The sequence below is a fragment of the Cryptomeria japonica genome, chromosome 1 (assembly GCF_030272615.1).
Source record: "Cryptomeria japonica chromosome 1, Sugi_1.0, whole genome shotgun sequence".
NCBI classification, from domain to species: Eukaryota; Viridiplantae; Streptophyta; class Pinopsida; order Cupressales; family Cupressaceae; genus Cryptomeria; species Cryptomeria japonica.
This window is the reverse complement of record NC_081405.1, coordinates 388,400,379-388,472,467: the sequence shown is the minus strand read 5'-3', so window position 1 is coordinate 388,472,467 and position 72,089 is coordinate 388,400,379. Positions and strand designations below refer to the sequence as shown.

The following is a 72,089-nucleotide window of genomic DNA, read 5'->3' as shown; positions in this document are numbered from 1 at the left end:
TATCAAATTGTGCTGGTCCTTCATGATCCCAGTCAATGAGTTGGGGGTGAACAAGGGGAAGTTCTTTAGTGTTTTCAGAGTTTGCAGGGCGAAGAGTGAAGATGTGGTTATATTCAGGTATGTCAAGACAATCGTCGAGGTCATCGATGGCACTCTCCTCATCAGTTTCGATCGCGAGCGAATCCAAATTACCGTCACTAGTAGCGCCTTCAGGGACAGGTGTCCTCATCCTATGCGATTTCAACCTAGGACCTTGAAACGAAGACTGTGCAGGATCCTTATGGGTTGGTTCTTGACCAACTCTGAACTTTTTGTAAAATTCCTCCTCTTTTGTGGGCTCATCTGGTTCTCTGAATGTCTCGGTGAGCTCATAGTCACTGGAGGATTTGTCTGAACCCCATTCCCACTCATTAGAATCTGTGGAATAGTAGTCCTCTTGTTGAATTTCGACAACTTTGATTCGCAATGCCTCTTTTGTTCTTTTATTGTGTATCTTGGAATTCAGAAAACCAAGTCCCTTTGAGCGTTCCCTTCTTGTAGTTAACTCAGGTTGTAAGGGCTCCATGACACCTTCTTTGCGTAACCCGAGAGGGCCTTTTCCATCATACCCGAATCTTTGCAGAATTTTGAAGCCTTTGCCATAGTTCTCACAAGGTATAATAATCTGATCTTGTGTGTCCTCTTCAACCTCTTTGTAGAGCATTTTGTAGAAATTTTCCTCTTCTAGTTCGCCCCATCTTTGAAAGGTAGTAGGATCCCATTTGAGCGTCATGATGGAGATTTGCTTGTTAGGATGTGGCCTCCCATATTCTTTTGGAGAACTCATGACTTGTCGTAAAAACATTGTCTGATTCAAAGTGTATTCTCCCATGCCTTTGTCTTGAAACTTGCTTCTAAGTTCACCTTGTTTGGATGTCGAAGGTTTTAATGACTCAGGGTCGATGTATGCCGAAGAAGGAACAGCTTCACGATTACTGGGAATGATAGTCTCAGTATGTGATCTCAAGTTATTGCAATATATGAACGACTTAGGATCACCGTTAACTGTTACCTCGACTCCATTATGAGGAAACTTAATGCATTGGTGATATGTCGATGGGACTGCCCTCATTTCATGAATCCAAGGACGTCCTAGCAATATGTTGTATGTGAGATCTAAATCCAGGACCTGACAAACCACATCCTTTGTAACTGGCCCAATTCTTAGAGGTAAGGTGACCGTGCCCTTGGATGAGCGTTCTTCATCATCATATGCCTTGATGGTAATTTGATTTTTTGAATTCACAGCTTTATCGAAATATCCCAATTGTTTAATGGTGCTCAATGTACAAATGTTTAGACCAGCTCCTCCATCTATCAGGACTCGCTTTATTCGATGTTTATGTATAAAGGCTTCAACGTGTAAAGGTGCATTATGTGGCTGACTTATGGAGGCGTCATCAGCTTCTGTGAATGTGAGGGAGTGTGGAACGGATAGGTATCCCACCATGGCTTGGAACTGGTCCACATTCAGATCAGTAGGGACGGCAGTGTCTCTCAAAATTTTGTCAAGAATAGCCTTATGAGCAGGGGATATGCGTAAGAGCTCAAGGATGGAAATGAGTGCGGGTGTCTTCCCTAACTGTTCTACAAGGTCATACTCAGGCTTGATTGATGAAGAATTGGTATTCTTAGTTGAGGCACCTGGCAACGTAATCTTACCTCGACGAGTTGTAACATGACATTCAGAAGTAGACTCGGAGGAAGATCCCACACCCTTTAGGACAATCTTGGGTCTCTGAGAAGGATTCTCAGGATTTTTGTTCTTGATAGTAATAGTAGAAATATGATTGTCCATCGAGATGTGATTGATAGTAGAATCATAATTGTAAGGTGCTCTAGTGTAATTGGCTTGATCATCTGTGACTTTGCCTTTTCCTTTGTCGTGTTTTGGGAACAGTTCCTTAAACATCTCATGCTCTTGATTAGATGAATGTCCCTCAATCTCAATGTCGCCTCTATCAATGAGATCTTGCACAATGTTCTTCAATCGATGGCAATTACTTGTCTTATGACCCTTGCTCTTATGAAATTCACAATACTCATCATCATTCCACCAATTTGGTTTAACCTTTGGTTCATATGGAGGAAAATCTGGAACTGTGATCACCTTGTTCGCCACAAGCTTTTTGAATACTGATTCAAGTGGTTCTCCCAATGGAGTGTACTTCCTTCGTGGTCTAGAAGTTGTTTGAGTATTCACTTGATTGTTTGTAGAACTTGATCCTGAAAAGATGAATTTGGGTCGCACTGTGTTGGCATCAACAACACCATCATTAACTGTATTCTTGTTCTTATTCCAAAATTTTGGTTTGTCCTTTCCTTTAAAGTCATCTTTGTTTTCTTTAAATATCTTGATAACTCCTTGTTCAATTAAGACCTTTTCTGTTGCTAGGCCTTTTTCAATAACATCCTTGAATGTAGACAAACAAGCTTTTCTGAGATCATAGCCAATAGCCTTGTTAACATTTTGTGTGAACATTTCCACCATTTGTTTCTGCGGGATTTCGCAAGAGCATCTGCTAGCTAAGTTTCTCCATCTTTGTAAAAATGTTGCGAAAGATTCTCCTTCCTTTTGTTTCGTATTGCACAAGGTAGTAACTGAGACATCTGTTTCTATATTGTAAGAGAAATGCTGAATGAATGCCTCTGCCAAGTCACCCCATGACTTAATACCGGGAGGTAATTGAGAAAACCATTCCATAGCTTGATCGCCTAAGCTTTGTGGAAACAACCTCATCAAGTATGTTTCTTCTGTCGTTACCTCAATGCAGGCTGTGAAGAATTGTCTTATGTGTGCCTTGGGGTCTCCTCTCCCTTTATATTTGTCAAATTTTGGCGTCACAAAGTGTGCAGGAAATGGGGGCATTGGAATGCTCTTATCAAAGGGATAAGGACATATATCTCTCATAGTGTATGTTGGTTTTGATGTACTCATGTCCTCCATCTTCTTTTGTAGATCTCTAATTTGTTGTTCCAAATTATTCTTGGGAGGAGATTGATTTCTTGTAGCATACCCCATGTTTGAAACACCCATTTGAGAAGGAGCTTGTTGCATGTATGGATGATACTGATCGTAGACATGTCCATATGGAGGTCTATATTGATGCGGCATATAGGGAGCACTTGGCATAGCTTCATGTTGAGGGACCCCATATCTATTTTGTGCATATATACCATACTCAATAGGCATTTCATTTTCCATTGTGTTGCCCCCAATTTTGACATGAGGTCTCCTTGTGTCAAAATTTTGAGGATGTCTTTGAGTATCCACTTGTTTTGATTGATCCATACCTTGAGCATGTAATTGTGCATATTTGTCTGCATAAGGCCTCCATGATGGTCTTTGAGTGTAAGTATCATACGTTTGAGCTTGTGTATGTGGGATTGTTGGTTTTTGAAGCAAAACTGATGGTGACTCAGGCATCATATTATTCGGTCCTCTATTTCCTCCACTATTTGGTCTCCTTTGATCCATGTTGGGTTGAGTTTGTTGTGAGGGTCGACTTTCCATAAGTTGAGATAAGTCAAAATCATGCGGTATTTTAGCTCCACTTTGTGCCATCATGTGTAAAAAGTACTGACGATCTCTCCTCATTATCTCTTCAACCAATCTATTGAAATGAGGATTCATTATGGATTCTTCTATGTCTGCTGATAGTATTGAAGAGTTGTCAACATTGTCATTGTGTGTAGCATTGTTGTTTATAGTATTTGCGCTTTCCACATTTGGATTGTTTCTATAAACATTCATGTCTGGTAATGTAGTGTGCTCAGGATTGTAGAATAAATCATTGTCATACTCATAAGAACTCATGTTTGCGGACTCTTGAGCTTCTTTAGCTATTCTCCTAGATTTTTGAAGGCGGGTTTCAACCATGAACTAGGTGTTTGACCAAGATGTGAGAGACTAGATGAAAAGTGAAAAGAGTATGGAAGACCAAGAGTTGTATGGAATGTAAATGAATCTTGAGGTGTACTTGCAATGTCCAAAATGTAAGACCAAGTATGTAAGTAGTAGAGTAGGTGTGACTTCCAAAGAGAGGATCGTTTCTCTTGATGAGGTAAGCTGACCTTGACTCTAAGTAAGACCAAATGAGACCCAAAGGTAAGAAATCTTGATGAGGGACCACTTAGCAAAGTGTTGTTGTATGTAGTGTGTTGACAAAGTATGATGAGGACAAGCAAGTGACCTTTTGACTCAAGTTTAGACAAGTATGAATGTAAAATGAGATGTAAAGCAATGATGGACTGTATGAGACCTTAGGACAGGTTGAATGCTAGATGAAACCTGAAGAGACAACCTAGGAAGCTCAAGTATTTCGGAACTGATTTCTTTTGTTTGTTGGACTCTGAAATTTGCAATTTTGAACCCAGACGCGACTGTATCCTTCACAGACGCGGTTTCCTGACACAGATGCTACTCTGTTAAACACAGACGCGATTCTGAGATTTTCTTGTTTATGTTTGCTGGACTGTAAAGTTTTTTTGCAATTCTGGACACAGACGCGACTGTATACTTCACAGACGCACTTTCCAGACACAGACGTGTCTCTGTTAGACACAGACGCTTCTAAAAACACAAACGCTATTCTGCCCTTCACAGACGCGGTTAAAACAGACACAGACGCGTTTCTGTAAACTTCGTGCAATTTTGCCAATCTGTGAAGTTGTTTTGTTGTGACCAAATCCGACTGTTTGACTGTTTTTCGTGACAAGAGGACACAATGTTGATGAGGACTCAATGTTTGCAAGTGTTTAGACTCCAAAATGACTCCAAGAAAAGTGTATTGTTTGATGTAGAATTGTTTTGCATACACTTGAAGACACAAAAGACACAATGTTTTGTTGTTTGGTCTTGAATGTTTGAATGTTTAACATAAGATAAGCACAATTCTTATGGTTGGCCAAGACAATAGTTGTTGATCCCACATAGGGTTTTACCCCCGAGGCTATGCTATTCAGAGCGGATACTTAGATGCTTGACCTCACTGGCTCCACCCTCGGCACTCACTTCTCGGGTCAGCCAAGCATCAGTCCCCACGAAAACTCCCCATGGCGAACTTTGTATCTCTACTAAGAACCGTATGTGTGTGGGCCGCTACCAGAGGTCCGACCTCCTGCCCCAACAACTAGAAGGATTTGGGCCTCTAAAACAAAATGGTGCTAGTAAGGGCATCTGCTCGTGTGGCCATACATGCGGAACTTTCAGCTCTGTAAATACAGAAGACTCCCAGCCGGTAGGGGTTACACCCTACAAATGATCAAATAAATTTGATCAAACGGGTTTATGGGGAGACATAGTGTCGGTATGAACTAATCAGCACACGTTATCCATAGTTTTCACCATGAATACATTTGATTATAGTGGTTTGGATGAGGTGGGTTTTCCTCGCTACCACTAGGGTCGTTCTCTTCTCACTAGTAGTCCTAATGACCACACGGGAAGACAGGCCCTCTAAAGATTAAACAAAAAGAGCCTATTGCTCAAGACACAAAAGACAATGATTCAATTTTAGTGCACCAATTGAAGTGTTTGCTAATCTATGAAAACAAGGCACACAACAAAATTACAAAACCCTAGCAAAGGCCCTGCAACAAAATTTGTTAGTAGTTTGGGTTGTTTCAAATGATCACCCCTTCCTGCAAGCACACAAGTTAGGTAAATTTTAGAAAAACCCAAAAGACTTTGTGAAAAAGGGGCCTTCAACAAAAACGTTTTTGCCTCCAAAGCAAGCTGCACAAACTTAGTTAGCTAGATCTACAAGGGTTAGCCGAAAATAAACCAGATCTGAAACCCTAAGTATAAAATCCGAAAACTTGAATCAAAGAAAAATTTGAAAATTGCAAAACAGAAAGCACAGACGCAGTTATACCAGACACAAACGCATCTATATGACACAGACGCGGTTCTGTGATGCACAGACGTGCCCACAGAACGCAGACGTTTTTTCCGAACACAGACGCGAGCAGATTCAACACAGACGCGTTTTAAATTCACAGACGCGGCTCCAGAAACCTGCAAAATAAATTCTGACAAAAACACAGACGTGATTCACGATATTGCAGACGCTTCTGAAACACAAAAACGCGATCCGAACGCTCGCAGACGCGGAAAAACCTAAAATGTCGTCGAAAATTGTCCGATCTACAACTTCAAAAATGCAAAATCTGCATTTAAAATGTTAAATGCAAAGGGACAAGAGTCCCACCGGGCGTGCCAAAATGTTCATGGTGAAAATGGATAACAATAACAACAATATTGAAAGGCTAAATGAATCCAACCACTAAACCCTAGCCTAACAAAGAACAAAGATCCACCATAACATATGAAGATTACCTAAGACAATGCAAATAACTCAAAATCACAAAGATTATACCATCACATGTCCAATAGGGTTTTGATCTCCATTCTTCCTATCTCCAATGATCTTGCTTGATATATTTGCTCTCAAATTTTTATATGCACAAGAGCTCAACAAAGAACGGAATGTGGTTGCAAGTAGGATCGTAGTGTGGCCAAGTACTCCAAAATCAGTCATTAGTCATTAGCCATTAGGGTTTGACAATGAAGGAGGCATCTCCTTAAATAGAAGACACAATATGAAATGGAGGGTTAAGATTGAGAGGTGTAAAAAGAGAGGTCGGCTAGGATTAGAGGGTAGGTAGAAGAAATACCAAAATAATGAAAGAGGTAGGTAGTGTAGGAATTAAGAGATGAATGACATGTGTCATGTGTAGAAAAAGATAATGAATTAATTAAATAAATAAAGATTTATTTAATTAATAGAAGAATAAGACAATTAAATAAAGAAAAATATTTATTTAATTTAGGAAAGGGGTAATTTAAATAAATAAATGTATTTATTTAAATAAGAAATAAGGCTAGAAGAGGATAAATGAACTAATTAAATAAATAAAGATTTATTTAATTAATAGAAGAATTAGGCTTAGATAATTAAATAAATAAAATATTTATTTAATTAAACATGACAATTTTAGGTGTCTACACATACATTATGGGGAAGTTGTGTCTTGAGTTATCCCGATACCCAATGAGGGAGACGAGCTTGTTGCAAACGAAGAGATTACATCAAAAAAACCTACGCTGATAGACCGAAGCAACCCGATAAGGAGAGTAAGGTGCAGATTGAAATAAAAGACTCATCGGGATAACATACATTATCGAGAAGCATTTTCAGAGTTGTGCCGATGCCCGATGGGCAGAATTCCACAGAGGGATAGAAGGTAGATCTATCGGGGAAACTATAACCATCGGAAGCAAGGAAAATATGCTATGTCAACGCCTGATGAAGAAATCAGGGAAGGTTACGCTGATTAGAAAGAAAGTTAGATGTCATGGGACCATCGAATGAAGTATTAAGTGATTTATTCTGAAGTCCGATGGAGCAACTGGAGAGATAAATGGAAGGAGGTTTCATCGGAGAGACATACCCCGATTTAACATAAAGCAAAGCTGACTAATAGAAAGGAAAGGCAGATCCATCAGGATAAGCCAAGCCTTGAGGAAGAAAGGGAAATAGCTGGGGTGAGATCCGACGGACTAGTCGAAGTGACTTATGTCGATTAGAAAGACAAAAAGGTAATTGAAGGAACACAAAATGCGGGTGGTGCCAATTTATTGAATTATCAGGTAGGGTTACACCGATTAGCCATTGAAATATCTAATGCGACAACCATTATTTAATGCTCACAATCGGGAGGATTGGATTCACACAAAGCAAATCTGATGAGTTTATGATTGTTACAGATTCTAGCCATAGCATATCCAACATAAAGAAAGAGTTTTCATGCCAAAATTATTCATAGTGTTTTCAGCCATCAACATTGAAGTTGCAGACAAGAAGCACAGGTAATTTGAAAGTTCAAGCATTTAATCATGGAGGTTTCTGGTTCACAAGGGAAAAGAAAGGTCATAGAGATCTCAGACACACAGTCTGCTAAATCAAAAAAGACGAAGTTTGTAGAGGATGTGCAAAAGCAAAAACTGAACCAGGACATGATTGACCAAATGGAGTCATCTGATGCTAAGTCGAGGAGGTCTAAATCCTATTTGTCACCCAAGGATCAACTGGAAGACAAGTACAAAGAGGTTGGAGATATGTGGACAACCATAAGAGGCCACAAATTATTTCTATATCATTACTTAAGGCGGAATAAGGAGATGCCACTATCGAACCCTTGGAAAACAAATTTGGGCAGACTGGTGGTCCCAAATATTTTTTTAAATCTCAGATTATTGGAATTTCTTACCAGAAAGTACAACAAAGAAAAAAGGAGCATTCAATTGCCCAATGGGGATCCGTTCATCTGGATATCTGTTGGGACTATTCAAGAGGTTTTTGCTATGTCTTGTAAGCCTTACATGCCCCTTTCTTTTACAGACCTGGAAGAAGAGTAGACCCAAATGGACACCACTCACACAGTGTAGAGGTTAGCAATTCATAAGAAGGAGAAAGGATGACTCATGGAGCAGGATGGTCCTCCTTTCAAAATTACTCTATTCAGACAATACTTGCAATACATGTACTGGGCATGCAGCTAGGTTTGCGGGGAAGAAGTACCTTATGTCACAAGGATAGGCCCATTGGTGCTGGCTGCAGATATTTAAATGCATGAGCCAAGGTCATTTGATTATGCAATTCACTTGGCAAAGAAGTTGCATGAAGGGTTCTTGAGTTTGCAGACATAACCTAACCCCATTTTTAAATTTTACTCATTTCTAATGCATATGGTTTTGTTTCATGGGCAGATGAAAGGTTTGTGGCCAAAGGAATTAAGGGTGATTCCCAATAACAAAGATGGGCGGGACCAACGAGTTCAATTATGGGTATCCCTATGGGACTCGAGGTTTGTCAAATCACATTATGTGTTGTTTGAAGAATATTTTGTTAAGCCCCTGTACAAATTGTTTGGAGTGGAATGTGATGGGTCTATATCACCTGAGATTAAGAGATTCTTGAGACCCCATACCTTCGGAGACACCAGGGTCAGCCACAATTAGGGTGATTGGTTTGTATGTCATAATTTCACCTTTTTCAGGGTTTATGGGTTTGAGGGTGTTCCATATATGTTGCCTATATTAGTTCCTGACATGATTGCCTAGCTAGAGATTGTTAGGCAACTTAGTATGTCAAATGCAAAGCATTTGGGTGGTGCACACAAGCAGGCATTTATGCCTGGCACTTTGCATTTTGGAGACTTCACCATTGTATCTACCAAGGCTTATGAGATGATAGAAAAGAAGTTGGTAGAGGAGTACAATTTTTTTGGACACTAGGATCGGAAATTTTTTGATCCAGAGGGGTATATCCACCACTGCAGGAAGAGCCAAAATCTGGGAGAGTATCTGCATATACCCATGGAGGTTGAAGATTTATTTAGAAATAGGGAATGAGATGAGGCTGCTGCACTTTTAGAGGAATTAAACCAAAAATTAGAAGAGTGGAAGCAAAGGCTTCAGGAACTAAGAGAAGAAGGAGATTCTAAGAGTGGATCTGATGAGAATGTAGTTGTATCAACCCTCCGTGTACCTGAACTAGAAGAGGTAGCAGAGAGCCAAGATCAAATCATGGTGAGAATAAATGCCAATGCAGATGTAAGACTTGAAGAGCATACAACTTTTGTTGCAGATGAGGTTTTTGTACAGTCAAAGGAGTTCAAGTCATTCTTATACCATTATGAAGGTAAAAAGTTGAGGGAGAACATCCCAAATGTTACTCCAGAAAATGAAGCAGAGATGCTTAAAAAATTAAAAGAAGATATTGATGTAGAAGTGGCCACCATGACACCACAGAGAGGGAGACAACTTCTCAGTGAGGCAGGCATCATTTTGTTCCCAGGATGGGACTTAAGTGCCTCTTTTATGTTTGACAACTTGTTGCATTCTGACAGAAAGGATGTAAAATTGGACATACAGGGTGTTGATGATATCTTTATTGGATCAAGGTATGATCCAGATGAAGAGGAAATGTTGCTTTCCCCCCTATACCCTCCAAATAAGAGACCCAAGATCATAGATGTAGATAAGGCATTTGGACACATGATGAAGCTAAAAGTGGGAGAGGTTAATCCAATTGTCACAACAAATTTGGGGATTGGCATTGCAAAATTGAATAAGGCCCAAATGCAGTGGGTGGTAAAAGAGGGTAAAAAATATAAGAATTTATATGAAGACTAGTTGAGAAGTCGTGGTCATGAAGTACCACAAATAGCTAATACTGGTGTTCAATGGAAGAAGAAATATGAAGACCAGATGAAGGAAAACATTAAGTTAAAGAGGCAAATCAGGACTGCCAGGGCAGATGCTGCTTGTGTTTTGTTAACAAATAGGTTTGAACATTTATTGGAAATTCTCAGAGAATTCTGGACAAACTGTCAGAGGACCCTAGATAATATAAAAGAACTTTGAACAGGCTAAAGGCATTGTTGAAAGATAAGAGTGTCGATGAGAAACTGGTTGAGAAGATCTAGAGAAGGTTGAATTAACATAAAGAGTTTGGTGTGGACATTAAACATGTATAGATTGAAAAGATATTGCTAGGTATGGTCTACCAGATATTATGGATAATGCAGAGCAGTTAAAGGACAAAGGGATTTGGATTGCAGAATGCCAGAATGTACTTAACACATCCCTTGATGTTGCCTGGGCAGATGTTTTGGATATGAAGGATACAGGTGAGTAGATGGAGAAATTGGTTACCATGGAGATCGCTGTCAGAGATACCGTGTTCAACACCAACACTTATAAGGACAACAAGTATTTAGAACACATACAAAAGTGTGACACAATATTGGACGACCAAAACTAATTTTTTATTTTGTAATTATATTTTGTGTCTAGCAGTTAGGCAATTAGGCAGTTAGGTGTTAGGTTTTAGTTAAGACTAGTTTATCAAGATGAAAGGGTGTGTCCTTTCATTCAAATATTTTGGTTAACATATATGTAGTGAGTCATTTTTGTATCATGAGGGGGCAATAGATAATTCTGCCACTGGCTGGGCTGCAAGTGTTATGTTTTAGAAAGGTCTAGTAGGAATAAGAAGTTTATTCTGTGCAAACTAAATGTATTGGAGTATTTGTAAGTGCAGTTTTTGTGTACATTCTTATTCTAGAAGTTAATATACAAGATTTCATGTTTTTGTCTTTAGATCGTTGTGTGTAATTTTGTGTTTGATGAAATCATATGTTCTCTTGATAAATCTTTTGGATTTGTTGTGATGTGCCATCACATGATGTTGTATCGAATGTGAAATTGGTTTTTATTGTTCATGCAACACATAATGAAACCTTCACATTGATGGTCTTATAATTGTCTCTTGAGTTGATAGTGATTCTTGTCCACAAAGTTATTCATTAACTGTCAGATAAAGGCACTGGTCTGTTATTAATCTTTGTTGAATAAGTTTGTATGCTAGGTCCTTATCAGAGAAACAAATCTTATAATTTCTATAAGTATTGCTCTTTTTCATAATTGCTTAAAGTCCTAACAGTAATCTTTTGCATAATACAACTATACTCACACTTATTTTATCAGTTTTAAAGACATTCAATCAAAAGCACTTATGTTAGCATAGTTGCAGGAAAACCTTTTGCCATCCCTACAATTGCTAATTCCCACAGTTTAAATTCACTCAAAACAAACCTCTTTTGTGCTTGAGAGTGTAAGGTACACCCACCTGGGTTTAGTGGAGCCTAAAGTACAGAGGGATTTGGTCTTTGACCATCCCTATTCGTTGGCCAAGGCTGATTGGATCAACTGAGGATTAGGCAAGTCTTTGGTTTTCCAATCTGTGGTTTTGGGCACCAATAGATTGGTGACTCTGCTGGGGAGTTGTCATAGGAAGTGTTTAGAGTCTTTGGTGGTTCGTTTCAGACTCTACTAGAGGAAGGAGCCTAGAAGATTAATAAAAAATATTGTTCCTCGTAGGAGGTGGCGACTCTACATCTCATACATGAATAATAGTTGGTATTTTGTGAAAGTAAGAGAAACCCCTAGGAATTTATCAATAAGATTAATGCAGGGGAGAAGGTCTCTGCACAAGGGACAAGATAATCTTGTTCAGTTGAGTCCAAAGAAAAGATACAAAGAAAATAAATCAACACTAAGTATGGCATTTGGGGGTTATAAGAAGTTTCCTAGTAGAGAGGATGGCTCTTCATCTGGTGATAAATTTGAAAATATGGAGGAAAATCCTTTCTATACCTTAAATGCAAAAGATAATAATGGCGGCCATGATGAAACCCTGACTGTTGAGGAACAGGAGGAGAGGCAATGGGATGCAATCATACTTAAAATGGCTGACTTAAATGGAGATGAATCCAAAATGGCAAAGGCTCTTAGGAGACAACCAGATTGGGTATTGCAAAAGCTGGGATTAAAAAGAGATACAATTCAAAGCCCTAGGTCAGAAGGGATAGAAGATGAAAGTAAAGGTGAGGGAAGTAGGCCAACAACTCCTAAGTATAGTCCCGCTCATATGAGAAAAATAGAGCAGCCTTTTGTAACTTTTGATAACCCGTTATTAAATGGAAGTAGAAGATGGAGGGATGCACATAGGGATAAAAGTGAAGAAAGACAAAGAAATAGCTATAATAATGGAAGAAGGAATAGCAATGGGGGAAATGATGGGAACTGGAATAGCAACAATAGGGGTAACAATATAAATAATAGTAGAGGAGGTAATGGGTATGACAACAACCAAAATAATGGAAATAATAGAGGTAACAATGGCAATCATGGAAATGGTAATGGTGGAAATAGAAACAACAATAATGGCAATGGAGGTAATAGTGGAAATAATGGAAATAATAATGGTGGTGGAGACAATGGGAACAATGGTAATAATGGGGATAGCATCAATGGTTGATTCAACAGAAAGGATGTAAAATTGGACATACAGGGTGTTGATGATATCTTTATTGGATCAAGGTATGATCTAGATGAAGAGGAAATGTTACTTTGGGCCCTATACCCTCCAAATAAGAGATCCAAGATCATAGATGTAGATAAGGCATTTGGGCACATGATGAAGCTGAAAGTGGGAGAGGTTAATCCAATTGTCACAATAGATTTGGGGATTGACATTGCAAAATTGAATAAGGCCCAAGTGCAGTGGGTGGTAAAAGAGGGTAAAAAATACAAGAATTTATATGAAGACCTGTTGAGAAGTTGTGGTCATGAAGTACCATAGATAGATGATACTGGTGTTCAATGGAAGAAGAAATATGAAGACCAGATGAAGGAAAACATTAAGTTAAAGAGGCAAATCAGGACTTCCAAAGTAGATGCTGCTTGTGTTTTGTTTTAACAAATAGGTTGAACAAATAGGTTTGAACATTTATTGGAAATTCTCAGAGAATTTTGGACAAACGGTTAGAAGACCCTGGATAATATGGCTTTTCATAAAAGAAATTTGAATAGGCTGAAGGCATTATTGAAAGATAAGAGTGTCGATGAGAAATTGGTTGAGAAGATCTAGAGAAGCTTGAATAAACATAAAGAGTTTGGTGTGGACATTAAACATGAATGTACAGATTGCAAAGATATTGTTAGGTATGGTCTACCAAATATTGTGGATAATGCAAAGCAGTTAAAGGACAAAGGGATTTGGATTGCAGAATGCCAAAATGTACTTAACACATCCCTTGATGTTGCCCGAGCATATGTTTTGGATATGAAGGATACATGTGAGCAAATGGAGAAATTGGTTACCATGGAGATCGTTGTCAGAGATACTATGATCAACACCAACACTTATAAGGACAACAAGTATTTAGAACACATACAAAAGTGTGACACAATATTGGACGACCAGAACTGATTTTTTATTTTGTAATTATATTTTGTGTCTAGCAGTTAGATGTTAGGTTTTAATTAAGACTAGTTTAGCAAGATGAAAGGGTGTGTCCTTTCATTCAAATATTTTGGCTCACATATATGTAGTGAGTCATTTTTGTATCATGGGGGGGGGGGGGGGGGCAATAGATAATTCTGCCACTGGCTGGGCTGCAAGTGTTATGTTCTAGAAAGGTCTAGTAGGAATAAGAAGTTTATTCTGTGCAAACTGAATGTATTGGAGTATTTGTAAGTGCATTTTTTGTGTACATTCTTATTCCAGAAGTTAATATACAATATTTCATGTTTTTGTCTTCAGATCGTTGTGTGTAATTTTGTGTTTGATGAAAGCATATGTCCTCTTGATAAATCTTTTGGATTTGTTGTGATGTGCCATCACATGATGTTGTACCGAATGTAAAATTGGGTTTTTATTGTTCATGCAACACGTAATGAAACCTTCGCAGTGATGGTCTTATAATTGTCTCTTGAGTTGATAGTGATTCTTGTACACATAGTTATTCATTAACAGACAGATAAAGGCACTGGTTTGTTACTAATCTTTGTTGAATAAGTTTGTATGCATTAGGTCCTTATCAAAGAAACAAATCTTCTAATTTCTATAAGTACTGCTCTTTTTTATAATTGCTTAAAGTCCTAACAGTAATCTTTTGCATAATACAACTATACTCACACTCATTTTATCAGTTTTAAAGGCATTTAATAAAAAGCACTTATGTTAGCATAGTTGCAGGAAAACCTTTTGCCATCCCTGCAATTGCTAATTCCCACAGTTTAAATTCACTCAAAACAAACTTCTTTTGTGCTTGAGAGTGTAAGGTACACCCACCTAGGTTTAGTGGAGCCTAAAGTGCAGAGGGATTTTGTCTTTGACCATCCCTGTTCATTGGCCAAGGCTGATTGGATCAACTGAGGATTAGGCAAGTCTTTGTTTTTCCAATCTGTGGTTTTGGGCACCAACAGACTCCTTTACACTCCCCACTTTACATCCATGGCAACTACCTCCATAACTTCACTTAGTGTGAAGTTACTATTTTCTTCTACCATGGCCTTCATATATCTTTCATATATCCTTTCATATATTACCATCCATATATATATCAACCTCATTCTAGGACTTTGAATCTGCCTCTTCTACCTCGTTATGTGACAACAAAATGTGAGGATTTAAGAGAAGCTTCAAATTATAATAGCCCTTAGCATTGGTTCAGAAAGAGTATCATATTATGCCTCCTAGATTGGATGGCTCTGATCCTCATCACACTATTCAGCTTTGTCCTCCTCACTGGATTGTTTGCACTCGTGATGACATAATTGTGAAGATTATATTTCAACAATTTTTCATTTTTTTTTCTCGCTTTTGATTCAACTCTTTATATGTCCTAAAATTGTATGAGCCTAATAACTTCTACTCTTGTTGATAGTTTGGTGGCTTTGAACAATGGCTCCTTCGAAGAAGCGCGATCCTTGTAATTTTGGCTTTCCTTGTAATTTTGGCCTTCCATGATGTGAAAAAGAGGTCATGTTATGAATAATGGTCTAGATGATTTAGTTATTTCTTATTATGTTGAGTATGAGTAAATTTGGGCTTCCTTGGCTATGGTCACTATTTTGTACTAACTATTGTGATTTAGTGTGATTTGAGCATGGACTTCAAGTAATCAAGAGGGTGGAAACAATCTTTAAGTGTTAGGGGGTACGTGGCCTTGACCAAGGGATGAAAGTATCAAGAAAGTACAAGTGATTCATGTGTAGATTAATGTATCATTCACCTATTAATTCCTAGCAACATTCTCAAATAAACAAGCAAAGAGGTATGTTGAGTGCATATATACATTTTATGTTGCCATGATATAAGTAAGATATCAAACATGTAACTTAGATTGATTTGCAATTTTATTCATAAATATTAGATCTTCCTTGTGGATTTTTTAATGCATAATGTCTCGTTGATTTCAATATCTTTATTGCAAGTACTCTTTTCAACATGAAACTCCACTAATTGAGGTCTCTTACTAAATGCAAGTCAGTTATCCTATCAATGATGATACGTTTTGCATGCATTTTATGGGGAAATCTTATTAATAGCTATGGTTGGGTTGTTCATTGTTTTGTGAAAATATATACAAGTAGATTGAGACATTAGAGTTATAAACACTGTAAATTGTGTTTGAGATCATTGTCCTAATTGTAACAGTCAACCACCATTGGCCCAAGGCCACACCAACACCATTGTGACACCAAGGTTTGTGCATACTGGTGTAAGGGATACTCTTGGGACATTTCATCACCATTACATATCCACACCTGAGGTTTCCAAACACAACTTGTTTGAGTAGGCAGTATCACTGATAAAATTATGATTGTCACAATTGGTACCCTTAGGACAATCATTGATATTTGGTCTATGGCACTTTTTTATGACTTCTAAATTCTTTTATGGGGTGTGCAAGGGTCCCACACATCTCTTCCAACATTCCATCCAAGGCACTTCACTCTCACCTATCTTATATTCCACTTTCTCTATGCTGCTATCCCAGAGGTCAAATACATGAAGAATATCAGACCGATCAATCAAATATAGCATGTGTTTGAGAGGTTTTGGGGACCTACAAGAAAGAGAAATGAAAATACATATTTATAAGAGCCTTTCCAACCAGTGGTGTGAGTTTTTAACGGTGAAAAGGTCAAAAATACATTTTTTCCCACTCATTGGAAACCCTAGTGAGTGTTTTGATAGTTTTTGGAAAAATAGTGATATCTTCTTCAAATTTCAATGGATCTCAATGCTAAAAAAGATTAAATGAAGGTAATTCAATTCTCTACCATATCCAATCGACTTCTAATGAAAATATGATGAATTTCACAATTAAAAATAATGAGAATCAGATTGAAACATTTTTGTATGAACAAAATTCTCCAACTTCATTTAGTAAAACTTTCAAAATTCAACAAGACAAACTTGGGTGGTGTGAAAAAGGCCTATTTATTCCCATCCAAGTGGTTTACAATTTCAAACCGCCAAAAACCAACCTCCCAACTAAATTTTAAAAAGTTGTCATGACAATAATGACAACTTTTTACAATTTTTATAATTTTTGCCCAATGGACCTCAAACTTTCCCAATTAGGTCCAAATACATCATAATGGCCTCAAATGGCCTTATTTACATGAAATAACACAATAAAAACTAAAATCTCAAATTTTGACCGTTTTGGCCAAACCTAGGTCCCTAGGGTGCTCCTGCACCATCAAACCATGTGAATTGGCAAAAACAAATGTGTATTAGAAGTTTTAATGAGAGAATCTATAAATATTTCTACCTCTCAATAAAGAAAAAAATACCACAAATCTCATTATTGATAAGAAAGTGTTCAGTGATTCATAGAGTTCCCCCAAACCCTTCAACAAATAAATTTAATAATCTCCCCATTGGCCTATCCTCAAGTGACAAACATAATAGACACATTGAGAAACCATTCTATACCGTGAAATCAAAATGCATACCTTTTTCATTGGTGAGATGTGAAATTGGGCTTGTAAAATGTTTTGCAAAACCATCCCATGTTTTCACCTTTATTTATTTTGTGAATTGGAGCTTGGTCTAGGAGGTTAGACAGGTTGTTTTGTAGGTTGTAGCAGTAATAAAGTGCTAGAGGAATTTAGAGAGAAGTATTCTTATGAAAACAACAAAGAAGAACAAGAACAACTAACTTAGATAAAGTAGATAAAGTCAGAGCCTAACGATCAAGCCTTCCTACCTTTGAAATTTTCTTTATGTTTGAGTTTTTTTTATTAATCAATCCTAAAAATATGTATATCTAGAATATATATTTTTTCGTAACCTTTGATTCATTAGAATTATTCTATAAGACCTAACTTATAACTTTTTTTCATATGCTAATTTTTTTTTTGGATCGATAACAGGTTAAGATTTATATTGCTTGAAAGGAAAGTATACATGCCTTCAGCTGCTCAACAACATACCACAAAATGGGGTCTCGCCCCTACAATAACAAAAAGAACTCGAGATAGAAACCATACCAACAAATCCTACCATACCAAATACATTCCTTACAACAAGGAATCCCCACCCAAAAAATTGACGACCTACAAGAGACCAACCTACCGGAACCAGCCAAGGGCTTCCTCCCTGGAGAAGTTGGGAATGGCCTGACTGGGTCCTGCCTTGGGCAGCTCCATCCTGACACTTGTCGTGGTTCCTGGACGTCCACCTCGCAGCGTACTGCGATCCACCACCTTCGCATTCTTCTGCGGGATTTGGTGACCCACCAGCGGCCGCCCATCTTCGCCAATCAGAGCCTGCAACTTCATCGAGGTCTGCTTGCCACACAAATTCGCTCTCTCCACTAGTCCTAACTTCTGTACAAAGTCCACAATTTCCTGCCACCCATTCCTTGCATCCTCCATCTGGGATTCCACCGAGCGAGAAGCCGACCACACCACCAGAGGCTGCACTATTTCATTTCCCCCGCCTAAGCGCCTCCACGACCCTTGCTCCATTCTCAGACCCATTCCAATATCTGCTCGTGCCACCACCTTCGCCAGACCACCCAACCATTTTGGTCTCAGGACTAGGGACGCCACCCACAACACCTCCTCCTTTGAACCTCCCACCATCAGAGCCAGAGCCACGAACAGGGATGAAACATCTAAATTTGTTCGTGGGCGACAGTCAGTGTCTTGGAATTCTTCCCCAAACATCAGGCGAACAACCCTCTAGAAATCTTCCTCATCCACCCTAAAAACATTCATCAAGTGGTTGCTTGAGATTGTTCCTTGAAATGCAGGCATTTGGCCCTTTGTAAGAAGCAAGAAATTGGCTTCCATCCTTCCCCTAACTCACAGCCAAACCACAACACTCGCAAGAGCCAATACAGTCCTCTGTACAATGCCAAAAAAGAAAACGAGGGCCTAAATTAACAATCCGCAACCACTCCAAATATTAATTTCATCGCACGCACCACCTCATTCCATGCATCATCAGCAAACCAAAAATCCATACACTGACATCATTGCACCTGCATTGCCATTACGCAACTTGCTGCCAGTGTGATGAACACAAACCACGTGAGCCATCCCCACCCCTCCATCATGCATATCTAAAATGGATCACGCAAATCTCAATACCACATCTCGGGTTCCCCTTTCAAACTCAAAGAACCTTCATCCAAAATCAAAGGGACCCAAATCCCTTAAGTCTTCAAAGAAATTAAAATGATCAGCCAAGGAACCATTTGCACCTACGTTCGAAAGCCTATCAGCCTCAATGTTCTCTTCCCTTAGAACATGCAATACCTTAAAATCATCCAACCCATTCAGAAGGTTATTCATCCTTCTAATATGTTTATCTAGGTGCCAAGTCTCCATTCGTTCCCTAGCAATACCATTCACCACTATCTAGGAATCCCCTTCAAGATGAAGTTTTTTCACCTCCAATTTTTTTGCCAAAAGAATTGCTTCAATTGCCACCTAACACTCAGCTTTGTTGTTAGTACCATCCACCAATCTCTTTTCTCTAAGAGAAATAATACTACCATTCTCATCACGAGCTATGACTCCAGCCCCAAAGATCCCGGGATTCCCCCTTGATGCCCCGTCAAAGTTGATCTTGGTCAATCCCCTGTCTGGTGGAATCCACCTTGACTTTTATCGCCCATCCTAGGAGGATAAACACTCAAAATCCCATTAGCAGGCCTTCATATGCTAATTTTACTCTCTTTTCTTAGTGGCATTAAATTTTTTGAAAATCCTGTATGTGTTTTCATATCTATGTTTAAGATTCCACCCAAAAGTTAACATTGCCTTGATAACTCCAAATTCATATCTAAGCTCATCCTAAGGTAACATGTTCATAGTCAATCAATAAGCTTTCTCTATGTGATTTCAAGTAAGATATTGATCTATATAGTTAATTTTGTGATTGATTTAAGGGATACATCCATTGTCAAACCTTAAGAAAATTTTGTTCCATATCCTAGATTTATTTTGTTTTAATTCTTAGTGAGTAATATTCAATAGTAATAAAGTGGTATATATCCTTATATTTCAATGGCAAAAGATCAGTTATTTGAATAAATACATATAAACATAAAACATATTTTTTCAAATCTTATCTATTATAATTAAATATATTTAACGATACCATATTATACATATCCCCATTTATATAATGAACAATAAAGACTTCTTTACAGTATTATATATTCATTATAGCTGATAATGCTTACCAAAAGAAAGAAAGATAAGAGTTTACATGTTGAACCATTCTTAAATAGACATGGTTGCAAATTGCTTTGATATATTATGTATAATAGATTGCTATAACCGAATTTTTGTGCTATACTCTTGGATCCAATACTCATGATTTTGGATTTTAGATAACATGCCTCGCTAGATTACTTTGGACTATAGGTGTAGATTCATTGTGGTTTATGCTAAAAGAATTCAAACAATTGTACAAAGTTTATGGGTAACTTCACTTAAGAAACTCATGTCTCATCTCTAAGGGTTGAGAATGTTTCCATCAGATCATGTCCTTTTTGGGTAATGCTTGATCATGTGTTTCATGTTGGTTAGAAAGTTACAAACCAGAGCAAACAAGGATGCAATCTATATTTCATAGTAATGCAACATTTCCAAAGCTATTTCAACATGAAACCAAAAGAACTGGTTTTAGTTAAAAATTCTATCAAATTTTAGTTAATACATTTTTAATGATTAGTTGGATGCTCTGGATATTTTGTCATCCTCAACATGGTGAGCTCATCTCTGATTCTTTTCGCTTTTAAATGCAATTAGCTCCTAAAGAAGTGGGTCGTATTATTCAACAAAGTTGTCATCTCCATGGGTGAAGACCTATGCTGGCTTAGAAGTTATCTCTAAGAATATATACAAGGTTCTCATATAATTTTTGATGCTGCCAATAATATTGGTGTAACAAATACTTGATGGCAAGGGAGAAAGAATTTTTTTTTTTTTTTCAAACATTGCATCTCCCCATTAAAGTCCAATAAATTGTAGGACAATTTGAGGTCGTTGATGCATATTTGATCAGTGATCTATCACATAATATATTATAACTTCATTTTCCTTCCTTGTGCCAAACATTTAAGGCATTATTGCACTTGCTAGACAAAATTTTGGGCAACCACATTCAGATTGCAGGTGATTTTGCAATTGATAAATTATTTCAATAGGATTCAATTTATGACTGATTTGCACCTTATATAAGTGTTGTAGAACCTTCAAATTAAAATTATATTCACTCTTTGTGTATGAGGATAGTCATGGAGTAGCAACGTATATAAGTGTTGATGATAACACTTGATCTTCTTAGCTAACATTGATTTATAACATTGGTTTATGTTGTCGAAACTCATCCTAAGTATGCCATTAGATGGGTGATAGGCTGAAAAGTTAATCATCCTATCTCTAGTGAAGAGGCTATCACTGACAAACACCTCCCTTGTGATTGTGGCAACCAAAAGAATATGTAGGCCTTCATGCCTTCTATTTCAGCAACTGTTATAATTGTAAATATTGTCCAAAACATTTTTCTCTTTGCAGCCTTATAATTTCTTTGGCATTCAATCCTTAGAAATCTTGATCTCTCTTTCATCAACATCCTTGATGGTTCTAGCAAGGGATTTTACCATGGATTGAGGTCTCATAACTACTCCTATCTCATGAATGAAGAAATTACCTTGCCTGAAATGCTTCCATTTTGAGCAGATAAGTTTTGTCCTTCTAGATTACCCTTTTCTTAATATATATTTGACCAGACGGTGGGGTTTGTATCCAATATTTTCTCTTTAAATTACTAAATTGTCGAAGCATTCCTGTTGCTTTCGCTTGAAAAGACATTGTTTCCACCCTTTGCATGAAGTAATGACACCAAATGTAAAGAAAGAAATATAAAGTTATAAGACTATAGAAATGAAATCGAAATATCTAGATTATTTTTATTGTTTATTTTTTGAAGAGCATTCACACCATATTTGAAAGGATGGTTTTCTTCAAAACTGTTTCCTTAAAATCAATTCGGGATGACTATTGAGCCTTTACAATATTTCATTTTATATATTATATTATATCCAAAACCACTAGAATGTGGTAAAGATGTAATGAAATGTCAATTTAGATTTTCAACTTGGTACATATAAGAGATTATATAATTGGATAAAATATTTTAAAAAGTATTTTTATCACCTAGCTTGATGAAATTCTATCATTCATGAATATATATGGTTTCACGTATGGGAACCGCTTTAAGAATGTGTCGATTCTATTATCTTATGAACCATTGAAACATTGTTACCATGTCATCAATTAATCTTCCTTGAAGCTCTTGCCATTTTAATATTTTTAGATTTATATTTGGATAACTTTTTAATCTTACTAAACAAAAAAAAGAAAAGATTTGTACAATTTCTTAACAAAAGAGTTTCCTGGGCTTGGGGTCAATTTCTTGCTAGCCTCTTGCTGTCCTTTTCTCTGCTGCTGGTTTTTTTGCTGGTCTTTTGCAGCTGTCTTGTTTTGTTTCCTTCTTGAATATCTTTCAAATGTAATTGGGTTTCAGGTCCCTTAAAACCTATTTTTACTTAATCAAAAACAAAAGAGTATCCTATCCTCATCATATGAAAATGAACAAAATAAGTTTACTCCCTTTTATAAATGAAAAGGATGTCAAGGTAAAAGATAAGATAAGCTTATTATAGATACTACTATTAAACATTTTAATATTATTGATCACACATAATATAAAATACATAAGAAATTACAACAAAAACTATTTTTTTGATTCCCTTTGTTTCTACCATGATGAGATCTCAAAAAAATTCGAGCATAACTTTACTAGTGTTAGCTAACACCCTCTTATACTACAAATTTCTCTTAGTATCATGTCAATTAATTAATATTGGTTTTTTGTCTACTTTGAGAAAATGGCTTTACTATGTTTGGTATGTCTTTCAATTTGGGATCATGATTTCTTATATGTGTCAATTTTAAGTATATTATGGGCCCATAACCCATAGGTCCCAAGATCAATTTCATAACTAGAAAATAAGATATCTAAATGAGTTGAATTTTTTTAGGAGTAAACATGTGGACATGTTGAACTATACAAGGGGAGAGATGACCTTTAAAATTTTATTTTTTTATACCAAAATTTAAATTCAAATACCCTAGTTACTTAAACAAAAGAAAGGTTGGAACTGTTTTATATCAAGTGTTTTGTTGGTGGTCATAATGCATTTCTGTTTTCTTTTAAGATGCTAGTAACATTATTTTTAGTACTATCTTTACCTATTGTACTTTGCTATTGGACTCGATCAACCCAATAACCTTGTACATGTGATTTATTTTATTAAAGAGGATATTCATGTAGTCCGGAATGCATGATTATCGTCTTTGAATATATGTTGAATATATAATAACGAGTGACTACTTAGTATGAGATATATACATGTCATTCAATAGGTATATGACATGTATTGACATAAGATGACACTTTTAACTTTAGTGTTAAAGTTACATGATAAATATCTATACTAAAGAACTAAAGAAAATAGATTACATAATAATACAATTTGATGAAGTTGAAATATACGAGATTATCAATTTGGGATATACTATATTTGAGATTATATAGTAGATAAAGTCATTTCATGTATATATATACTAGATAAGTTTTGGTAGCTCCCAAGACTTATGAAAAGAACAAAGAAGAACAAGAACAACTAACTTAGATAAAGTAGATAAAGTCATTTCATCTCCCTGATTGGGTTGCTCTTCTTCCATTTGTGTTGTCCCTTTCTTTTCCAGAAAAATGGCTTTAAAGGCTCTTGTATTTGGGTTAGCTAATTCCCTATCAACACCATTTTTAATAGGTTTACCAGTACTCAGTGGTTCATCCAGTCCTCTTAGGAGTTGGACCATCTCAACCATGGTGTGCTTGATCATATTAGCTTGAAACCAGTGCGCCTCATATTAGCTTGAAACCTATGCCCCCTATTGGTAGCTGATGGGGATAGAATACCATTCGATGTACATATCAATGAGGTGTGCTTTACGTCTAGATAATAATCATTTTTTTTTTAAATAAAAAAAATGATGGAAACTAAACTTTGCACTGACGATGAAATTGTCGGACCAACAACATTCTCGTTAGTGCAAAGTTTCTGGCTGGCGTTGGAATTTCGACGCCAACTAAACAAACATCCAACAAGGATGTTGTATGTCCAATGACACTTCCTTGTCAGACGGTCATCGATGCATATTATTAGACCAACAACCAAACCGTCAGACCAACAACATTCTCGTCAGTGCAAAGTTTCAGGCTGCTGTCAAAATTCCGATGCAAACTATACAAACATCTGACGAGGATGCTGTATGTCCGACGATATTTTTGCCGGACCAAGAGCGATCATGGTCGCTATCGGTAGAGTTCACGGTGTTGTCGTAATTTCGACATTCAAAGGCATCGTCGAAAAGTCCGACGACGAGTTTTTGATGGCTTCATTTGTCGATAGTTCAACGAAAAGTAGTCGCAATTCCGACGATCGACCGTCAGAAATTAGCCCCGATTGTACTAGTGATGCCAAGGTTGATCCAAGGATGAGACACTTTAAAAATTAAATGGCTGCAATACTTGGACTGATCAAGACAATATGAGACCTCAAAATTTAAAAAATGATGAATAGTCTCTAAATAGGAAGGATCTACATAATGGGAGGCTTTGATACCATGTGGGTGTCTCCACCCAACTTAAGAGACAAGAGATTCAACACACGAGATTGTATTGAAATGAGATGAGTACAAATGTACAAGGAACCTTGCTTAAATTGACAAGAGCAGGTGATGAGAGTATGCAAGATTTGGACAAGTGTATTCATTTAGAAGAGTTAAAGTCCAAATATAACTCTACAATTATCCATCTAACTAATAAATTTTGTTACCTAAGTTAAAACTTAAGTAAATGTAAATAGTCAAAATTATTTACTCCAACAAATCCATCATAAATCTTAAACCAAATTAAACCTTAATCCTAACACCAATGAAAGTTGAGTTCCCCGATACTAAACCAAATTGAAGCCTAACTCTAAACCCAAACCTAAATTGCACACTTACACTTATAAAACCTTAACACAAATTAAATAGTAACCTTAAATCTAATTGAACATTAAATTGAACTATAACACTAAATCTTAAACCCATCATCATTAAGTTTATCTACTCTAAGGTTTGGAGTATTTGACTTTCCAGAATCTACTATTGATGAATTTTTAGAGTCATTGTTAGATTCAATTAAGTAATATTAAATAAAAAATACAACCATGTTATAAATAAAATTGAAGAATATTTAGTGTTGTAAATGGTATGATTGAATTATGAATTAAGATTGATTAATTATCATAATCAGATATATAATACAATTAAAATAGTTATAAAGAAAGAGCATATAACATAGTGAATAATGGATTAAGATTGATTAATTATTCATTTGAAAGCAATGTTTTATTATATTCTATTGTTAAGTTGTAGGTTTTATTACATTCAATTTCTTGCATGTATATCTATTTTGTAAATAACGCTTCAATGTCTCATCAATTGATCAATGCAATATGGTCCTTATATTTGTTTCAATTATTTTAAATAGTAAATCTTGTCATTTGTTTATATTTATGAATGCTATTTATTTTTTCAAATTTGATACCTCTTGGCATCCTCTACATGAATTTTATTTATAAATTATAGGTATACTAATAATTATTTTGTTAAAAGTATTATAAGCTCGGTAAAGAAAGCTAGACATGTGGATATTAGCCAATTGCATAATATGGAACCAAAATTTTACTATTAAATATATGTCAATGCATAAAGAGGAAACTGGAGTTTTCTTTCAACGCATATGAAAGTATTGAGCATGCAATAGTTAAAGGAAAAGATTGTAGTAGTGAGTGCTTCCGTGAGTGTTCCTAAGTCTATTCCAACTTTGTATTTCCATATGTCCCAAGTCTGTTACGCTAAGTCTGTTCATCCTGTCTGTTACAGTTTGTTTATAAAAGATGTTAAAGGAAAAGATTGTAGTTTCAAAAAATTACTAATCAAAATATTATATAAAATTAAAAAAAAAATTATACTAATTTTTAAACAGAATATTTATTTAAAAACTTATAATTAAATTTTATAATGCAAAGTCAATTTAAAAAAAAAGCATAATCTATATTATTTAAATTATTTTGTTAAATTTCAATTTTTCTTTAAAATTGATTTTACAATATTATCATATTAAAAAAAAAATACTAATCAAAATATAATATAAAATTAAAAATAATAATTGAAAAAAATATAATAATTTTTAAATAAAATATTTATTTAAAAACTTATAAATTAAATTTTATAATTTTAAAATGCAATTTTTTTTTCAAAAGAAAAATCATTTAATTTTAGAAGTAAACTTTTAAAGTTTTTTAATACTCTCTTAAAAAAAAAAGAAAAAGTCAAAGTTTTCAAAGAAACGCTAAATGCAAAATCATTGTAAAATATTGTAATTTCTATGGAGCCAAACATAGCTGTAAAAAAGGGCAAAAGTAGTAGTGGATACTATATAAAATAGAAATAAACTTCTTTGAGAGACAACTTTTCATATACAAGCAATTCTACATAGCAACATCACTCACAAAAAGCGTTTTTTTAGCAGCGATAAAGGAGTCAAAAAGACCACATAATAAAGAAGGAAGGTGAAGTAGAGGTTCTAAAGGCTGCGGTGAATAGTGACAAGTGAGATTCAAAGGAACTTATTAAATTTGAAGCTCTTGAGTTATAGTAGGTGGATCTATCATTGATTCCTTGCAACTTTGTTTACTCAAATCAATATTGTGTGTTATCTTGATATTTATATTGTTATATCCACAATGTTTTCTTTTTCTTCTTTTATGTAATATATATGCACATATATACAAATGTATGAATATAGGTGAATATAGATTAGGTATATATCTTATTAAATATGTATGTTATCTCAAAATTTCAATCTTATGCTTGTTGATTTCTCACTTTTATTATGAAAAATATAGATTTAATTTCAAATTTGAAAATCTCATTTTAAATCTAGCTCAATGGATGGAATAATTGTATAGTTAGATATATATGTTGATGAATACATCTATTTACTTATATATCTTATTAAATCTATATGTTTTCTCAAAATTCCAATGTCTTATACTTCTGAGTTTAATACACAATTTTATATAATCTCATATATGTATTTTTCTTCTCTTTTAATATAGAGTTAGTGTTCTTTTGATTTATAGCTAATTCCATGAAAGAAAAAATAATGGGCCAACGTGAGACAAACCATTTTTGATCTTCTCAAACAATAAAGGATCTAATGGATGATTTTTTAATTCTTTTTTACAATATCATTTTGATAAATCATTCCAAAGTTTTAATTTGCATACCATTTTACAAATGTTGTTGTCATAGCTCCAAAAAGTATCTCATTTTGATTATCAATAATTCAAATGGACCAAAATTAAATAAAAAATATTATCTATCATTGACTTAATTTGCACCTCATACTTTATCATTGAATATATAAATATTGCATATTTTGAAACTTCATATCTCTCAGTGTACTTTACTTAGATTTTTTGAAATACAGGTATGTTAGTTTATTTTTTATTTTTTACTTTTCATGCATTTAAGTGTCACAAACACGTCAAATTTAATGCTTCTAGTTTTTATTAACACATATTTGTGCATGAGTCTAATAATCCACATAACTTGAGCATAATAAATAACATTTTATTATTTTTCTATCATAAACATGAATTAAATAATTTTATTAATATTTCTCATACACCTCCACTTCCTTAGTTCAACTAAGACTTACTTCTAGTCCATTATGAATTATTCATCCATGCATTAAGTACACTAGATTTGGCAATCAACTAACACTTCTTGTCTACTCATGAATTATTCATCCATGCATCAAGTTCGCTAAATTAAGCAATTAGTTAACTCCCTGAATATAGTCTTCTTGTCCTCCCATCCATTTATGGTCATTGCTATATTAAGTCAAACCCAATTGTTGATCGATATCCAATACTAGCTATAAATCTACCCTCTCTCACTCCATTTGATCATTTACAATATTTGTGCATACATACTATTTTGTGAACTTGAGAGTATTGTGCTAAGAGCAATGTACATTTCAACTATTACACATTGAACAATAATGGAGTTAAGAATGTGTTTGTATGAAGGTATAATTGTTAGTTTTATTCTTTATTTTATGCAGTCATCTTATATTTCATTGAGTGATTTAATTAATTGTGAATTAGGTTTCATTGAATTTCTTATTTTGATTATTTATAATTTATTTGATCCATAATCAAGATCTATTTAAAAATAGGGTTTAAGTAAGCAACTACTAGGATTAGGTGTGTTTGGTTTGTAAGCTCTTTGATATAATTATTTTGTTCATAAAAAATAAACCAACCTTATATCTAAAAATTCTAACTATAGAATATTCCACCATTTTGTTATAGCATTGTCCTATCTCTAAAATATTTTTACCTATTTCCATTTCTTTTATAGTTCTACATTATTAGTACTTCTATTTATTTATGCATTTATCCCTTTATTTGAGAGATAATTTTATGATCATTTTAACCATAAAAAAACAAAATAAAAATAAAAATAAAAATACAAGAGTCATCATGAAAAGATAATTTTTTTTTACAAATGATGGTGTACAATAATCATATTGGAAGACATTATGAGGAGCACAAACATGTTAGATGAAGATTGTATCGTAATAATCTGCTCCCTAAGACATTATGAGGAGCACAAACATGTTAGATGAAGATTGTATCGTAATAATCTGCTCTCCCTAAATCACAGGCTAAAGTGGATGTTAAAGCGAATTTCAGTGGTCACATAAATTGTTTCCTACAAACACAGGCTAAAGCATCGGGATGTAAAAGATTGAAAAATGACAAGGCGGCTTGATGAAGATGGGAGTGGGTGTTTGGTTCGAATGGCGTAAACAAAGGACAAAATTTTGGTTGCAGCCACAGAAAATAAAATGCATTTCATCAATGATATTGCATAGGCAATGTGCATTCTGAAGCTATAAACTGTAGAGGCCATGGAGAGCGTTGATGTCTGCATTAACGATGTGCTGACGGACGACGGACTGAGAGCCATTCTGGCGAAGGTGGAGGACGGCAAGGAGAAGAACAATTACGGACTAGTGTGTAAGCGGTGGTTGCACTTGCAGAGTGCGGAGCGGCGGCGGCTGTGCGTGCGAGCGGGGCCGCTCATGTTGCGCCGCATGGCCGCTCGCTTCCCTCGTCTCTTCGATCTCGATTTCTCTCAATCCGTCTCCAGATCGTATTTTCCTGGCGTTTCTGATCAAGATTTGGGTGTCATTGCCACCTCCTTCTTCTCTCTCCACATTCTTAATCTCCGAGAATGCAAAGGTAAAAAGCTGCCCTTATTTTCTCCAAAAATATCTGGACTCCTATTGTTTGAAAAAAAATGTTTTGAGGTCTTGATGACTAATAAATTTGAGATGAATTGATCTTTCTTCAAGCTATTTTGGCTCTTCTATGTTTGATTCATAATATGACCTCAGGCATCATGGCCCCTTTTTGGGGTTTAATTATTCAATCCGGGTAGGATTTGTTTGGTCAAGTACGCGAAAACATTTTGGTATCAGGATTGGGATATGCATTCTGTCAAATTCATCTGAACACTAACGTTGATCTCTGACCAACTGCTTACAAGCAATTTAACTTCAGCCACTTGACAATTAGTCCTTTTCTTATTGCGAAGAAAGACAACATTTGAGCATCTATGAATTATAGCTTAAATCGCTCCTCTGTTTCCAGACACTTCTATCTTTTTGATTTTAAGTGAGTTTTGTGTTAAATACTAATTGTGTTTTGAAATTTTGTATTTTAAGATCCATCTGTGTGAACTGCAGCCAAAACAAGCATGATGGTTATGCCTTAATTTGAACAGATGTGGAAGCCATCCCTAAGTATAAAGAGTACTCCAGAAGAAAATCAAAAGAATTCTCTGAATATGATTTTTTAATATTTATTTATTAGGGAGGAGGGGGACTAGGAGTGGATGAAACCCATGCTCGCTTGCACGCACGGCGCTCTAACTCTATTAACATTTGAATTTGCGTTATTTGCATGGTGATACCTTTTCAGTTTTCTGTCAACCACTAGACTACATCCCTATAGTTCCTTTAGCTTTCCAATCATCTGGAGCATATTCCTTTTTAAGGACTTGTGCGGTTGCACCCACGTTGGTTCGCTGCCCTCACTAGATTCCCCGGCCGACACTTTTGCTCATTTTTCTGATGTGCGGATGTTTAGTTCCGACTCTTAATATCCAATGCTAGGTTTTATTTGTTCTAATGCAAACAATGTGGAAAATCTTCATTATTCTTTGCAAGAAGGGTACAAGTACCTCAACGAACTGTCATCTTTTCAAGCCAGCGGTTGGTTCTTTTTCAAGTTTCCCCATCAATTCGTTGATTCTTCTATTATAGGATTGTACAATTTTCCTTGCTGGGTGTTGTTGAGCTTCATGACTATGCCATTCTCATCTTTGGGGAGCTCAATGTCTTTTTCTAATGCCTTATGTATTTTTTTTTTCCCTAGAGGTATAAGCTTTGCCGGTGCATTAATAAACCAGTCTATAGCAACTCTTTGGAGTGTTGTTGCAAATGAGTGCAATTAGTGGTGTTCATCTGAGGTCTCATTTGCAATCCAGATAGTTCTGCAGTATTTTACCAGATCTTCTGATCTTTATTTGTAAACTTCTGCAGCTCTTACCTCTTTGAGTTTCAACGTTGTGGACTGCTCCACATCTATTTTTGTGTTTTGGATTTGCACAACTCTTTTTGTATGATCCTTATCCTTAGGAAGGTCTGCCTTGCATATTTCCTTTCTTTGTAGCATTGGCAAACATGTCTAGATCCTTCATCTTTCCTCTGGCCCAAATAATCTGTGTGATGCTTTGCTTGCTTGTAGGCGCCATTCGGTTGCTGCTTACTCCACTTTGTCCTATTGGCTGCCTTGGTGTTCTTCATTCACCACCATCAATTAGTAGGTCTTCGGTGCATTGATATCCTGTTCATAAGGAGCTTTCTCTTTGTTTGTGAGGAAGTCTTTAGTCTTCATCTTGAGAGAAGTAATTTCCTTTCAAAGGGTGTAATTGACTTCTTACAGATTATTAGGCAGCTATAGTTTTAATATTTTGAACAGCACTACTAAAACAAAAGCAACAATAGAATAATGAAAATGATAAATTACAATCAATAAATAGAGAATTTTCGAATAGAGCTTTCATTAGTTTTAGATGTTAAGTGCAATCTGAATGCTCTTTGGAAATTGGCTCAGCATTCTCTTGGTAATCAATGCAGAGGCATTTAAGCTAATGGCCACAAGGAGGAGAATATTATATATAACTCTTATGTGCCTTGGCTAGGAACCATCCAAGGTTTACACTATATCCTTGGGTGGACATACACTATATACCTCTTCTCCAATGCCCACTGCTTACCTAATTTTTTTCTTTTTTTGAGTCTACAGATATAACTCACACAAGCATTTGAGCCAATTAATACTTATATGTAGCTCCTTACGAGCAATACAATACTTAGCTCCTTAAGAACAGTTTAGAAATTACTGCTAGAAGCCAAACAATGGAAGACTAAAAGTCATCACTTTGAATCCCACCTTAGATGTCACTTAGGGGATTTGAACTTGGACAATGACAACCCAATGCTTAAACCACTTGATCTCAACCCTTTGAATTAATAAATATTTCCAAATACAATGCTATATATGGGTTTTTCAGTGTGGTGACAAGATTCACCACACTCTTTCCGTCACATATCAGGGTATTTGCTGTTGACAAAGAAAAGCTTTTGAGTCAAAAAATATAAGAGTGCACCTGTTTAGGCTTAACATCAATTTTCAAAAGCAAAAATTTACAAGGAACAAGGGCATGCATGTAATGCCCCCAATTAAAATCATGCAATATTTTGTGCGACTCAATGATTTGCTTTGTATTTTCAGAATTTCAGAAACTAAAGAAAAAGTGGAACAACAAATAAAAATTGAAAACAATGACTGGAAAAACTTTAGCAAACCCTGATACAACATTTCATATGATCAATCTGGTGAATTACAATTGCTGGTATAAATCCTAGGATGCTGCAAAGCTCAATGAAACCCTCAAAGAAAATATTCTATTTATTCCAAATGCTGATCAGAATTCTAAAATATCAAAATTGATTTTTTATTAATCTTTTTTTGCACTCACTATTATGATGTATGACCTGGTACAACTATATGGCCTGGCTGGGAATGCTTGTAAATGCTATAGTCTGCTATAGGTTTTGACATGCTGCTCCAGAAATTTCAGAAATGCAAGCTGTTGATTTTTAGCGATCAGATTAGCAGAATAGAATAGAAAATCAGAATACAAAGTAAATCATATACATAACACACATGTACCCTGGGAAAACCTCCCTCTTGGAGGAAAAACCCAGCAACCAAAGATCTTGATTAGGCAATAACCAATTGAATCTTTACAATGAGCTTCAACACTTGAAGCTATCAGCAACTATGCACAGTAACATCTACAACCTAGGGCACACAGAGATAATGAACTTATCTGCAATACAATGTTGCTGTCACAATGATGAGGTATGCTGGTCCTAGGATAGTGATTACAGCCTTCAAGAACAGTTCTCTGATCTTCAAATGATGACTGCTGCCATCTGAAACCAGTTTGTTGTCACACAGTGATGTTTGCTGACTGCTAGATAAGGTTCGCTGTCTTCCAATTGGTGTTTGTTGTGCATTCAATGATGATTGCTGTCATCTAGAGATGATTCGCTGCTTCTGAAGTAATTCGCTTATAGCAGTTAAGAATGTATTTTCTGAATGTGTGTCTTAACAATGACATTAGCATTGCATATATATATGAGACTCTAGCCATCAATTTGTCTTAGGTCGGCTAGGAGTCTAATTACAATGCAAAACATAAAGTGGCGCCAAAACCAAATAACCCCACACGTTAAGATAGGGCAGGGTTAATCCACAAGTTACATATACTGCCGGGTGTGCTAGGTCGGCCCTAGAAAGGGCTCCGACCTAGCTACTTACAACAACACTCCCTCTTAGCTAGGGAGGAGACCTTCACAAGATCTGAGATTCATGGCTGCTCCATGAACAATGCAAATGAATACAACCACCATGACTACTCCCATGGATGACGTTCACCATAGCTACTCCCAGAGGGTGAACAAGCACAAGTGCTGAATCATATCCACCATGCCTACTCGTAGAGGGTGGGTCCACCATACCTACTCGTAGAGGGTGGAAAAACACAAGTACATCATGGGATTTCTTCCATGACATCCATCATGCCTACTCGCAGAGGATGGAGGAGGGCTTTCACCTCAAACTTCTCCCAAAGAAGAGTGCATTACCACCATGCCTACTCGTAGAGGGTGGATCCACCATACCTACTCGCAGAGGGTGGAACGAGAGCTCTAACCTCAGATTTCTCCCAGAGAAGAATGCATCACCACCATGCCTACTCGCAGAGGGTGGATCCACCATACCTACTCGCAGAGGGTGGAACGAGGGCTTTCACCTCAAACTTCTCCCAAAGAAGAATGCATTACCCAAAATATGTGGCTTCCTCTGAAGTTGAAAGAAACTAGCTCCCTCTGAAGCTAAAGATGTCAAGCTCCCTCTAACATTTCCCCTTTTTAGGAAAGGAAGTCTTCATTTGACCTTTGCTCCTCCTGAGATGTCCCTATGCCAACTTCTGCAGGAGAAGCAAGAGGAGTGGACCTGAATTTGCAATCCCGAGCAAAATGACCATACTTGTCACACTTAAAGCACTGGATGTGAGATAAGTCCTTCCTTTTTGATTTAGGGGCAGGATCTGAATCTCTGTCTCTATCCCACTTCTTTCCTTTGCCTTTAACCACATGCGGAGCAAGGACTTGATTTTCTACATCATAATGATCACGCTCAATTCCTCTTGCTATCAACCGTGACTCTTCTTGATGCAATCTACTCTCAAACGATCGAACTTGGGAAGTTCTGATCTTGCACTAATTCCTTCAATGTAAGATTCCCAAGATGCCGGAAGACCATTGAGAGCAAGCATGGTCAAGTCACTGTCATCAACAACCTTCCCAATGGATGAGAGCTGATCTCTCAAATCAGAAATCCTCATGAAGTATGCTATGACAGATTCACCTTTCATCATCTTGATGTGATGAAGCTGCTGTTTCAAAGCTAGGGCATGGCTGGTGTTGTTGATTTCGTACATCTCTTCCAATGTCTTGAACATTTCGCTGGCAGTCTTCAACTTAGAGATGATAGGTACAATATGATCCTTCACGGAGTCAACCAGCATTCTGTGAGCTTGAAAATCTTTCTTCCTCCATGAAGTCTTTTCCTCTTCTGCCTCAGGTTCAATGGATGATCTCTCCACAAAGTCTGCAAGATCACTACCATTCAATGCAAGCATGATTCAGAATCTCCATGACGTGAAGTTGGATGCACCATCCAATCTATCTTCAACCCTAAGACAGTTCAACATTTCGAATGAAGTGATAAGAGCAAATAGAAAGAGGAGGAACAACTACAATCAATCTGATTACCCCTAATTCAAACCAAGCTCTGATACCATGTTGAGACATGGACCAGCTAGGACTCGAACCTAGGACCTTCCATACGCTGCTGGAGTGCTCTACCACTGAGCTACTGGCCCCTCTTGGACCAGTCCATCGTCGGTCCGGGTGTGGCTTAAGCAGTCATCATTTGAAGATCAGAGAACTGTTCTTGAAGGCTGTAATCACCATCCTAGGACCAGCATACCTCATCCTTGTGAAAGCAACATTGTAGTATCTCTGTGTGCCCTAGGTTGTAGATGTTACTGTGCATAGTTGCTGATAGCTTCAAGTGTTGAAGCTCATTGTAAAGATTCAATTGGTTATTGCCTAATCAAGATCTTTGGTTGCTGGGGTTTTCCTCCAAGAGGGAGGTTTTCCCAGGGTACATGTGTTATGTGTATGATTTACTTTGTATTCTGATTTTCTATTCTATTCTGCTAATCTGATCACTAAAAATCAACATGGTATCAGAGCCAGGTTCAGGCTAGGAGCCCCAAGCACACGAGAGGTGTGGCTTAAGGGGGGGTGTTAGTGTTGGAAATATGCCACACCCGGACCGACGATGGACTGGTCCAAGAGGGGCCAGTAGCTCAGTGGTAGAGCACTCCAGCAGCGTATGGAAGGTCCTAGGTTCGAGTCCTAGCTGGTCCATGTCTCAACACAAGCAATCCCTGTTTCTCCCTTGAAATCAGCCACACAGTATTTTCTGATTTCCTTTTTTTTTCTTCTTGGATCCCTGACTGGTATGACTGGCTAGATATTTACGGTTAGTATGGGATATTCAGATCTGACTATAAACGCTTGAAGACTTTCTCAAATATGCGGCTAAAATTTACCTTTATCAGATTATCTTGGTAAGATTGGCAACATTTCAAAAAGTGACCTTAACCTCCATTTGCATGCTAAGTGATGACTGAAATGATGAGTGCATCAGATTGTTTGACTGGTAAAGGTGCTCAAAATGTCTGAATTTTTCTTCTTAATGTGGTGCTCAAGTAGGGTAGCTCAGATCCAGGTGATGTCCAAAATCCAACAAAAAATTGAAAAATTAATATATAAACCATAAAATATGCTTTGGTGATGAAATGATGATAGTTGCTTGCAAATCCAAATTACATATTGCTAGAATCTTGCTTGAAACTTCCAAAAATAAGCAACAAACATTGTAGCGGCACTGTATCAAGCTGAAAAATTATCTCCGAATCCTCAACAAAGAATGCAATTGTGATCCTTGGATGGATTCACCTATAATTGGGAAAAAGGGTTTTTGTCCTTGATCCCAAATGTGGAATACAAGAGAGTTTTTGTTCTCTCAAAATCCTGAACAAACCAAAGGTTTTTGTGCTTGGATGCTAGATTAAGAAAAAATGCTCAAATCCAAAAATTATTGCAATTGATGAAATGAAGTTAGGTGCCTCCTTGATGTACATTTCCAAATTGGGCCCTTGGATTTAAATTTCCCTCTTAGTATTAAAAAATATAGTAAATATATCTTATTTTATTTGTATTTAAGTAATAAAAAATGCTTTGTTAAAAGTATTGTTTAAACACACCTTTTATTTTAATTATAATGATATTATTAAGTTTTTTTTTTTTTTTTGATCGGTAATGGGCCAAAGCCGATAAGGTGTACATACCCTACCCCCTTGTGGGATTTGAGCTTGTGACCTCTCTTTCAAGAACACAAGTTCTCCACCACTAGGCCAACTCAAGTTGTATGATAATATTATTAAGTTGTTAATACTGTTCAGGGAGTACCTGATTTTTGCCCAAAAAAAGGAAATCCAATAATACAATTTATTTACAAGAGTATTCTTTCACTAAATTACACAATAGCAATTGATTTTAGGGAAATCAATCAATTAACATTAAACAAAATGATAATGAAGATTTCTATTGTAAACATGCACATTATAGCTTATTCCTAATAACCAACCATATTAGAAATTTGAGGGGAAAACACAATAGGGTGCCGGGAGATTGTCCACACCTAAGCCCAAGAGTGCTGAACAACCAACCAAGTCAATCCGACCCCTTGGCTCACAAGCAGTCCAACTCAATGGGTGGTCTACTTAATTGAGGGAACCTGTACTTTTGCATCTCCCTATCATGTTTTCTTGCCAATTCCTGATATGATTGCTTTATGAAAATCAAATGAATGATTACTAATTATAAGAATCTTGATGGATTGGCAAGTTAATTAATGAATAAATCTGTTCTTTACCAAATTCACAAACTAATAAACATTGGATTCAAACATGTGGCATACTTATTACTTCAACAATATAATGGTCTGCTGTATCTTACTACCCTATAATTCAGATTATTGCTGCTTATAATTCCAATTTCTTACTGTCTTATCATACAGATCAGATCTCTATCTCTTGATTTCAAAATAAATGTCTATTCCAGATCAGATTATTTATTTTCTAATCTCTTTTCCTTCATTCCATTCATTGATGCCTCTCCTCAATGAGATTTCCTCCTTTTTATATCTTCCATGGTGGGAAAGGTCATGTCTTTTAATTTTGAAAAGATACATTTGTTTGCAAACTGCTGCCCTTTCCTAAAGTCGCTGCTCTTCATTGTGCCTGCTGTTTGGGGAGACTAATTAATTGATAATTTCTTAAATTCTCGCTCTAGGTCGGCCCTTTAATAGTCACAAATAATTATTTTTATTTTTATTTTATTTTGGGTCTGGCCTCTTTTCACTTATTCAATCGCTCATGCTTTATTATTTAATGCTGCGATTTGTGTTTATAAAGCCCTAATCTCATGCGGGGTATGACATTTTAGTTCAAAAAAAGGGGACTTGACAATGTGCCCTTGAAGATAGACATCACTTTCAAATTACAAAATGTCGATCAATGCACAGGCATGCTCCATCATAGCGGAATGCCAAATTTAAAAAGAAGTCTAAATGTGTAGCCCCGTTCAGTGGCATGCACCTTTGGGAGGTGTTTTGTGTTTCCAAAATCCTAAAAGATATTATGTAATGCCCCCTTGTTGAAATAGGATTTATTAATAAATAATAATAATAAACTAAAACATCAAAGAATAAAAATAAAATTTAATATAATTAAAATTTAGTTAAGTTTAATGAATGGTCAAAAGGCATGAAATGAAAAGTTGTGACTCCCTCAAACATGAGATATAAAAGGGAGAGAAGAGAACTTCATTTGGGGAGAAAAGAGATGAAGAAAGAAAGAAGGGAGCAAAGGAATTAAGGAAGCATTAATGGGAAGAAGATAAGGAAGCTGCTCTTTCAAAGGGGCAGCAATGATGAAGGGTGGTAATTCCGAAAGGTTGTAACCATTATGAAGAGGTGTGACTCTTCCTCACATTGGAGGATATAAAGATAAGTTTTCATTTAAGGAGGATATTAAAAGGGGAGATCAATTTGAGGAATAATATATTATTCTCAAGGGCAACAATGAAAAGTGGTGACTCAGTTTTTTGGTTGGAGTTGGTGTTGAGCCCAATGTTGGTATCTTGAAACTTTGTATGTTTTAAACAATTCAAAATGTCGGGGGTTATTAGGAATCCCCTCTTAGGGCATCCTTGACCGTCAGGTTTGCACCCCTAGATCGATAACTCGATGTGAAGCCTTGAAGGTTGGATGTCAACGATTGACAATTACATGTGCCTATGCTTTTTCTTTGTTGTAAACTAAAGACCTTCCCAAAAGGTTGATGTAACCCTTTGTTGATGTGTTTTTCATGCACATGCGAACACAAAATAAAATACCAAGGTATCTTATCCTCTCTTGAATAAAGTTATCCGAATGCTAAAGATTTGCCTAAGGATCAGTCAAAATAACTCCAAGGTTCTTATATGTAGGGTCTCTACGTGTGGATAATCTCTGTTGGTGTGATGTGATTATGCTGGATTAACAAGGGGACTTACATTCGACTGCCTGAGTGTTTAATCTGCTGGAACTTGAATCCTATCTACTAGCTGGAAGATAAAGAAATATCAAAAGATACAGGGTTTGGAGAATCTAATCTAAGACCTAGAATGCAAGAAGAGGGATGAACAACTAGGTGGAGTCCTACTGGGCTGGGTCTCACCATCAGGTTGAACAATCCGACACCAACTCAGTGTGATCTTCTAAGGGATGCTTCGAATATATTCAAATCGTACACCATCCGACACTGATCACCATTCAAGTTAATGCGTAAACAATAAATGCGTAACGACTTGAGATTAAGCTCATTCTATGCCAGTTGACCACGCAGGGCGCACTTACAATCAGCAAGAGGCTAGTGGTTTGGACTAGGCAGATTCCACGCAAGTGCATTCAATAACTTCCTGTTACCAAATTTTGCACATGCCAAAATTAGTGCCCTAATGAAGCCTTGCATTCATTCATTTTGAAAAGATCAAATCATGAACCAGGGAGAAATGCACTGTTTTTGTCTAACTTGTTTGCTTTATGTGCAGATACAGGAAAGTAAGACAACATGTGGGTTAAAATGTGGCTCCCACGAGGGTTGAGCTCAACATGTTGTAGACCACAAAGATATTTATGCTCCATTGTAGATGAAATAGCGTGGTCTATTAAAACCTTCAAGCAAATTCATGTTGGCAAGTGTATCGCCGAATCCCCTGCATAGCTGATGAAAGGCCAAAAGAAGCTCAGAGAAAATGCAATCGACCTGTGTAAAGTTTTTACTTGAGCGCCAAAGAGGGTTTCAAAAGGCTAGAGAACTTCCAAGCGTTTTCAGTCGCCAAGCAGGAAGAACATTTATCCCACATTGGTCGCGGGGAGGAGCATTTTTGTATTTAAAGCTAAAGTCACATATAACTATAGTGTCAAAGCTTATGAGCTTTTAACAAGAAGTGTCTCATCGCCCCATGGACCCTGCATGTGCACGCATCTCAAGGCGTCTTAATTTTGTGATCGGTTGGCGGGAAGAGGTTAAAGGTCGAGCAAGTCAGTAAACATCGAACACAGATTGTGGAGATCTAACGACTGTCGCTATGTCGCAATGAAAAGATGCACACCGGATTATCGCCGCGACTTGGCGACTGATGATGTGGTAGAACAAGGAGTAAAGATCAACCATCAGATCAAGAGAGATAGAACGACGGAGTGACATTCCAAGGCTATCCATGATTGTCATTGTACCGTGGTTGTGAAGTGCTCGGAACGAATACCCTCGCGACAGGTGGCAGTCCAGGTGGCCGTCCAGGTGGGCTCAGAGCAAATGAGGATGCGCCACATGGTAGAGAGAAGACGAAGAACCATGAGCAGACCAAGAGTAAAGATCGAGCAGATTTGATGACATCCAACGGTGATCACACAGATTTGACGGTGGTCACTAAGCCGCAAGGAAAAGTTGCTCGCCCAGCTATCTCATGCGACTTGGCGTCCAAGTAGTGGGGCCCGCTAAAGAAGCAATTCAGAGGAAGAAATAAAGAACGCAGATTAAGGTTGATCGGACGGAAGAGCTTCATTCCGATAGTGAGTCCAGGCTGTGCTAAGATGGTAGGGCAGGAACCTCGGAACCAACCAGGATGTGACACGTGGCCGGCTCGATAGAAAAGCAGGTGAAATGGAGCGTATCATCGGCCATCGGAATAAGCATTTCAGTTCTAACTTGATGACCTAATGAAGAAAGCAATGCTAGTTACAATCAGAAGCCGAAAGTGGTGGTAGGCAAAGTAGCGTCCAGGGATCCATGCAAAATGAGAAGAAAAAGCCATCAGGTAGTTTGAGGTCCGGTTACTCAGCTCGGAGCAAGTCTGCATGAGTCTTTCTTGTGATCTTGAGGTGATAAGGATTGATTTTGAGCGCCATATGGGTCAACTTTTAGTTGACTAAGAGTTTGAATTGAATTGCATGAGTTTTTCTCATGATTTTTGAGCCTTTTGGTGGCTTTTTTATTTCTACGAGAGGATCAGTTTTCAGAGGAGATATTTTTAGTGGGAGTTCATCTTCAGTCATTTTGGAGTTATCTTTCCTCTACCTTTTGGAAGGCTTTTGTATAAAGTGAAAAAGTTTTATCTTTCTTCACTAGTTCTTGATGATTCTCTGGCTGGTTTTACTAGAGAATACATTCTTGTAGCTCATATGCAGTTTTATGACAATTTTGAATAAAAATTACCAGCTTATGCCTTATGTCTTTATAGTTCATTTTCTTATCCTTGATTGAGAGTTAGTTTATTGTGTTATTGTCTAGATAACCTTTGAATTCTCTGTCTCATTTGTAAGTCAAAGGTTGTGCATTGTGATAAATTGGCTCATTTGGTTGATTGTGAAAGTTTCTCTTTCCTTTCAATTTCTTGAAGTTTAAATCCTTTGCATGAAATATTTATGTGTTATGAACTAGAAGTCTATTTGTGCAGATTGGTATTTTTAGGAGTGTATCTCTGTTATTTTGAGATATCTTATTGATGCTTCACCTTGGTTTAGCATTTGCAAGTCATTCTATTTTCATTTTTAGTTTTTCTACCCTTTTTCTCAGTAAAGATTTAGAGTTATTCACAGGGAACCAGCCCTTCATCTGGAGGTTAATTCTCACTATAGGCAACCCACAGGCCTGAGAATTATCCCATGTGTCACCAAGTTGCTTGAGCTTTCAGCTTGTGCACTATGGGTGCAATTTGAGTGACAACACTTCATTCAATCTAATTATTCACCATCTAAAATGGAGATTCAACAAGAGACTATGCATATTGCAAAGAAACAACACACTTCACCATAACTTCAATGAAAATGGAGTTTATTTACAATCAAGGCAACAATTCCTTGCCTTCTCTTCCTAATCTACTCTAATTGCTATTCTATTGTTATTGACTACTGACTATTGACTAATCTCTAACTATTCACTATTCTCTATTAGCTAACTATTAACTATTTACTATTCTCTAACTATTAACCTTTACAAATGAAGAGCCAAAGCTTTATATAGGGAGCTCTTTACAATTCAATGGCTCTGATTGATTTACAATCAATGGCTAGGATTACAAGATGGAAACTCTAATTAGGGTTTGTTACAACAAACTCCTTTACCCAATGAGAAAATTACATTTCATGAGTGTGGACCAATAGATGTCAGGGGTAGGTGCCTCAAAGTTTGTGCCATCATGGGTGAGTCAGGTACATTGAATCTGGATATGCTGATGTGAACCTATCTAACTGGAGGAACAGTGACTAGGACGCCACCTTGTTTGGTACTTGCTCTTATCTCTTTTGATACTCAATTTGGTGATGCTGAGAAGCTAAGTTTGATTAACTCTTCTGAAACTATTTGCTTCTTGAATGTACCTTTGCACTGGCCTCGGTTGATCCTCCTCTATCCTTGATGTACTTGATGAATGATGTACCTCCTTGACTCTCATGTGTTTGATGAAGCCTCCTTCCCGGTCAAGTCACTCCTCCTCTGGTAGCTCATATCGCCTTGAAGTGTTTATAAGATCTTTCTTTTGACATCCCGTGGTTTCTCCATGTGGTAGAATGAAGATCTTGAGGATAGCTTGCAACTCTTTGAACACTTGAAGTCTTCCAACACTTTAGAAGCACTTTGAGCCCTCCTCCATGCATTTGAGGTATCTTTAATGATGATGAAACTTGAATAGGTTGCCATTGTCTGTTCTTCCTTCTAGCCCGGTCTTGTTGATTTGCAAAACAAACCAAAAGATGATTAAGAATACATGATATATTGATTCTAACATGGCATTTCTCATTTCAAACCATCAACAAGAAGGCATTAAGATCAATTCGCTTTGGACCCTCTCCAAGGACAAGACCTATAATAAAATGCACTCTGGATCCTCTCCAGGGACAAGACCTATAATGAGATTTTCGCTTAGGACCCTTTGGAAGGGTCAGGAGCGGAAATTGACAAAGTTGCTCAATTAGAACTCATTTTCAACCTTACCTTACCAAGATCAAATCATTCACCTCCAAAATTGCCTAGGAATAGTTTTCGCTCAAGGGCCTAGGCAAAACATTAGACCTCCTAGGAATTTCACTCTAGACCCTCTGGAAGGGTCAGGAGCGAATTTGGCATTTTTGGACAAATTCTTCATATTTTGTGACCACAACCCACTCAAATGCATGCCTAAGGATGCTTCTAAGTTCAAGCCACCTCAATCAACGTTAGGCTTAACACAAAATTGGGAGCAAAAGAGGCTTCAAGAAAATTCGCTTTGAACCCTTCGGAAGGGTCAGGAGCAAAATTTGTAATTTAGCTTCAATTCTATAATCTTATTGCCTCAAATCACTTTTCAAGGCAAGTACACACATCAATCCTTTCCCAACCATGCCTTAGAAACAAAGATCTTGGTCTCAAACATGGAGCAAAATAGAGGTTTAAGGAATTTCACTCTGGACCCTTTGGAAGTGCCAGGAGCGAAATTCTTCCTTAGGCTCATTTCACACTTCTTTTTCTCTTAAATCACCTTAAACTTGACTTATCAAACCTCCTCTTAACATGATCAAGTCAATTTGCCATCAATTTAGCTTAAAACAAGGTTCTTTTAGTGCATTAGGCAAAACAAAGAGTCTTTCTAGGAATTTCGCTCTAGACCCTTTGGAAGCGTTAGGAGCGAATTTTGCGTTTCTAGGCTCAATTCACATCCAATTTGCCTTGGACTTGTCCATTCCCCCTTATCCTATCATATTCAAGCCAACTTGCTCTCAAAGTGGTGTCTACTCAATGTTTTTGACAAGAAATCAGGCTATCCTAAGGATTTCGCTTTGGACCCTTTGGAAGGGTCAGGAGCTTAGAAAGAATTTCGCTCTGGACCCTTTGGAAGGGTCAAGAGCGAAATTGATGTTTTAGCCTCAAATTTTCCATTACTGACTTCATTTTCAACCTTTCCTCATCAAAAACAAGTGTTTTGCCTTAAAAAATGCTTGGGAATGGATTAGTTCGTAGGTTTGAGCAAGACATAATGCTTCGTGGAGAAATTCACTTTGGACCCTTTGGAAGGGTCAAGAGCGAATTTGCTCTTTTTGGCTCAATTCTCATCCTTTTTCACTTAGCTTTGCTTTAAACTTGATCTTTGATCCTTTTCTCTGCCATGCATGACCACCATTCAATGTTTCTAGTGAGGAATTAGGTCATTTGGAGAATTTCGCCTTGGACCCTTTGAGAGGGTTAGGAGCTTAGACAAATTTTGCTCTGGACACTTTGGAAGGGTCAGGAGCGAAATTTGCAATTATACTCAAATCCTTCAGTTTCCATCACCTCACTTTGTTGCACACATCAATACTCTCTCAATCACGCCATAGGGATAAGGTTTATGAGACAAATTAGGACCAAGAAGGGAGATATAAGGAAATTCGCTTTGGACCCTTTGGAAGGGTCAGGAGCAAATTTGAGGAGTTAGTCTTAGATACCCTCCAAATACTCAAACCTCACCTTCAATCACATTGTTCTCACCTTAGGACATAGCAACAAACCACCTTAAGGAAGTGCCTAGTCAAAATGTTGAATGAAAAGTGCATCCTAACAATTTCGCTTAGGTACCTTTGGAAGGACAGGACCTATCTAGGAATTTCTCTCTGGACCCTTTGGAAGGGTCAAGAGCGAAATTTGCTTCTTTGCACAAATTCTTCATCACTTCCTTGACTAAATGCCCTAGGTCTTAAAGGCAAGGCCACCCTTGGATTTTCACTTAGACTCATGACAAGCTACAAAGATCCCTCTATTCCCAATCAAGACTTATGAAGCTCCTAGGCCTAACCAAGAGGAAACTTTAAATAGAGACCTTGACTTGGACCACCTACTGACCAATTTGAACCTAAGCAGACCATCCCATCCTAACGAGCCCTCTTGCGACCCTTCAATGCAAAGACTAATAGCCAAGAACCTAAAAGACTAAGCCATGAAGACTAACTCTGAAAAGCAAAAAGCAGGGGTCCCCATTTGCAATGGGGCGATGTGTGAATATGTCACAACACCCTTGTATATTGAGATGTCAGGAATCTTCATGTGCTTGTGTCATTTGGGGTGTTTGAATTTCTGACGATTTCTTGCCCTTTGCATTTACAACATTGGATTATGAGTTTGTCTGCTACTCTGAGCTCCATATTTATCAGGGTTATGAGTGATTCCTTGACCCTGAACTCTTCATCGGTCATGTAAGGCATCAATATCCCAATGTCTCATTAGACACCCTCACCTATTAGGGTATCAAGCTTTTTTCAAGATTTTGTGCCCCTTTTCTTCTATGGCATTGGGGGTATGAGTATGCTCGAGAGCTCAAACTTTTCTAGACTTGTCAAGGCTTGTTGGGGTTTGAGGTTTGGTGTTAACTTGAACCTTGTTCCTTTTATGTTCATTTAAACTTGTTGATAGCCCAAGCTTGATAGGGCTTGTTGGGGTTTTTAGTAAACATCCGCTTTTGCACTTCTCTAACATGAATAACTTGAATTCTTGGAACTTTGAGCTTTGCCCCAATTCGACACATTATCCCTTTGGCAAGGTGATCCCAGACTAATTCAATTTTGATGAAGCTTCCTCTTGCAAAACTCAACAAAACTAACTTAAAACACACAAAAACCAAATCATGTTTTTTGTTGATGCTGATTGCTCTTGCAAACAGATGCTCTTGCGTTAATGGGGACATGCTATTATTTTATAATTCTTTGGGGACTTAGCAATATGGTTGTAGTGAGGCATTGATGAGGGGGTTACCTATTGGACTTGTAAGAGCATCTTTTGATTGGCTATTATTAGTTGGGTGTGTAAGAAGTGTAATTAGTGCCCTATAGAGCACTTGGAAGTAACATATGACACCCAAGGTCATAAGTGTTAAAGATGCCATGGAAGAGGAGTAACATTCTATTTTGGAGGCCTCTATCTTACAATGGTTCACGAGAATTTTTACCATGGTATTTTGGGACCATTTTTGGGCCTCCTTAAGTCTTTATGCTGAGAGCTTGGGATGGAGGTATTATGCATTTGTCTCATGTAGGGTCATGTTTGTGTTTTTGCTCTAGGATTGAAAAGTGTTGATTTCATTGAAGCATAGTGGCTTTGTCGATAAATCACTATAGCAGAATAATACATTGAGAGTGTGTGCTTTGGAGGTTGGTGCTAGCTTTATAGATCAGACTGATAACAGAAAGCAGAAAATAACAAATGCAACACACATAGCACAGCAGTACCCTGGGAAAACCTCCCTCTTGGAGGTGAAAAACCTAGCAACAAAAGATCTCAGATTATATTAATTAAACTCAGTAGCAGATTTACAATCTTGCGCCACACATGAAGCATACTTCAAATTAGGGCACACATTAGGGCATTTTATCTTGCTGTAGGCGATACTATATGCTGAAGGCTATGCCCTTGAATACTTCGCTGCCCTAGATGAAGTTAACTGTTACTGTGAATGGATTCGGCAGCCTTGAAAGGAAGTTCACCAGCCTTGTATGATGTTCACTCAGCCAAGAAAGTAATCAGGATGAATTCGTTGGACTGAAACACTAATTCGCTTGACAAAGGCAGATCGCTGATCAGTAGACAGAGATAGTTCGTTGTATGTGAATTTCTGTTGAATGATTACAAATCAACTTGTATATATATGCCTCAATGCCTCCTAATAGACCTTAGGTCGGCTTTATTGTTTTGGCGCCAAGAATAGGGTCAGACCTATAAATTACAAGTTACATTCATATAGGTCTTGTCCAATAATTACAAGTTACATATGAGGCCCGATTAGGGCCAGACTTAAACAATGTTTATATATCAAATTGAACCATCAATATGGCTAAGGCCAACAAGCCACTTGATGGTTAGCCATCAAGTGTAATAGGTCGGCCCTAGAAGGATCTGACCTAGCTACATGTTGGTGTCTATTTTATCATCTACCAAACATTAAGATAGGATACCCGAAGGTATCTATCCTCTCCTGAAAAATCACTACTGATTCCAAGGTCTATATGTGCGAACAAGCGACTTTAGTGGAATAGCTTCTTGGATAGTGTATGCTGAAATTTCAAGGGGGACTTACGTTTGACAAGTATCTTGAAGTGCTGGACTTAGATAGATTTAGCAATTTTAGGCTCTTCTTTTTTTTTTTTGGGGGAATTTTCTAGGATTTAGACTTTCAAAAGAAAGGGAAGAAGAGATAGGGTTTAGGAAGGCTAATCTAATCCTACGAATTTCGGAGACGGTATCAATTGGGTGCTCTCGAGAAACCAAACCCTGAGTTGCCACACTAGGGACAACTACACAAGGCCGGTGCAATCTTCAATGGGTTGTGCTTATGATCGAGATGTTGGGATGCACAGGGGATGGGCTCAGACTAACTTTGCATGGTAGAATGGAAATCATCCATTTTACCAAAACTATGAGCGGAGATAAACCATTGATTGACACTTATCAAATCCTTCATTCAAATTAACAACAATGAAAGCAAATCTAGATTAATTCTAACTAAGTGTTGAGGCAATTGAAACCATGCAAATCATTCAAATAATAGAGATTACAAAGCAGCACACATGCAATATATTATCTGGAAATGACCTTAAGCAACAATACATCAAAAACCTCACACCCTCCAAATGAGAGGAGGTAGCCTTATATAGTTTTCAAGAATAAATGAACGGCCGAGATCAAACAGTGATCAAGGGCCCAGATTGAAAGCTATAAACCCTAATTAGGGTTTCCCAAAACTAACTACCCTCGACCAATTACATTTGGGACACTTGTCCTTCTTGCTAAATATGAACCATCAATGAAAATAGAAGGTTGTTGCATTGTGAAGTGCGCCCTTCTAGAAGCTTTTGGATAAGTCAAGTTCATCGAACCTGGACATGCTGACTTGGAGCGATCAGATTGGTTGGAAAATGACGAGGCGCCACCTCAACGTGTTGGATGTCTTTCTTGAATTCTCCAATTTGTGTCAACAAATCGTCTAAGTATGGGAATTTGATTCCTTCTTGTCGCCATTTGATTCTGCTTGGGAGCTTGTCTTTTTTTTTTAATCCCTTCAGGAGATGAAATTCTTCAAGAAGTTGGAAGTTTATCTAACTTTTCCATATTTTCACCAAGTCTGAGAACTTTTCTTTCTTGATGCCTTGAGATTCTTTCAAGTGCCTCGAATTTGGAGAACAAATCCCCTCGTGAAGTTTTTCTCATACTTAGCCAAATTTTGGCCCTCTCTATACTCGGACGAACCTTGCTCGTGGTCCTGTCTTCAATTCTGAATTTGGCTCGAAACTCCATTTGTGTTTTTTGTGATGATCCCGCCTTCAGTTGCCAATTTCTGTTGCGTGGGAGGAGGGTAAAAGCTCTAGATAACCCCTTGCAAATATGAAAGGATGGGATCAAGTTATTCAGGCATTCGCTGTGATCATGTCCTTCTTCTCGATACCCTGACATGCCTTCATCATGATTGAGGAAATTGGAATTTTCTTTGTGAAACATTTCCCATACTTAGCCAAATTTTGGCTATCTTCACGCCCGGATGAACCTTGCCTATGAACTTGTCCTCAAGCTTTCGTTTGGCTTGAAACTCCAACTGCGATGTCTATGATGATCCTGCTTCTATTTCCTCCTACGACCTGTAAAACCAAAGGAAAATAAGTTAGAAATCTATCTTGGATTAAAGAAAATCGAGGTTGCGAAGGGCTAAGTGTTTGGAAAATTTCACTTCATTTTCATACTTAGCCATGAGAATGGGATTCTCACATGTAAATTCTCCAACCTTCAAGATAACTGTGATCACAATCCAACACCAAGTGTTATAACTCCGAAAATTTCTTATACTTAGCCAAAAAAAAATGATTTTCCTCCCTTAGAAATTCGAACAAATTCACTAAAAGTCATTTCTCAAACTCTGGAAAAACTCAGAAAATACATAAATCCGCATCATGAATTTAATTTCACCTTCAAAAATACTCAAAAATTCAGGAGAGATTCAATAATTCGTCCTTATACTGGTTGTCTTTCTCCAAAAATCTGCGAAACTTTTGTCAAAAAAGTTTATCCAACTTCCAACAATATCCAAAACTTTCTCCAGATGAACTCCAAACTGAAAGTATTTTACTATGCTCTCAATATTTTCGAACTTCTTGGTGTAGAAATGAAGTTTACAACGAAGTATTTGTAAATAAAGTTAAATCCTCAATCAGAAACCCTTAAAATCTTCCAAATCATGTTTCCTATTTTAACTTCATTCTTTTGGAAAGTGTTGTCATGTTTCCAAATTCGAAGAAAATATCTTCCAAAAGTTTCCAATTTGGCTATAAGTTCGAAATATTTATTAATCTTCCAATATTCTCTTTAAAAAAACTTTCTATTTTGGATTTAAGTTCGAAATCCTTATCAATCTTCCAATATTCTCCTTTTGAAAACTTTCTATTTTGGATTTATTTCGAGGATTTTTAATAATCCTTAGATATTTTCTTCATTTTGGATTTAATTTTGAAATCTTAGTGGATTTTGTGACATCACTGGCATCTTGTTGATTTTGTTTGACTTTTCAATGCATAGGTGGACTTTTGAAATTTATCTCCATCTTCTCCAAGGTATGGCAGACTTTGGAGACCTTTCCTCATGGCTCTCTTCAAGGCGAAATTTTTGGCTAAGGCATGGGGTGGACTTTAGCCTTTGCTCCTACATGGTGAAATTTTGGCTAAGGCATGGGGCGGACTTTGAAGGTCTCTCCTCATGGCTATCCATCGATGTGAAATTTTGGCTAAGGCATGGGGCGGACTTTGAAGGTCCCTCCTCATAGCTCTCTTTACCCTTGGCGGACTTTAAACTTGGCACCTGCTACCTTGCTCTCTTACTTTGGCGGACTTGGGAGAGGGCTCCTACATGACCTCCATCTTGGGCGGACTTTGGTGGCGGCTTCCATCTTGGGCGGACTTTGGTGGTGTCCCCAACTTGGGTGGACTTCTATCACTCCTCCTCCTTAGCCTCCCAACCTTGGCGGACTTTGGAGGGCTCTCCACCTTGGCGGACTTTAAGCTAGGCTTCCACCTTGGCGGACTTCAAACCCATCCCCTAAGCGGACTTCAAGCAACCTCCCCTTGGGCGGGCTTTGGAGGGCTCTCCACCTTGGGCGGACTTTGGTGTTAGCTCCCCCATGACCTCTCTAGCCTTGGCGGACTTTGGTGAGTGCTCCCACATGACCTCTCTAGCCTTGGGCGGACTTTGGTGAGTGCTTCCACATGACCTCTCTAACCTTGGGTGAACTTTAAGCATAGCTCCTACATGACCTCCATCTTGGGCAGACTTTGGTCTACCTCCCAACATGGCGGACTTTTAGACATCTCCAACATGGGCGGACTTTTAGACCTTTGCTCTTAAAGGCGGACTTTTGGAGGCTCTCAAGAGGGCGGACTATATATGAAATATAACATTTAAGTTACCACTTATACTTTAAGTTATATTTCATATATATTGTCAGGATGTTTGAGAGTGGTTTCAGGTCTCTAGGACTTATAATGCAAAATCTAGTTTTTGGAGGATTCTCCAATTTTCCAGACAGTCAAATTTCAGGATCAGGATGGCATTCCAGACTTCGCCAAATTTCTTAGAAAAAATTCAAAATTTCACAGCTTAATCAAATTTAACCGGATTAACTTGAAATTTGAAATCCATGCCTAGGTGGATCATTTGAGGCATCATGCCCCCTAAAATCTAGGGATTTGGCTTTTTAGGTCAAAACTTGGAATTTTTGAGTTCCGGTCGAAGCTGGTCAGTGTTGCAAGTGTAAACCCTAGGTTTGCATCCTAGAAAAGCAAAAAGCAAAAAGCCTAAAATCTAGGGATTTAGCTTTTTAGGTCAAAACTTGGAATTTTTGAGTTTCAGTCGAAGCTGGTCAGTGGTGCAAGTGTAAACCCTAGGTTTGCATCCCGAAAAAGCAGAAAGCAGACATCCCTAAAATATAGGAAAAACTTTCTAAAAATAGCCATACCGAGGATCGGGCTGAAAATGCCAAAAACGAAACTTCCTAAAAAATAGGAAAAAGCAAAAAAGCAAACTTTCTAAAAATAGAAAGTTGTCCAAATTCGTCCAAATCAATTGCGATCTTCGTCCTTTGGCCTCTCTAAGCACTCTGGTGGTGTTCACATTTCGGAATCACATAACTTGCAAAAACTAACTTTCAATCGTCAAGGCCTGAAATGCTCTGAACTGGACAAGGCTTGGTGAAACTGCAGCTAAAGGTCATAGGACACTAACAAAACCCTAGAAAGCAGGAAAAGAGAGGGTCCCCATTTGCAATGGGGCGATGTGTGAAAAAGGTCACAACACTACACATCAACACTCCCTCTTAGCTAGGGAGGATTCCTTCTCAATAACCGAGTCACATAGTGACAACCATCATGGCTACTCCCATGGATGGAATTACAAATGAACACAACCACCATGGCTACTCCCAGAGGGTGGGTCCACCATGGCTACTCCCATGGATGGAAACCAAATAAACATCATGACGTTCACCATAGCTGCTCCCAAAGGGTGAACAAACGCAAGTGCTAGGTCATGGAATTTCTTCCATGACATCCACCATGCCTACTCGCAGAGGGTGGATAAACACAAGTGCTACATCATGGAATTTCTTCCATGACATCCACCATGCCTACTCGCAGAGCGTGGATCCACCATACCTACTCGTAGAGGGTGGAACGAGGGATTTCATCTCAAACTTCTCTCACAGAGAAGAATGCATTAACCAAAAGATGAGGCTTCCTCCGAAGCTGAAATGTTAGGTTCCCTCTGAAGCTGAACTGACATTTCCTCCTTTTAGAATAAGAAATCTTCTGAGTTGACATTTGACCTTGGCTCCTCCTGAGGTGTCCCTATGTCAACTTCCGCAGAAGAAGCTAGAGGAGTAGACCTGAATTTGCACTCTCGAGTATAGTGACCATACTTATCACACCTAAAACATTGAATGTGAGATAAGTCCTTCTCCCATTTTGATTTAGAGACAGGTTCTGATTCTCTGTCTCTATTCCAGTTCCTTCTTTTGCCTCTTTCCATATGTGTAGCAAGGACTTGATTTTCCACATCATAATAATCACACTCAATTCCTCTTGCTATCAATCTTGACTCTTCTTGAATGCAATCCGCATGAAGACGATCAAACTTGGGAAGTTTCAATCTTGCACTAATTCCTTGAATGTAAGATTCCCAGGATGCAAGAAGACCATTAAGAGCCAACATGGTCAAGTCCTTGCTGTCAATAACATGACCAATATAAGAGAGCTGATCTCTCAACTCAGAGATCCTCATGAAGTAAGCAGTAATAGTTCTCCTTTTGCCATCTTGATGTGATGAAGCTGTTGCTTTAAAGCTAGAGCACGGCTTGTGTTGTTGATCACATACATCCCTTCCAATGTCTTGAACATATCTCTGGCTGAAGACATCTTGGAAATGATAGGCACAAGGTGGTCCTTCACGGAGTCAATCGGGATCTTCTTTGCTTTGACAACATTCTTCTTGAATTGGAGTTTCTCTTCTTGATCTTCAGGTTCAGGCTGATCTTTTCCTTCTACAAACTGAAGTAGATCATTCTCTTCAAGTGCAATAAGAACTCTAACCTTCCACGAGGTGAAGTTCAAAGCTCCGTCAAGTCTATCTTCAACCTTTAAACCGGTCACCATCTTCAATGCTAAAAATTGCTTGCTGAAGGTGAAGTAGGAGAGAGTTCTTTGCTGCTGTCAGACAGTCTGATCACAATCGCTTCAAACCTGGCTCTGATAACATGTTAGCTTTATAGATCAGACTGATAACAGAAAGCAGAAATAACAAATGCAACACACATAACTGATAACACAATAGTACCCTAGGAAAACCTCCCTCTTGGAGGTGAAAAACCCAGCAACAAAAGATCTCAGATTATATTAATTAAACTCAATAGCAGATATACAATTTTGCTTCACACATGAAGCATACTTCAAATTAGGGCACACATTAGGGCAACTTATCTTGCTGTGGGCGATAATATATGTTGAAGGCTATGTCCTTGAATACTTCGCTGCCCTAGATGAAGTTCACTGTTACTGTGAATGGATTTGGCAGCCTTGAAAGGAAGTTCGCCAGCCTTGTATGGTGTTCGCTCAGCCAAGAAAGTAATCAGGTTGAATTTGCTGGACTGAAACACTAATTCGCTTGACAAAGGCAGATCGCTGATCAGTAGACAGAGATAGTTCGCTGTATGTGAATTTCTGTTGAATGATTACAAATCAACTTGTATATATATGTCTCAATGCCTCCTAATAGACCTTAGGTCGGCCTTATTGTTTTGGCGCCAAGAATAGGGTCAAACCTATAAATTACAAGTTACAGTCATATAGGTCCTGTCCAATAATTACAAGTTACATATGATGCCCGATTAGGGCCAGACTTAAACAATGTTTACATATCAAATTGAACCATCAATATGGCTAAGGCTGACATGCCACTTAGCCATCAAGTGTACTAGGTTGGCCCTAGAAGGATCCACCCTAGCTACACATCAACATCTGGGTTTTCCTGAAAGGGTTTTTCTAGGGTATATTTGTGTCACTTTTGTTTGTAGTTATTCTCTCTTTCTTGTTCTTTTCTAAGTGTTGTTTTATATGATGGATCGTTGTTTGAATTTTCTTAGATTGTATACTTGTATTTTTCGCCTCATAGGCTTATGCAAAAAGTATCTGCATATTTATTTATGTTTTGTTAATGGGTTTTTGTCTTGTCAAAATCCTTGGGCTCATTAACACTATTTGGTCAAGGTCTTGATACCCACAAATAGTGAGTATTTTATTACTTCACAGGCTGTAGTTTTTCCTGTTCAATTTTTGGTACTTAGGTAGAAGGAAGGCTTAGGTATTGACCACTATAACTCACTAATGATGTACCATACTCCTTAACTTTCTTAAATAATTACAATTAGAAATAATTTAGTTGAGACTATAGAAGTACAATTACCTATTTAAATGTATATAAATGTTTACTTATAATGCATCCAGTATAATCAAAGGTAAAACACTTGAATTAAAAATTTCAAAAGAATCTGCTGCCTGTGCTAATGAATATGCCAACCTTTAGTTGGGCTGCAAGTTTGCTCTGTAGAGTTGCCTTGGGATATTTTTCACATGCCTCTTGTGCTTTTCTTCACCCACCATTTCATGCTGCTCTTACCACCACATCCACTCTGTACCTTTTCCATCTGTAACTTTAGTTTGCAATTCACATCATTTATGGTGACTAAAACTGGACACTGCAGATTGTTAGCACCCAATTGCTGATGCTCGAGTTAGCACATGCATAATGAGTACAGCCGCCTCTTTTGAAAACAACAGAATGATATCTACTTCAATGCCTCCTTGCTGTCAAAGTTATCGGCAGCTGCCCAAGTCTGGATGCAGCTGTGTGCTTCGTACTTGGCCTTGGACTTCGACAGATCTGGCTGGATTAGTCCTGCATGTCGATCCATCTCTGACAGCAATGGTCAACTGTCAAATTTTTCCGTTGTTTTGGCTGTTGTATTCTGGTTTCTTCTAGTGCTCGAGTGATGTCTGGTTCCGCTGGTACCTGTCATTCATAAGATGCAGGTTTATATGACTATGCCTATGCTTGCTTACAGTATCTCTCAAGAACCCCAAAGCTTGCAACCAAAGGAAACATGAAATGCGGAGCTAAATCTTACCTTTTCAAATTTTGTAGCACTCAAAAGAGAGGTTTTGATACCATGTAAAATTAAATTTGCATGCTATAGATTACATTTGATAATGCTACAAATGTGAGCTTGGCAGCCCCATAGCAATCACAATACTTGTGTAACAAACACACAAACAACTACATGCATTAGGTAGGTGTAACAATCTACCTATTTCAGCAAACTTAAACAATTAGTAGTTTGCTCCACCATTCCGATTTATCTAATACAATCTATGAAGATTCTTAGTCCCGGTCATGTTTGCACCAATGACACAAACTGCCTTCCCTGTGCTTATGTATGAAAATGCTGGAGAGCATCAATAAGGAGAATATAAATTAAGAAGCACAAGTGATAAGCGTGATACACAGCCTACTCAGGTCTAAGAGGGAAAGTGCATTTGAGATTCTTACAAAACTTGGTGAGAATTGGTGCATGGACACGAACAGATGTCTTATAGAGAGTTTCCATTTACTTCCATTGGTGTTTTCCTATTTTGATTTAAACCCACTTATTCATGTATTCAATCCTATAGCAATGCTGAACTTCTGGCCCTTCTTAAATGCATTCAGCTAGAGGTCCTATTTGGGGTTCACGATATTTACATTGAAGCTGGTTCCAAAATTGTTAGAAATATGGTGAAATACTTATAACATTACCTTCCTTAGCTTACTATTCATGTTTAACTCAAAAGCCACTGGAAAATGGCAAAATCAATTGATCCGTTTTTTCCAAAAAATCTTCATGGCTTTGTCCAACTTCTGACATTCTACCAACATAAATAGGAATACGAAAACAAAGGTTCTTAGATCAATTCTCATAATGGGGACTCTTTCTTGGTCAACTATAGTGACTGCTCCTGAGATCCTTGGTTGACCCTACTGTAGGAACAATAAAGTCCCTTTGAGGAATCTTAGTTGGCTTACAAAACCAAGATTGAAATGACTTGGATTGATCCTCTCAAAGCAATGATCAATCACCTCTTTGTGGGCTAAGTTATTGTCCTTTCTACAGCAGAAGCAATAATGTCTCTTTGTATGGTAGCTTACAGACCATCTTAGAACTTAGGCAAAACAACACCTCTTTGTGGGGTATGTTACAAATTTTCTTAAATTGATGGCAAAATAAAAGTCAATATGCATGAAAACATCTTAGGTATTGGCAATTGAACTAGCAGAAAATTGAAGCCTTGCAGTTTATATACACCTGAAAAGTTTATACACTTGAAACAAGATGGCTCTGAGAAGTGTTTGCTACTCGTTCAACGAAAGATTTGCACAAAATTAGAAGTTTTTAGATAAATTTTGTGGTAGTTCTGGTATGCTATAATGTTGCAGAGAACGTCATTGAAGAGGGAAGTATCACAATACATTGTTCCATTTATTGTGCTTTCTGTTCAAACAAACTTAAGCAGCAATAGAAGTAAATGCACTGTACCAAAGGAATAATGCCCTTATGTGGGAATCAAATTATGGTTTTGTTTTGAGATAAAGTAATTTACTGTGTAGTTTATTTACATTCTTCTGTGATGATGATATTTTGTCTCTAATTCAATGTAGAAGTATTCCTCGAAATGAAGATTCTCAATTGGGTATGTATATTAGTTTTTCAGGTATTTTTAAACTAATTTAGTTCAGGCTCTTCTTTGTATATATGTACCTTGCTTGAATTGATGCATCTCTTCCTGAAGTTGGCCTGCATATCATGGATGTTGATTTTTCTTTCCTCATCATTATCTGTATGTTATTGATTGAGTATGACCATGTCATTGATCACCGGGGGAGGCTCTCAGAAATAATTTGAGTGTTGTATATTTTTATTGCAACATTCTTAATGAGTTGCATCTGTAGTTACCACGAGAGGGGGACTGGTTCTTGTTTTGGAGACAGGGATGGGTACTGGTACACAATTTTCCAAAACAGTTGGAGACACGTTCTCGAGGACAACAAAAAGAAAAAAAGAAAAAAAGAAAAAAAATATTGAAATAAGAAAAAAAATTGTACAATGGATATGCAACTTTAAAGAATGTGAAATTCTAAGCTGCTTAAATATAAAAAATTAACAATTCAAAGTATTGAAAATTTGAAATATATGTCAATGAAAGCAGAGATTAGTTATATTGATATTTATTATTTGATAATCATCATGATGACGTAAACAACACAATTTTAATTCATACTTGAAAATGGTAGGATGAAGACTAGGAAGGGAATGCCAGTTTTTAAAAACATGTTACAAGGGTCCTCAGAGATGGCTTGATTTTCAATCAATTAATAAAACTTTAGTGCATGTACAGATCTTAAGCATTATTATTGTTTCTCTTTGTATTATCACCTCTCTGATATTTGATAAGAAAATGTTCTGATACAAAAGAACTTTTTAACTTTCTTTGCAAAAAAAAAAGTCTCAAGCCTTAATAGTGTATTTCTTTAGCCCTTCCTAGCCACATATCAGCACTTGAAGAAAACGAAATGTAATTATATGATATTTTTGAGAATTCTCTATAAGAAGTATTTCAATTTTCAAGGGATGTTTCCAAGAGACATAGTGACATAAATTTTGTCTGAAGTCTCCTTGTTTAAAGATGTTCGCATATGTGTCTCTGAGACAGGGACCTGTTTCTATTATGGAGAGATGAGTATCAGGGGTCAGGATATGAGTCTTAGGGTAACTATAGTTGCATCTTTGTCCCAAGCCTTTGTAAACAATACAACTTCCGCATTGGAGCTACTAGGTTTATTGGGACCAGAAGACGTTTACCGCTGGTTGGTAAGTTTACTCTTCCTGAGGAAACCTTTGTCTTAAATGCAATGACTGAGGGGTCATCTACGACTTGCACATGGCTTCATCTTCTAACATATTCTGTACCCAAAATGGGATATGACAATGAAGAGGATAAAAACACACCTTATATAAATGCCTAGTCTAAATAAACAGTATTAAGTTATAAACAAACAATTTATCCAGTTGACCTAGATATACGAGCTGAGTTTAGACATGTAATTGAACTAAAACAGAGATATGTAATGTCCCTTGTTCGGGTATGCCTGATTTTTGCCCAAAGTAACAATTCCAACAATATAATTTGTTTATAAATAATAGTATAATTAAATCATTTAGAAACTATTGAACTTCTAAAGTAAATAAGCAATTTACATTAAAAAAAATGATAGCAATTGTCTCCTATTTGGATTCATTCTACAATTCCTAACAATCAATTATCGTAGGGATTGGAAGGGAAAGCATGATAGGGTGCCCGGAGACTGTTTGTCACAACTAAGCCCAACAAAGACAATTCGACCCCTTGGCCCACAAGTGATAGGAACTCCCATCCATCCAACATGGGGTGGTGTGCTTACATTGTGGGAACCGGTCTTCTGCCTCTCCCTAACGTGTTTCCTTTCTTGGCCCCCAAGTGATAGGAACTCCTCTCCATCCAACATGGGGTGGCGTGCTTACATTGTGGGAACCAGTCTTCTGCCTCTCCCTAACATGTCTCCTTTCTAACCCATGCATGATTGCTTCTGTTCTATAGTTTCACTTCCAACAACTAACCATAGTAGGGATTGGAAGGAAAAGCATGATAGAATGCCCGGAGACTGTTCATCACAACTAAGCCCAAGAGTGTGGAACATCCAACTAAGACAATTTGACCCCTTGGCCCACAAGTGGCAGGAATTCCTGTCCATCCAACAAGGGGGGGTGTGCTTAGATTGTGGGAACCGGTCTACTGCCTCTCCCTAACATATTTTCTTCAATTCCACCTATGATTTCTTGTAGGGCAAGAAATAGATAATTTTGCTAATTATAGAAATATAAATAGATTATTAAACTCATTAATATCTTGATCAAAGACACACACACACACACACACACACACACACACACATCATTCATCCATATTGCATACAAATCTCTTGCTGGATTACCAGTCTGCTGTTTACTGATTGTAGTTTTGTATATATGATCTGATCTCTTTGATGCCTTCCTTTGAGTGCCTATCTGCTATCTATATATCCCTCAATTGGTAATGGAGGGTAATGTCCTTTCCCATTGTCACAAGTTACAACCTTCTTAAGAGTATGTTGCTTTATAACTGTCCTTTGCCTCTTCATTAATAAATCACTGTTGTTTAACTTAATGAAATTGCTGTCTAAGTGAAATCGTTCCTCAACAATGATTAATAACACGAGTATACACAAATCTTTAACAAGTGCCTTAACTTATTTTATTTGCTGTGTATACACAAGTCTATGCATCGATGCTGACTTAGATTGCTATCAATCATTGTCTTTTCATCTCTGTTTTAATGAAGATAATTGCTGCCTGTCTTGGCCAGTTAGTATTTATTTATTATAATCGTACAAACTGCTACTTGATCCTTTAATCTAAATCATAGAAAATTGTGAAGTCTTAAATAAGACAATTTTCTGAGCATTGGCGTTCTTTTATTTTCTCAAGGACAGTGTGAGAAGGTATCATGGTGGGGGCATGACAGGATAAAATGATTGAAATAAATGCATACATCGAATCCAATGAGGAGACTGATTTGACTATGACAAAGATTTATACATGAAGTCTGAGATTGGATTTCCAATGAATAGGCTAAGATGGATTTGCTCTGTGAAATCTGGAACTATGTAGCGACTCAGATCAAGGTCATGTAGGTGGCCCTAAGCCTCCTAATGGCAACCTTGAGCCTTTCTAGGTAGCCTTGACCTTTAAAGGTGACCTAACCTTTGAATCTTAGCTGTCCATTGTTTTGATCATAATTTTTAGCTCAGCTCAAAATTTCGGTTAAAATAGGATGCATTGGAAGTAGAACAATGAAATTTGAACTGGTTTGTTTGCATAATTTATGCAAGGTCAAGGATGTGCCTACAGTTTGGTCTTTCTCCTTTTGACCTTGAACATTTGCACAGTTCTGACCTGAAATGCAGTTCTGATCTCTAGCAAATTAGTGTTTTTGGCACTTACAGAAAATGGCTCATCTATTTCTATACTTAGAAGGAGAAAACTTGTTGAGAAGCACCATTGGAACTTGTCATAGGAATTAGGAATCCTTGGAACTTAAATTACTGTCAAGCCCAATTGATCAATTCAACTTCTCTGTGATAAATTGGAAGACACAGCAAGCGGTGTATGCAATGTATGCATGATTAGTTTGCAATGATGTAATGAATGCTTGACACTTGATGCAGTAGACGAAGTGCAGTGAATGCTTGAGTTGTAGACAGAGCAATTATTGAGGTTTAAATATTGCTCATACAAAGAGTTGATATAATTGTCATGCCTATTTTAAAAGACAACCGTGACAGAAGTTACAATGATCGACAATGGACCTTGATCACTAGTTGATGATTGGAATGTTCTATTGGTGATGTCCTTCTAAACAAGCCCTAGGTGCACAATTTGAACTTTTTGGTGTGCAAGCCAGTGGATAATGGTAACATTAGGCTGAGTCGGCTTGGGGCGACAATAAATTTGAATTTGGGACTGGAGATCATGGCCACAAATGCAGCCTTGAACTGGGCCACCATGTGTGGCTTGATCTGGTCAGATAAAGTACTGATCTGGTGGGTAGGACTTATCTGAGCAGGAGTAAAATGATATCGTGGATGATAATCAGAGTCTGGGGTCAGTCATTGTACCATATTGGACCATGCATTTAGGAGACCAACACAAAGTGGCATAAAAGAAAAGGGAAAATGTAAAGGGAATGCACTTTTCACCTCGACAAGTACACTTAATTTTACACCTGAACATGTCATATGGGGATTTGACATTGGGGATCCTTAATCAAAATCCCTTGGATCTTCTGATTCAGATTGATATCATCTATTGATGGTCTACAAGAAATTTCATGTTAGATTGAGTCTGGTACATAATGTAGGAAACTCATCTATAGATCCCAGCGTACTCGCGAGTAGTTCATCTTATGATATCAAGTTTCTTGGGCTGTCAGAAATGGTAAAATTTCTGAACCAAAATCTAAATTTTGAATGGTTTATGAAGGGAAACACTTCATATGCACATGCTCTGTTATTGTTGCCTTGTTCCTTGTAGTAGGAAGGCTGCAGGCCTTACCTACATCCGTTGATATTTTTAAGATCTGCAGATACAAATGGTAACATGATAAATGATCGTATGTATTGTTCTTTTTGCCTAATAAAGTTATAATGGAATTCATTTTTTTGTTTGCCTTTTCTTTTATGATGTACTATCTATCAATTTCAATTTGGAAGATATGCCTATCCTTGAAAGTGTATCGTATTTTTCTTCTGCAGGTATTACTGATACTGGTCTTAAAGCACTTGGGAAAGGTCTACCTAATTTGCATTCGTTGGATATTTCACAATGTAAAAAGATAACAGATAAGGGAATACAGGCACTTGCTGAAGGGTGCCCACATTTGGTGACCTTACATTTTAATGGTTGCAAACTTATAACAGATCGATCTCTTCAAACACTATCCCGGTGCTGTGGAAAATTGGAGGAGCTGGAGTTGCAGGGGTGTACCAATATTACTGATAACGGACTGTCAAGCTTAGCTCAAGGATGTTGTTCAATCCAGACTCTAGACATCAGCAAGTGTGGTAAAGTAGGGGATGTTGGAGTTACAAGACTTGCTCAGGCTTGCTCTCTTTTGAAGACCTTGAAGCTGTCAGATTGTTTGAAAATTGGAAATAATGCAGTTACATCTATAGCAGAATGCTGCAAAAAGCTTGAGATTCTGATGATTGGAGGATGCAGGCTTGTGTCTGATCAATCCATTCAAGCAATTGCTTCTACTTGCAGTTTCAATCTAATAAGTTTACAAGTTGAATGGTGCCTAGATATTACTGATGAAGCAATTCGCTCAGTTCTTTCAGGCTGCATACAGCTTGAAAATCTTGACATGGCTTGCTGTGATAAAATAACAGACCATGCTTTCACTTGTTTAGGGAATCATGGATCTGGATCATGTTTGAAGGTTTTAAAAATTAACAACTGTCCTGGCATATCAATTACAGGGATTGCTTTGATAGCTGAATTTTGCCATTCGCTGAAGTATTTGGATGTTCGATCTTGTCCTCAGATTACGGAAGAGGATGTTAATGGGGCAGGCATTCATTTTGATGATAATTGCAAATTAGTATACCATGGGACTGTATCTGAGCATGCCTTGTGAAATGAGACAAAACAATTTAATAATATTAATTCAATAAAGGTAGTCTAGATTTTCACTGCAGAAGTGAAAAGTGAGGCAGTGAGCATTGAAGCACTTTGATGCTTCCAAATCTGTAAATTTATCTTAGCTTTGGCAGTTAAAACCTGAAATCGTCTTCTTCACTTTTGTATTATATGCTTGGCATTTATGGTGATGGAATATCAATGCTATTTGTGTACATATATATAATAATTATTACCTTCAGCTGAAACTGCTCTTCAATATGATAAACCTATTATTGCACTAGTTGCAACAAACTGTGTTGCTGTATTTTGTAGCTGGACATTTCAATCATGAGAATAGTTTTCTTGATAGTGTTTAGTGAAAGGATGTCCTACAACACTCGTGTTCTGCATTGGGGATTTGAATTTTGTGTTATATAACATGAAAAAAATCTTGAAATTTAGAGTTATCACTGTGTGTTTGGACAGAATTGATGTTGGAATATTTTTATCTTCTTACAAGGAATTTTTGTGAAAAAAGACAAGTCACCTCATTGGGGATTTACTCATGGGCGCTATTTGATGTGATTTTTTTGGATGTGAGGATTTATAATGAACATGTACTGTTTCTGTGGTGTGTTCTTATGTTGCTTTCTATGCCAACATTATGCTAAGCATGCCGTCTTGCTTCATCTCGAACTTCAATATTTGCTTTTTTCTTTGTCACGATTTACGTTGACGAGTAAGTGCTTAAATCTATTCACTAGTAATGCACGTGAACATGCTTGTGGGCGTGCCCTTGGTCTTTTGGGTGCTCTTCTTAATATCACTTTCCAGTTCTGTTGTACTGTCAGTCTACTTATTTTCATCTGTGGTGTTGCATTATTTTCTCTTTTAATCACGAGGGTTTTGTATGAAATTTTAAATGACATTGCAAACATGTGGTTCTATGCGACTATGGTTCTAGCTTCTATTTATATAAATTTGTGGTTGGGATCAGTCTGACACATCATCGCGAACAAATGAATTTTTTTAATAACATCCACTAGGCCAAACAGCCTATGGGATCCACGGGTCGCCAGCAAAGTATAGCATGCAGATTCAAAACATTATGTCTACTAAACCTCTTTTTCCTTCTGCATTTTTGGATCTTCTATTGTGTATCTTGATCCGGAAATCTGCAACTCTTGTTATCCTTTCTTCTTGGAAGAGATTACTCAAAAGGTGTTTACCTTTAGCATCTCAATATACTTGATATGAATATCCTTGTAAGCTGCACATTCCATGATGTAATGCCATTCTGTCTCTTCCAGTCCTTGAGTGCAATATCTACATCTTCTATCTGCCCACTCCTCTTTAGATATCATCCATCTTCCGATTTCGCATCTAAGTTAATGCGAGCTGGTTCTTGTCTGAGCAATTAACATTTTTGCTTTCCATTCTATTTCTATACCTATGTAGTTCTTTGTGTATGGTCATGTAATTCTTGTTACCCATTAACTAATTGCAATTAAAGGTTGTGATTTAGATGACTCAAAAATTGAAAATAGATTGACTTTGTTACACTTACAATCTCAAAACTTTTTACATTCACTCAAAACAAATTCTCCTTTCATCCACTCTTTAATCACTGTCTTGCATCACCTTATTTTTACCTTGAAATTAATTATCATTAAAATAGGGAGAGTTGACTTAATTCCATAGATTGTTTCGAGTAAGAAATTGTGAGAGCTTCCTATTGTTGTTCGAGTGAGAAACTACTTTATCATTGGCACTAGTGGATGATGATTGACAAGCAAGGGTGGGGAGGTGGGAAAAAAATTACTCTAGCAATTTATTATAGGCGATAATGGAAAGGGAGCTATTTATTCAATTGGCAAATTCGAAACAAATAGGATACGTAGTCAAATATAATGTTAAGCTTATGATATTGACAATTTGAATGTAAGAAGCCATACATTATTAGAAGTTACAATTTTAAATCAATATACTTAATGACCAAATAAAGCACAATGTTCATTTGCTGGAACCTTGTATAGTTAAGAAAGCTGTATAATCAACATTGCAAATTGATCAAGACAACTTTGTCACCAAAAGATCTTTGCAAGGTCAAAACTTAGGATGAAGAGATAGAAATGTGGCTAATCTCACAAACTTTTTTAACCGAAGACAAATTACTAAGCTCTCTCCTCAATAGAAGGCAGAGAAAAGAGAAAAATGTCTATTGGCATAATGATAACAAATGGTTTAAACTTTAAAAGTCATAAGTGTGTTGATAGTGAGAAAGGATTAATGATTATTGCAAATGAGGTTGAAGAAGAGGGAGGCTATTTATTGCAAACGATTGGGCTGTGGCTATTGAGGCTCCAAAAAGGCCCCGACTACATTGCCGTACACTAAAAATAACCTTTGTGTTATACACAGGGGGTATAGAGGCCATAACGCTTCCATCGAGCCTACAGCCATTCTGAGCCTATTTTGCATTTTGTGTCTGCATAACACAAAAGTTTTGCATGGTATGCCATCGCAGTTTTGGAGCCAGATTAGTTGCATCCCATGGATTGGGATAAGCACTACACAAACACTCAAAATAATTGGTTACATCAAATAGCAAAAGGTGATAGTGTTGGTTGATATGGATAGTAAACAACTTCATTAATAGAGGATTGGTTGACAAGCCCAATTGTTTCATATATTTAATCTCTAATTTGTAAGTCATGATAACTTACGAGAAACAACTCCATTGTGGTGGTAAATGACATCATATACAACTCCTAATAGGAGACAAGCATCTAGATTAAAAAGCGTTTTCTATCCTAATTGGGGCAACAAATGTAGTTTTGGGTGTGCAATGACTTAAATAATAAAAAAACAATGTCTTTTAATTTTTAAGATCTATGCAAAGTTTTAAATACAAATGAATAAAAGTATAAACTCATAGAGATGCAATCAATAGCAAGCCAAATGATTAGTTCTCACATGGTTGAGAAACTACTTAAAAAATGACTTTATGACATAGTGACATAACTATAATTTTTAGAAGCACAAGACATGAAAAATCAAGATTATCCTAAGCTTCAAGAGATAATTCAACACCATCAATAGGTTTTTCAAGAATCAAAGGGTTTACCTCCAATTGGAGACCATTATCGCACCATTGAATCAATATTAAGAAGTATTCCTCCTAACATTAGACTTTATCACCATTTATATGAATATAAGTAAAAAAAATGGTCAAGTAAATGTTTGATTTGGGAACTATTCATCACAAAGAAGTGTGTACTCATCTCTAGTGGTTATGGTTTGATTATAGGGAGTTCAACAAGCTCACTCTCAAAGATAATTTGCCTATTGATGAATTAAATACTGCACTTGTCTTTACTAAATTAGAATTGTATTAGATTATCATTGAATTTGGCTCAAGGGAGGATGTATATAAAACTACCTTTATGATGTAGGGCAAAAAATCCCAACTTAGAACCACACATGCAAATCATCTAAATATTTGACTTAAAATCTGATGGATATTCACCTAAACCAAAACACGTACAAAATGCAAAAAATCAGCATACCACTTCTCATTAATCTTATCAAACGTTCAAGAAATGTACAAATTACATAGTAAATTTGCACATACGTTGCATGATAGGTTTATAGGCTTCAAATAACACTCCAAAATCATATACAAAATTGATAAAATTAGTCACAATAATTAGAAGAAATTACAAGTCAAAACACTTCTCCTCATGCATCTTGTTGCAAACTGACTTCTTAACCTTCAACATGTAATAAGATTCAACATGTTTTTCATATCGTAAGCCTGGAATCTACCCATTATCATATTTCTTCATCTTCAAATCTGCCATCTCTTTAAAGACAAATTTCTTCTTCCCCTCAAACTTACCAAAAATATGAAAATGGGATTTCTAAAATGAATGTTGAAACTTGCCTTTGAACCACTATAGTCACACTCCAACAAGAGAAAGGCATTTTCAAAACTTAGAAATTGCCTTCAAAGCTTTTGGATGCTTTATTAACTCCACCCAACAGGACCCCGAAATAGAAACTGCCCAATAACTCATTCTTGGTCATCCATTTGAATAACTATCTTTTAGGAGTGAATTTGTGAGTTGTCACAAGTTGTAACTCCTTTTTCCCCCACCCAAAAAATGAATATTCTAAATTTGTTGAAGAATATGCCAAATTCATATTTGAATCTCCTATCCACCATGGATGCTCCTGCATCACTTTAGAAAACGTGAAGATCACTATGAATACTTATATATGCCATTTGATTTTACTAAATATTCCATGAACATTTCAAAGCTTCATGAATTTAATGTTCCACCTATTTTGATATTCTTTGATGACATCCTTGTCTATAGTAAAACAGGGGAAGAACATTTGCAACATGTAGAGAAGTTGTTATAAGTATTTAAAGATAATTATATCTATACAAAAAAATTCAAATGTGTTTTTGGGGTGAAAGAGGTTGAATACTTAGGATATGCGGTGTCACATGAAGGTGTTAAGGTGAACCCTACAAAGATAACAATGAAAGTGTGGCCAAAACCTTAAAATATTGAAAGTTTGAGATGCTTATTGAGTCTAATAGGACACTATAGAAGTTTTGTTTGCAACTATGTTAGCATAACAACACTTTTAACATTGTTTTTGAAAAAAAAAATCATGGTTAAAGTGAGTCACCCAAGCATTTCAACAACTAACAAAATCTCTTTCTTCCACTTTTATGTTAGCTACCCTTGACTTCTCTAAGTTATTCACAATGGAATGCGATCCTTGAGGATATGTCATTGGAGTAATACTAATGCAAGAAGGGTGTCCCTTGGCATTTAAGAGTGAACAACTCGAAGGAAAAAACCTGGTGAGGCTCATATAGGAGAAAGAAATGTTAGCTATAACTCATGCAATCAAATAATGGTGCCAATATCTAATGGGAAGACATTTCCAATTCAAGACATGCCATGAGAGTAAAGTATATTTAATATTTTAGAAAAACAATTGTTTTCAAAGAAGCAACAAAAACGGGCCAACAAGATGCTAACATATGCCTTTGAGATTATTTACAGAAAGAAAAGGAGAATATTGTAGTCGATGCTCTTTCTTTATAAGAAGAAGAGGAAGAAGCACTTTGTGTCATTTCTATATTATAACTTGAATGGGTTGAAGTTGTATGAAAAGGCTAGCAACATGATCATCTAACAAAGAAGCTCATTAGTCAAATTCAATATTGTTAGTCAATAGATTTGTCTTTTCAAAATAATAAATAAATTGACTGTCTTTTGTCCAAATGTGAATACAAGTTGCTAATAAACAGTTGGAGAGATCACCATTAGATTGCTGATCTTCCTTTGCAATTGAGAGGGGCAACTCCCTCATGTAGTATTTTAGGGGCATGCTTTAAACCATAAAGCATGAAAGGTAGGAGTAACACCTACACATAACCATGATACATATGGAATTTGGAAATTTAGAATAAAAGGAACAATGACAAACAATGCAAGATACTCACTTTGTGCTCCCAAAGGATAATCCAAAAAATAAACAACAATCCTTTTTAGATAATATGAGCAATTTAAGACTTACAGATCATATAATGAACACATCCACGATCTGATATATCAGGTGAAAACACCAAAGAGTGATTGCAAATCACATAGGAAAATGACAATAAAAAGGAAACACAAATGAACACAAAGATTCAAAATATCTCCTTTATTTCCTTGACAAAATCAGAGGGTTCATAGGCTCCACACCGCTATACAAAAGATAATGTCTAAAAAGAATATACATTGCTATCTCTCCCTATAGATCTGAATAAATATTTTTGATCAAGTCTCACTCTCACAGTGCCGTGTGGTGGGGATAAATTTTTTTGGCTCTATAATGTCTTTGGTTACACATTTAAAGAATTTTCTCCGATGATACTTTTTAGTTTCGTAACTGTTCCCTCTTATTTCAAGGAATCAACATAAATAAAAAGATAATACACGACCCTTCACATTTTGGTACACAGTATTTAACTCAACAACGAATCAAAACATTATTTAAACAAGCATCCATAATTAAATAGTAACTGTTGACTTTTCTAAAGTAATCGGTTTTCCAATTTTTAAAATATGAAGATAGTAGGAAATTTCTTTCATTGGTTGCGATGTAATATCTGCCAAAAGACTCTAGAGAAACTAAACATCTAACATATTAATAGAGATAATTTTTTTTTTATTAACATCTAATAACAACTAATGCAACACATAACATTTCCATTTATCTACGTCCATTAACCATTAACCATTAACCATTAAGAACATGCATCATTACACATTTCATTAATTTACGCAAGCGGAAATAACATAACAACATTAACCTTTCCCTAGGGCACTTCAACGTCATTACTTAATTTAAATTCCATAATGACATCCTACTCACATGACAAACATATTCCATCTTGAATTAATGCATAATATTTAATTTCCTAATCGTGAGATATGCAATCTACTTGATTATCTACACATCAAGATATGCATAACATTCTATCATTCTTCTAGCATATTACATTTCTTCTTTTAAAAATGCAAGACAACCCCTTAATCCTACATTCATTTTATGCACCCAAAGCAAATGTGTTTTAACCCATCATTTCCTATTTACATGCTCTTTATCCTTTTCCATGATAATGCCATCCTAATGCATGGGTATAATCCATCTTTAATAATCCATTTAAACATACTTCAATCGCTTCTAATACTAACATGATCTCATTCCATCTATTATAATTATCTACTCATAATGTATAGACTATAATTCATTCTTCAATCCACATGATAAACTAATCTCCTTATTTCTTTACTTAAGCATGAGCAAGCACAACGTCACACTAATCCTTCAATCATAGAGTTCATTTATTAACTTACAAATATATAACAATATAAATCCATTACTTTCGATACAAGTACATGGCATACATCTTATACAAGTCATTTACTATCTATCTAGCATGGTATACATTCTATTACTATGCAAGTCAAGCCATTTCCTATTAGCTTCATGATCTATTCACATTTATAATTCCTTCATAACATCATAGTTTTCACATAGAACCAAAAGCATATCCATAGGTCTAATAGCAATAGTTTCCTTTCCTAATCCAATTACACATGCAACCACTTTCCTAACATGATCATTTCATTTGACAATAACCTCAAAGCATAATGCAAGACTCGTAATATTTTCTTTCAATAATTCTTTTTGCATTCTATGCATACTTTTCCTAATTTCCAATTCATACACATAGAGACATCATCATCTAAACCTTATCCATATTATCTAACATCCTCAATACTCACATTTAAGATTATTCCATTTCTCAAGGTTCTTTCACATGTTAAATCACAACCTAAAGAATAACCATAAATTTCCTTTCTACCAATACAAGAAGATCATATTATAAATCACATCTATTTCAATTGCAGCTCCATTACCAAATTTGGGTACATGAAATCATTCCCTTAATTTAACAAGAACATATCCATACATCTCATTGCCACATTTACAAATCATGACATATCCTAGCTACCATTTATGAACTACTTATGAATACATTTACATAACAATACATCATGGACATAGCTCTTCCTTTTACATGATTCCATCAACCACACACAAGATACTACATACATGCATTCCATCATATACAGTTACATAAATATGCTGCAAGGCATATCTAAAGTCCATCATGAAGAAGAATCCACATCCATGCAAGAAGAATCCAAGATAACATCCCAATGGCTAAAAAGCACCAACCACCCGACCATGTGGAGCCAAAGGAACCACCCCCATTCTAGGAGATGACATAAGGTCCTAACACACACTCTAACCAAAGCTGACACCTATAACCAAAGAGACTAACCACACAAGTCATGCAAGAACTCACACAATACAACAAGAATAAACTCCCAAAGGCGGACACTTCAACAAGAGATGAATGCATCCAATAAGGCATAATCATAAATCATCAAGGGAATCACATGTAGGAGTGGAGTGTCATCACATGACATCCTCAAAACATAATGACATAAGGCACTAGCCTGATGGACATGCGGAGCCATCTCAACCTATGAGAGACTAAGGGAGATTAGCTTACCGTCTTCATGACCTTTTCATGCTCATCCTAAAACATCCTCCCTAGGAATAAGTCATGATGCTCAATTCAATTTAGAATCTTATTAACGAATCTAGCTACTCAACCCATCAATTATTAGGTTATCACTTATTTACAAATCAAGGTAAACTCCAATGTGCCCTGGTGGTCTAGACTTCATGCATCCTTACAAGGAACCTCATGCAAGCCTATCTCTTGTGACCCTGGTCATCACAAGGAAGCCCACTCCCCCTAACATGGATCCAAATAATAATAATCACAAGAGGCTCCAAAACCATAATAAAAACTGAGAACATACATGAATATGAAATCATAAGCATTCCATACGCAACCAACAATCTCATCTCATAAGCATGAAACATGTGAAAGGTCACACATGAGAACCAAAACGAATGAGCCTCTTGGCGAAAACAATATCATAAGGGCCATAAGACATGTTGGCAATTTGGCACTAAGTTGTCATTGATGTCAACCGGTTTGGCAAGGTCACTGGTAAGTTAGAAGTGGTGACCGATATGATGGTGATACACATGAGAGTGAGTAGACAAAAGGAAGGCTACTGATACACATGACTCGAGTCATCTATCGGTAAGGCATAAACCGGAATGAAGGCTATTTGTGTGTTATGAAGGCACAACAACTGGTGGACAATCGGTGAACAAAACTGAAAGGATGGTTGATGGTCATACCGGTGAGATAAGCTAAATCGATAGTCAACTTGGGTCGACAAAGTATGTCAAACCGACATAGGAATCCAAGCAAAGGAGGATGTCGACAAGCATGATAGCTGGATGCCAGGTGAAGGTATTGCACAGGTCGGTGGAGTGTGCATTGATGTAACAAATCTGCATGCAGGTTGGCTTTTATGAGGAACCCGCAAGTCACGAAGGATGCCATAAGATTGCGGCTCGAGGAAGGCTAGCTGGAAAAGCAATCACATTGATCTTGCAAGAAGATTTGATCTTCGTACCTGATAGGTGAAGGAAATAACAAAGCCATTAATGGTGAGTGACAGAGAAAAGCAAAAAAGCGTGGTGCAGACCTCCAGATTTAGAAAATGCACATTGGAATGCGAAGTTCGGTTGGTGATTGATCGTTGTCATAAAGATCATATCCTTGAAGAGTAGATCGAATCAAAGGGGATTCAGATTGAGTTGGAAAAGGAAAAACTAACACGACAATGTTTGAATGCATTCTTGGCGGGAATTCATGACTATAAATATACAAGCTCAAAACAGAAAAGGATGATGCTTGAAGAGAAGAAGAAGAGTAAAGAAAGCTGAAGTGCAGAGAAGGATCATTTTGCCTTATAATTTATTCTAAGAAAGTTGTAGAGTGAGTAAGCAAGCAAACCGGTGAGAGGGTTTAACCGACAGTGATTGAGTACTGGTATAACTGTAGCAGGTCCAACAATTAAGAAAACTGGTGAGGTATGGTAGAGCAAGACAACATCCAAGTGTGACATAGTAAGTTGTGAGGCTGTGAGTGAGAGAGAGAGAAGAGAGGGCGAGAATCAGAGAGAGTGATCTCACAATCGATAGTGTGAGATCCCATGGAGAAGAAAAGACTATCAACCAACAGTAAGTTATTTGATCAAGAGTTGCAGAATTCATTTGCAACAAGAAGCCATAACTGTATCGAAATTGTATTTTCAATATACATCACCAAGTTGGAGCTTGGTGCAGGGGTTGGTGCTCTTTGGGTTGGTGCCCTAAATCAGTAGGGGTTGGTTCTCCTTGGGTTGGTGCCCTAAATCAGTATGGGTTGGTGCCCTAAATATTTATAATTCAATGTTTCATTTGTGAGGCTGGATTGGAGCAGTAGTCTCCAATAGCATTTCTCATCGAGGTTTTTACCATATTGGGTTTTCCTCGTACATGTAGTGTTGTGGAGTGCATTTGTGTGATTGTCTTCTTTGGTCTCACCATTTGCTTTACTGGTTTGACTGTTTAGTGCTTAAGATAACAACTGGTATTCTGAAGTTGCTTTAAAAAAAGAAAGAAAAGAGCTTTAGGAACCACTGATTCTCGCCCCCCTCTTAGTGGTACTCTATGTTCAATAATTGGCATCAGAGCCTAGGTTCCCAGTTATTTTAAAAAAAAAACCTTGGGTAGATTCTGGACTTAGAACACAATGACAATAAATAAGTCTACTTCCTCAAAAGCCCCCATGTTTGATGGATCCAACTATGCCTTCTGGAGAAGAAGAATGGAGACCTATATTTCCTCCCTTGGTTTTGATGTGTGGATGTCTGTCAAGAATGGGTATGTTGTCCCTAGTGTTCCTCCCACTGATCTAGATGCCAAAAAGGAGTATGAGAACAACAGAAAGGCCAAACATGCTATCTTGAGCAGACTGTCTGATAATGAGTTTGTCAAAGTCATGCACTATGCATCAGTCAAGGAGACTTGGGATAAATTGCAGAGGTTATTTGAAGGAGATGCAAAAGTCAAAGAGGCCAAGCT

At 37.0% G+C, this 72,089-nt stretch overlaps 1 protein-coding gene across 1 annotated transcript; it reads left to right on the top strand.

Moving 5' to 3' along the window:
* The first annotated feature begins 28,741 nt into the window (after positions 1–28,741).
* Positions 28,742–61,810, top strand: LOC131070915 (uncharacterized). Its single transcript, XM_058006600.2, has 2 exons — positions 28,742–29,433; positions 60,578–61,810. Exons 1-2 carry the CDS (start codon positions 29,100–29,102, stop codon positions 61,459–61,461), a joined length of 1,218 nt encoding a protein of 405 aa, XP_057862583.2. The 5' UTR covers positions 28,742–29,099; the 3' UTR covers positions 61,462–61,810.
* Positions 61,811–72,089: the final 10,279 nt, after the last annotated feature.

Bases quoted from the DNA above. Each gene is read 5' to 3' on its own strand.
- LOC131070915 (XM_058006600.2), top strand. From the start codon at position 29,100: ATGGAGAGCGTTGATGTCTGCATTAACGATGTGCTGACGGACGACGGA. The intron at 29,434-60,577 runs GTAAAAAGCTGC...TTTCTTCTGCAG, and splicing joins TAATCTCCGAGAATGCAAAG to GTATTACTGATACTGGTCTT.